This window comes from Tupaia chinensis, unplaced genomic scaffold, assembly GCF_000334495.1.
Source record: "Tupaia chinensis unplaced genomic scaffold, TupChi_1.0 Scaffold000527_1, whole genome shotgun sequence".
Classification (NCBI taxonomy): domain Eukaryota; kingdom Metazoa; phylum Chordata; class Mammalia; order Scandentia; family Tupaiidae; genus Tupaia; species Tupaia belangeri.
The window spans coordinates 8,726,557-8,794,488 of record NW_006160040.1 but is presented as its reverse complement, the minus strand read 5'-3'; the positions used below and the strand labels follow the sequence as shown (position 1 = coordinate 8,794,488).

Genomic DNA, 67,932 nt, shown 5'->3' with positions numbered 1-67,932 from the left:
CCACGTGCAAAAAACCCCCCAAAAAAAAAAAAAAAAAAAAGATTAGCATTGAAAGAAAAATAATTGTAGCATCAAGGAACACATTTAATAATAGTTCAAGAGCATTCTTATAAGTGAGGCAATATTCAAGTAGCTATAACTATATGAAGGAGAGAAGAGAAAGCATTTTTTGTTGTCATGAAGTATATATTCTAGGTAATCATATCCTTTTCCCTAACACAGAAGATGCCACTCTAACCCACATTTTAAAAGAAAAAAAATATTTTGAGAATTTGACTTATTGAGGCAGTGAAGAAGAGAAAAGACAAAACTTTTAAGCCAGGAGTGTCTTTTTTCCCCTTCATTGTTTTTCCCCAAGTGACATATAGAAAACAGGAATAGATTTTCATGTACATGTGGCTTTGCAGGCAACATATAGATTAGAACCTGAACCTCAACCTGGATTAACTATTTGGCTGTGATATTTTTTTAGAGAGGCTGAGCAATGCTCATGTGTGCAATGGCATACTGGGGGGAGATTCAAAGGGGAAAGGAAAATTGGAAAGAGGCATAAAGGTTGCAGAAAAATAGAAAATGCAATGAGGAAGACAGAATCTAAGCACTGGCAAAAGTAACACCCAAGGATTTTCTTCTTTCACCCTGAGGAGAGCAAGGACTTGACTATATTGATCTCTGTTGTGTAATTTAGGACCTAGCAGAGGGCCTGTTCCTTCCCATAGTTGATGCTCATTAAATGTATCAGAAAGAAGCCTATTTATTCATTCAAAAAACATCCATTAAATTAACTGATATTCTGACCATAGTATGTAAGGTCTCAATCTCCATTGTCAAGAGATACACGGAATATTTGGGGGGGGGCAGTCAAATTATTGAGGGAAAGGCACAATAAATACTAAGACAAAGAGACAAGTACAATGCAGTAGAAATATTAGGAGCTACTTGCTTTATCTCTGGACTTGGGGAAGATCTAATGGAAAAATGTGACATTGGAGTAGAGAAGGATATTCAAGGCACGGTCTGAAAAGTCAGGCCTGTCCAGGGATTGATGAGTGCCTTGCAGTAGCTAGCGATAGACCACATAGACAAAAGAGGCTGGGACATGTTTTTAAGCCAGGCTATAAGCTTGTACTATGGGCTGAACTGGGAAGCAACAGGAGCTCATCAAAGTTCTTTATTTTTTTTCGTTTTCTTTTCTTTTTTTTTTCTCCTCTGCCACCAAAACTATTTTCTTAAAAAATGTGAATTTTAAGATGTAAATCCCATTTTTCAAAGCCAGAAAGCACCTCTTAATCATCACACAGTGTAATAGTGAAATACACATTTTGACAGGTTTCAGGACACGCTACCTCAAAATTTGGCACCTGGGCACTTGAGAAAATAGTTGAATCAGGGAGTTTTCTTTGGTTTTCACCTACCATTCTGCCTGAACGTGAAAGAATTCTCTGACTTTCTCCCAAAGTAGGTCATAAGATCCTCATTTCAGAAGGATCCTCCTTATACACTAAGAAAAGGAATGAAGACACATAGATAAAGCAGAATTATGATTGAAGAACAAGATTATAATCTAATGGTCATAAACTAGCAAAGTCTGTTTGTTCACTATATTGTAAGGACACTCAAGGTGATTGTCCAAAAGTGTAAGAAATTGTGGTTTTTCGGCCAGCAGGTGGCATGGCAGTTACAGTGCTGGATCCCACATGGCTGACTCTGCAATTTGAGTCCTGGACACAGCAGCTTGAAAAACACGTCAGGTACTTGTGCGAGCCTTTTTTTTTTCTCCCTTGCCACCAAAACTATTTTCTTAAAAATGTGAATTTTAAGATGTAAATCCCATTTTTCAAAGCCAGAAAGCACCTCTTAATCATCACACAGTGTAATAGTGAAATACACATTTTGACAGGTTTCAGGACACGCTACCTCAAAATTTGGCACCTGGGCACTTGAGAAAATAGTTGAATCAGGGAGTTTTCTTTGGTTTTCACCTACCATTCTGCCTGAACGTGAAAGAATTCTCTGACTTTCTCCCAAAGTAGGTCATAAGATCCTCATTTCAGAAGGATCCTCCTTATACACTAAGAAAAGGAATGAAGACACATAGATAAAGCAGAATTATGATTGAAGAACAAGATTATAATCTAATGGTCATAAACTAGCAAAGTCTGTTTGTTCACTATATTGTAAGGACACTCAAGGTGATTGTCCAAAAGTGTAAGAAATTGTGGTTTTTCGGCCAGCAGGTGGCATGGCAGTTACAGTGCTGGATCCCACATGGCTGACTCTGCAATTTGAGTCCTGGACACAGCAGCTTGAAAAACACGTCAGGTACTTGTGCGAGCTTGTCCAAAATCCTGAGAGGAGAACGGAGAAGGGATTGTGGTTGGCCAAACTACCCTGGGGGATGATTTCTCACTTTACTTTTCTTTGCCTCTTTCTGTGTCTCTCTCTAGCAAGTGTATGTGTACTATGACAAAAATCAAAAAGAAAAAAAAAAAAAAGAAGAAAGAAACTGGCCTCTTATCAACAACCATGTGAGTGTGTGAGTGAGCCATGTTGGAAGTTTGTTCCTGAGCTCGGAGAGCCTTCAAATAACTGCCACCCTAGCTGGCATCTTGATTGCCACATCATGAAGGCTTCTGAGCCAACGTAACTTAGCTAAGCTACTTCCAGACCCACAGAAATTTTGTGGTGTTTTTTTTTTTAAGGTTTTTGCCACAGGACGCGTACACTTACCAGAGAAAGACAGAGAGTACCAGAGAGTAAAAGTGAGAGAAAAATGTCTGGCAGATGGCCACACAGAAATTCCTTCTCCATTCTCTTCCCAAAATTTTGGACATGTATACACACAAAGCAGCCTTGTACTGAGTTTGGCCATGTGGGAGTCCAGTGCCTTAACCACCACATCACATGCTGACCTCCAACAATATATTTAAAAATAAATGTGCGATGGTGTGCATGAGCTTACTGAAGAGAGAGAGAGAGAGAGAGAACTCCCTCCTCTCCACCCGCAGTGGGGGGATGGCCATGCCACAATCCTTTCTCCTCCATTCTCCTCTCAGAATTTTGGGTACACACACATGCACCTGGAATGTCTTTCAAGCCACTGGGTCTGAAACTCAAACTGTGTAGTCGGCTATGTGGGATCCAGTCATCACAACCACCATGCTACCTGGTTGACCCTAGATGTTTTTCTAAGTCATTAAATTTTGCCATAATTTGTAATGTAGTAAATGATAATTAATATAGCCTTCGACCATATAAAGTCAGAGTTAAAGGGCTCTAGAGATGAAGTAGAGCATGCACTGATAATTAGGTTCATCATTTCCCTTGAAACTAGAAGACACTTATGGAGTCCTTCTTACCTCTATTGCTCAGAATTGGCACATGTGTTGAGATCTCTTTACTCCTCCTAACCATTAGAGACATAGGGTCTAGTCCAAGCTTGCACATTTAGTTAATGATAAAACAAAACCCATTTCCTGACTGCAAGTCCAGAGCTCTTGGCACACTATATTACACTATTTTTTGTAAAAATGACTTAGATTAAACTCGTTCATTTAAAGGAGATACCTACCCATTTGTTGAAGATCAAGCATTTGGCTGTTGAGAATTACTCATCTAGAAAGAAGACCACATGCTGTTTAGGAAAGTGAGATATAGTTGAATGCTGACTGTGGTAGGCTGAATAACGGCCCTAAAGAAATCCAGGTCCTAATTCCAGGCACCTATGAATACTACCTTACACGGCAAAAGGAATTTTGCAGTTGTCATTAAGGATTTTGTGATGGGGAGATTATACTGACTTATCAAGATAGGTCATAACTGTAATCATGAGTGGCCTCATTAGATGGAGGCAGATGAGATTTGACAAGAAGAAGGTGGTGTGATGAAAGAGCAGGGAGAGAAAAGGATGCGACGGAAGGCCATGAGCCTGAGACTGAGGATAGTATTCATCCAGGCAAAAGATACAGGACAGATTCTTTTCTAGAATCATCCAAAGCTGTTGCCATCTTGACTGAACTGATTTTGAACTTCTGACCTCTAGAACTGTAAAAGAAAAAAAAATAATGTTGTCTTAAACCATTGAGATGAAATTTGTTGCAGCTGCTGTAGAAAATCATAGTAATCTTTGCTCTAGCAGGTCCTAGTTTTGTTAGCTTATGCAAGGTAGTCTTTCCAATACTTCATTTTCTCATCTATACAATAAGAATAAAACTGCCTACCTTATAAGGTTGTTGTGAGATGAAATAAAAATCATTCATGTGAAAAGCTCAGCATAGGATTTGGGAATTTCTTGGTTGGCAATGTCCTTGGTATGGATAGGAAGATGGCCACATTTTTTTGTCTCTTTTGAAAACTGAGTAGATAGGGCCTGCAAGTAGCATGGTGATTAAGGTACTGGACTCCCACATGGCCGACTGCAGTGTGAGTCCCAGACCTGGAGGCTTGCTTTCTCATCTTCTCTCTCTCTTTCTCTGTCTCTCTCTCCTGAACAAATGGGCCCTATAACAAACTATAAAACAAAGCAAAACAAAACAAAAACACTAAATAGAATTTAAAAAACCCCTTCAAGTAGAGTTCCAAGTAACTAATGGAGTATAGGAAAGATTGAATATTTATGAACTATTCCATTGTTCTGTCAGGAACGCTTTTCTATTTGCTTCTTCCTCTTCGATTGTCCTTTCTCAAGAGCATTGGTTGAAGGGAAGGCAAATAGGTGGAGTTACTGGAAAACATCCCAGAATGAGAGCACTAAAGAGGACTTTGAAAGGATTTCTTTACCTATTATCTGCTTTCTGAGAAAGCCACACAAAACAGGTGAAAAATTACCCTATTCATAAAAATCTCCTGAGAGGGAATGTCCACAAACTTCCCTGGTAATTTCCCTTGGTACACATGAAGTCTGTTCTTTATTTTTATAGAAGACCACACTAATGTCCACACACTTTTCTTTACAAGAAAAAAGAAATGGCTTGTTATTTGAAAGCTGCCGTTATGTGATGTTGCCCAAAGCAGTCATGTATTGGCTGGTCCGGTGTCTTGAGCAGCCTCAAAATCACTGAAGGTGTGGGACAGTGGTGCCTTTGAGTCTTCCCTTTTCTTTATCCTGGACTTTAAAATTCACTATTAAGAAAGAAAAAATGCTTAGGGACCAGCAGTTAGCACAATGGCTATGTCGCTGGACTCCCATGTAGTTGAACACGGTTCGCGTCCCGGATCCAGTGGCTTAAACTCACGCCGGGTGCGTGTGCGTGCATGCCCAAGATCCTGAGGGAACAGAGGAGAAGGGATTGCAGCATGGCCATGCCCCCTGGGGGTGATTTCTCGCTTTCTATCTCTCTGTCTCTCTCTGTCTGTCTGGAGAGCGCACGTGTCCTATAGCAAAAACCTCTCCAAAAAAGAAAAAAAAAAGCTTATAATAATTAAATTGACCTGCACTTTTATGCCTACAACTCATTTTTCTATAGATGCTTAGGTGCTTGTATTTTTTTTTTTCCTACTGATTTCTCATTTGTGTTCTGTGGTTTGTATGTACTTATCACATTCATATAGACTAAGTGCTCTGCGGTTTCTGTCATGTGCCTTAGTGGGCAGGGGCAGCGTTTTCAGAATTCTCTTGTACAGTGCTTGGTGAAGAGTCTTGTGCTTTGTGACTGCTTTAGGATGATAGTACAGATATTATAACATGTAGCCAGAGGAGCCTTTAAAAAATAATTTGACGCCATTGGATCTTCATTGGGTGCTTTTCTGTTGCAGAGTAAAGAACTGAAGAATAACTGCTATATGAAAACAACAACCGACGTAATCAATGTCAGTGATTTTCTAAGGCCCTGGTAGTTAGCAATGTCTTGTGGGAATAAATAAATCTGTTTCACTCACTTGACTTCTTGTGCCAGAACTAGAGAGATGTGGCACCTGCAACAGCAACAAAATCAGTCTGAAGCCATCTGACCAGGATATCATTACCCCCAATGCAGACTCAGTTACCTACCTTGGTATTACAGGCAGGCATCTCCTGGTTAAAGTGGCAACCCTTGGGCAACGGAGATTGGCCTCTGAGGTAGAGCTCACCTCCACCTTTGGGGACTCACTGCCTCACTGGTGCCATCTAATGGTGGCAGCTTAACAGTAACCTAAGTAGGTTTTTTTTTTTTTTTCTTTTTTCTTTTTGCCATTTTAAAGCCACTGACTCAAAGCAAAAGCCAAGTGAAAAATTGCTTTCTCTCATTTTGGTCTCCATTGCCCAAAGTAGTTGATGAATGAAATAAAAAAAATGCATCTTGGAAAGGTGGTGTCCGACCTCTCTGCAGATAAAGGCTGACACCAGCCTTTTGCTTTTATAGGGAATCAAAATTTAATATATAACCTGAAATCCACCCAGGTTATTGAATTCAGTTCACAGGTTCTAGGAGAGAAGATAAAACTTTCATTTATTCCCACTCTAAACATGGATAAATACTGCACATAATTGCTTCAGCCAAATCTGGTAGATTTTGGTGCATTTTATCTGTTTATACAAGATCAACAATGCTTCCCTAGGCCCACAGTAAACACTGAATCCTGTTTATAACAGAAGAGCAGTATCTGCGGGTAGCATACGCACACTGCCCCAGGCTCCTTTTTTCCGTTTCTCAGAGACACCAGGAATGTGCCTTTGCACTATTCTGCCAGCATCCTTAAATCATGATTAATTTAAAACCTTTTCTCTCCTTGGTTAGGCTTGACACAAGCAACTGCTTTTCTGTCACATTGATTTTTCTGTCCTTGAAGATTCAGAACCAGGGTTGAGTCCTCCTAACAGGGTGAGCTCTCTGACAAGGGAGTTTTGCAACCTAATTTACAGCTGGAGTCAAGCTTGTCAGTGAGTGCCAGAGGGGAACTGTCGCAACTGGCTGGTTAAGTATGCATTTAATTGTGTTTATCCAAGTGAGTTTGTGATTTCTTCACTCTCTCCAACAAATATGTTATTTGTAAGACCTATCTTCTCTAATCTAGGTGTTTGAAAAATGTCTCTAACGTGTGTGGGCTAGAATGCGTTTTGTTTTTGTAGGTATATTCATTCAGCAAGGGCAGTCTCAGAGGCGCTATCACAAATTGCTAGCCATCTTTCCAAGTCATCTCCTTCTGCAGTGACCGTGTCTTAATCTTAAAGGAAAACAAGGTAATCTTTTCAAATAAATATTTTCAAGGATGTTTAGAGGGACCCCAATTGCTGGCATGCAGAACTCTCCTAGTGCTTGAACATAGTTATATTGAGCGAGTACAGTTAGAGTAAGTTGGAGTGTTTGTAAGCATTTGGTATTTCTAGATAATTAACATTGATAAGCTAAATTGCAAGCAAAAATCTGTGCTTGTGTGAGTCTGAATGTTCATGTTCAAAGAAGCACTTGGGATCTTGTTTTTTGTTGTTGTTGTTTGTGGCACAGAGGGTTGAAAACTTGCAATAGGTGAGTCGAAAGGGCATTTGGCAATATTCCAACCTCAGCCTATTAAGTTCCAGGGGCTAACCTGCCTCTAGTGAAAGTAAACATGAGAGGAAGAAACATTTGATCATTAAGTAAAAAAGAGGCGCTGGAACAAATGCAATTGGTCCTATAAAACTTATTAAGGCAACATTCCTAGTCTCAAGGAACTTGACATGCAATAGAAAGGAAAAATGTAGAGTATGGCTTGAATAAACACAGAAGTGACTTTGTGATTTAATGAATTGAGTCAAAACAGACCACATATGTTGAAACTTAACATATTACTGACAATATTTCTTTCTATCTAAAAAAAAAATTATTTAACCTCTCACATTCCTTTTTGACCTATGGGCTTTTGAAGGTCAAAGCTCTTTTCTGTTTCTTAATTTTTCAGCCCATGTACTCATCAGAGAGACAAAGACAGAGAGACAGAAAAAGTGAGAAATCACTCCCCAGGGATACGGCCATGCCGTAATCCCTACTCCTCCATTCTCCTCTAGGTTCTGGGCTCATGTCTGGAGACCTCCCTGAGTATGTTGGGCATACATAGGTTTGTGAACAGTTTCTTGGGCACATACACCCAGCATGAGTTTTAAGCCACCAGGTCTGGGACTCGAACTGTGGTCAACTACACAGGAGTCCAGTGACATAACCATTATGCCATCTGCTGGTTCCCAAAGCTCTTTTCTTATTTGAGTCTGAAGTTCCAGGACTTAGAGCTGGTCCTAGCACAAATGAGGACAGAATGAATTCTTCCTGAGTTTGCCATTTTTATTTTCATTGTTAGTGGGCCTGATGTTCTCTAATTTCTGTAGCATATGTTATTTAAGTTACCGGAAGACTCAAAGCATCTTTTTAATATGCTCCACTTATACATGACATACATATATTGGTAACTTGTTAAGAAAATGTTATAGCAGTTGTGTCTAATATAGATAGATAGATGTCCAGGTCAGATGGCGGTACAACTCTCCAACAAATAATAACCCACATGAGAAAGTTCTGGGCTCATGTCTGGAGACCTCCCTGAGTATGTTGGGCATACATAGGTTTGCGATCTGGGGCTGGCTGAGATGGGGGTAAATTGCAGTGTTAAGAGCTTATTGGGGGTGCTGTCTCTCTTTTCCTCTGTCTCTAGTTCATGGAAGAAATAAATAAATAAACTTAAAAGATGAGAAAAAATATAATGCAAGCCACATGTGTAATTAAACATTTTTAATAACCACATTAAAAGTGTAAAAAGAAACCATTGAAATGAATTCTTTAAATATATATTTTAACTCAATGTATTTAAAACATTATTTCAACATGTAAATATAAAATTATTCATGAAATATCTAACATTCATTTTTAATATTAAGGTTTTTGAAACCCAGTGTACATTTTCCACTTCATGCACATCTTACTTCACACCTACATTGGAACTAAACCATACATGGCTATATTTCAAGTGCTCGGTAGGTGCCTGTGGCCACCGAATCAGTCAGCACAGTGCTACGGGTCATACGAGCTGTAGGAGATGTTTTCCCTCTGCCTTGCATTTCAGTATGTGCTACTATGCCCTCTCTCAGCTGCTGTAGTCTGGAAAGAACAATTTCCAGTGGTACCGTGGTAGACTCAGGTGTCCAACCACTCCAGTTTGTGTGGGACTGTGAGGCATCCTGGGACATGGGACTTGCAATGCTAAAACCAGAACAGTCCTGAAAAAAAACAGAATGGGTGGTCATCCCACATGCTACCCATGCCTGACTAATATATTTTTTCTTTCAGACTGCAGGGTTCTGCTATAGAACATACAAACCTGGATGCCAATCATGGAATTCTTGCAGGAACTACTGGGAAAAAAAATCTACTTTCTGCTATAGTTATTATCTAAAGTTTGATTGAACTTTCTTCATATCACGAGGGGAGAGACTGGTTGAAAATAATACCTACTTCAGTGGAAATCACATCCAGGGAGAAACTGAGTTTTGATGACCTTTTTGCTCTTTTTTTTAAGTTCCTGGATCCCACTTTGTCCAAACCTACCATATTGTATTTTTCAGTGAGTCAGTAAATTCTTTATATCTATCTTCTATGTGTTTGTTTAAAGTATTCAGGGTAGATTTTTGTCATGTGAATCTAGGACAGTCCTCACTAATAAAGTAGATCTCTCACCAAAAGGAAGCATGTGAGAGTTCTAGTTGGAGCTCGTCAAGCACATAAGGAACATAGCTAGAGGTTGTCTATTTTTTTTCTACATAGCCTCCTAGAGCTGCTGTGGTGTGTGTGTGTGTGTGTGTGTGTGTGTGTGCTCTGTTTGCTGACCTGTGGCAGTAGGAAACTCTGGGGAGTGGAAGGTGAAAACAGTGTAATGCTACATACTGGCAATAACGTGTGGATTTTGGGGGATTTTTTTTTTTTTTTAAGTAGGAACTATCGAAGACCTCGTGTCTCACTCTTCCTTGCTCCCAAACCTTTGTGCTTTGCTTGTGTTGTGATTGTTTTGCCCCATTGTAATAGCTCTCATGATGGATCATAAGCCCCATCCTAGCTTCTGGGACAATCTGTTGTTCATGAGACTCCCACTTGTGGGATAGAGACTGAGGAATTTGCAGAATTGCAAAGTCAGATATCAAAAAACTCATTCATCAGGGACCAGCAGGAGGTGTGGTGGTTAAGACATTGAACCTCCCCATGGCCGCACTTTCTCACTTTCTCTCTCTCTCTGGTGAGTGCATGTACCTCATACCAAATTAAAGATAAATAAATAAAATTAAATAATTCTTTTATAAAGCTCATCCATCCGTTTATCTTTTCTTAGTGTCTAAATACTGAAAGTGCATCAGTAGCATGTGGTAAGATTAATAACTGTTTGTGACACTTTCAGAGGGGTAGGCATTCAGTAGATAGGTATTATTAAGCTACCATTCTGTAACTTGGCATGGTTAAGTGCCCTATATGAAGCACATAACATATGTTAAAGCATAATATTTAGATTTCACAGCAATCTTAAAAGGCTGGTATTATTATCCTTGTTTTGAAATGAAAAAAATAAAATCATTGCACTTGCATTCTTTTTTTATTCAGGTAGTAAAACTTCATCTTAATTATGTTCCTTTTTTTTTTGGAGAGGTTTTTGCTATAGGGCGCATGTGCTTGCCAGACAGACAGAGAGAGACAGAGAGACAGAAAGTGATAAATCACCCCCCAGGGGGGATGGTCATGCCACAATCCCTTCTCCTCCATTCTCCTCTTGGGATCTTGGACATGCACGCACACGCGCCCGGCGTGAGTTTTAAGCCACCGGGTCTGGGATGCGAACCGTGGTCGACTACGTGGGAGTCCAGCGACGTAGCCATTATGCTAACTGCTGGTCCCATTTTAATTATGGTCTTGATGAGTTTAACACTTAGTGGAGAAAATAGGCTTACAAACATCTATTTTTTTTACAGTGTGCGACTATCTTTTTTAAAGTTTTATTATTATTATGATCATTTTTTACATTTTTTCCACATTCTATTGATTCACAAAATACCTTATACTAAAACTATGGGAAAAGCTACAATCTAGTTACAAGTACACCGTAATTTTCTTCTGAAATATTTTGAATTAATTCATTAATTTACATTCGTTTCCTGAGCATTGCCACAGCGTACAAAATGTGATTTCCCATCCAAAATTCATAGTGGCTTAATCACACATGTTATCGTCATTCATTTTCCGTTTCTAGTTTTATATATATACATGGAGAGGACAGGAAGGGCACCTGACAGCAGGGACAGGGTGGATTGTGGGCACGGGGCCATCAGAAAAACTCCCCGGGACCATGATGCCTGAGCTGAGCCTGACACTGGTAGTTTATCTGCTTGCTTTCAAACTTTATTTCAGAAGAGAGTTCCATTATTTTATAATGACAAATTTTAGGTTTTTTTTTTTCCCCTTCATTCTGCTGACATAAGTGACAGAACTCTGGTTTGTGAAGAAAAAGAGTTGGATTCTTAACTCTGGGTTTGCTGTTAAAAAGGCCATTGGACAGCCTCTCAAATAATTGAGAATAGAGTTTCCTTACCTGTGAAGTAAGGCAGATCAATCAATTTGTTCATAATAGCATCCTTTCCAAACAGAAGACACTAAAAACTTGAAATTGTGCCTTCATTTTCACTACCGTCCTTCTATTTAGAATCATTACATGGAAACCACAGTATAGAAACAAGCCTTTACAGATAGATGTAGAGGGCTTAACTTACATGTGAAAAGTTTCATCTCATTTTATTTTTCCCAATATCAAAAAAAAAAAAAATCACTCCATTATAGCTTCAGGGTGTCTTCACTTAAATACAGTTCAGGACAGACATTGAAGATTTGCAAAATCAAGCTAATGGCAACAGAATTTCACTAAATGCCTCAATCTCAGCCTTATTAGAATCACAATGAAAGAGTAGTGAATTTCAGCATATATTTACTTAATATTCATCAAATTTTCTATACAGAAGCAAACAAGAAAAAGTAGCAACCAAAAATTCCACACTTCCACATAGATGTACCTGGAAACAGATTTGAATTACTTGTTTTTTAAGAGAGATATTTGCACTGAACAGAGACAGAGAGACAGAAAGTGAAAAATCACCCCCCCAACCCCCCCCCAAAGAGGGTGTCAACAGTGCAGTCCCTTCTCCTCCAGTCTCCCCTTAGGATTCTGGAATTGCACACGCATGCCTGACATGAGTTTCAAGCCTCTGTTTACAGGACTAGAACCACAGTCAGCCATGTGGGAGTCCAATGACATAACCATTACATCATCTGCTGTTCTCCAGATTGAATTCTTCTTTTTTTTTTGAAGAAAGAAGTTTTTGCTATAGGGCGCGTGTGCTCGCCGGACAGATAGAGAGAGACAGAGAGAAAGAAAGCGAGAAATCACCCCCCAGGGGGGATGGTCACGCCGCAATCCCTTCTCCTCCATTCTCCTCTCGGGATCTTGGGCACGCACGCACACACGCCTGGCGTGAGTTTTAAGCCACCGGGTCCAAGACGTGAACTGCGGTCGACTACGTGGGAGTCCAGCGACATAGCCATTACGCTAACTGCTGGTCCCTCCAGATTGACTTCTTAACCTTAGAGTTTGGATTTTCAGGGGCTGGCATGTGATGTGATGATTATGGGCTCTGGATTTCCACATGATTGACCATGGTTTGAGTCCTGGACCTGGCAGCTTGCTTTCTCACTTTACCTCTCTCTCTTTTTTTGTCTGTCCCTCTCTGGTCAAATCAAAAAATAAGTAAAGAAAGAAAAAAAGAGAGAAAGTTAAATAAAATAATTAAAAAAAAGAAGATTTGGATTTTCAAAAAATCAGTTTACTTGTGTTCAATTTTCTTTTGATTTCTGCTAATCCATTTATGTATGCATAGAATTATGAAATCAAGTATGTTTATATGTGTATGTGTGTGTATGTATATATGTATATATGTATATACATGGGGATCTTCAAAAATTTCACAGAAAATACATATTATAAAAACTATACATAAATTTTAAATTGTTTTGCACTGAAATAAGCTCATGCTGTAATTCTATCTTTTCTGCACACTTTCGGAGGTCCCTATGTGTGTGAAAAGAGAGAAATTATTGTCTGTTGTACTGTGTTTCCTGATTTTAGTATAAATCAGTTTGAAAATAGAAATCATGTTAAGATTATATGAAAAAAATGGGAGGATGGTGCATTTAGCCTCTCACACTGGATTGTTTGGTTTCAAAAGCTTCTTGATATTAACAACTTTTTTCTTTTAGAAAGATTTTTTTTTTTCTGTAGGGTGTGTATACTTGCTGGAGAGAGAGAGACAAAAAGCGAGAAATCAGCTTCCAGGAGGAATAGCTATGCTGTAATCTCTTCTCCTTTCAGGATTTTGGGCAAGCACGAACATGCGCCTGGCATGAGTTTTAAATTGCTAGGTCCCAGGTTCAAACTGTTGTTGACTACATGGGACTCTAGCAATGTAACCATTATGCCATCTGCTTGTCCCAATAAATTATTCTTTTGACTTTAATGAAAATACTTCATCATATTTTATGAACGAACGTGGCATTTAATATGCATTGGTCTTAAAATCCATAGAAGACTTTTTTGGCCTTCATAAGTGGGTGTTTCCCTTCACCGCAAGTAGGAATTGATATTTTATTTCTCTGACTATCTTGGCCACATGGTGACTTGCTAGAAGTGTCCATTTACTGGTTTTTGAGACACGCTTCTGTACTCAGCTGTTTCTCAGAAGGACACCATTGCAGGGATAAGCTCTAATACTCAACAGGGCACACCTGGAAAGTTGTCCCAGTCATGATACCAGGGCCGTAGACTTTGTGCACACTCACCCAAAGCCAACATATTCAACATCTATTTTTACTAATTATTGGGTAATGCTAGCATAAAAACCTCTGGTGTTTTCCATCTAAGCTTTGCTACTTAAAATGTGGCACTCTACCCTCATACTGCATCATGAGTGGCATATTGCAGTTCCTGGAAGATAGCATCAATCATTTACAATTGCCACCAACAACCTCTTGTTTAGTACGACTGTAAACTCCTGCTGCTGATTCTACCGCAGAGTCTTCACTGTGTAAGAAACAGGTGTTTCTTCAAGGCACAGATTCCTCTCCACAGCTTGCCTCGCCCCCTTTCTGTCCCTTATCTCTTTCTACCCTCAAGCTTTGGCTTCACTTTGCTCAAGCTGTGACTATGTCTGCAAGGGAGCTAATTTTTATCTGGCTGAAAAGCTGAGCAAACTAATCTTGCAAAACCATTCTGCCATGTATTTTAGGCTCTTCCTGTTGGGGATTAATCTATATATTAACAACTTGCAAAGCCTTTGAAGCTGAGCTTATGCACGAAGCCACACCACAGAATGTGGTGCACAGTGCCGCTTAATTGCCACACCAGTGTCACCCGCCTTCTCCTCATCTAACCCATAGGCAGCAAATAATTTACTTCGAACTTTAGGCTGCTTTCGTCTTCAGTGCAAAATACTAGATTAGTGTGTAAGAAATGTGTGTTGGGGTGAGTGGTATGAACCTTGGGATTATTTACTATGAAGATTCCATTGCAAATCCTTTAAAACTCTTTTGTTGGTCCTCTCTATGATATTTCAGGTTACCAGTTCTACTTAACAGGAGAATGGTTCACAATTTACTCATCTAAGGGTTATGCTTCTGGGTCAGTAGCAAATTTGCCCTGAGCTTTCTTCAGTCAGTCCCTGTCGTATCTGCCCACTGTCCCAGAACTTACCTTGACCCTTCTTTAAGGAATTTTTCAAGAGAGAGCAGAAAACTTTTTGTTGTTGTTGTTTGTTCCCCCATTCATTTGTTAGATTTAAACAGCATACCTACTGGTTGTATAGCACCAATTCATGGCACGAGCAATAAAGGAACATAACATCTGGTTCCTATTCTGAGAGTCACCTCTGTTCACTCACTTCCTTCCCTAACTTAATCTTACGGGTAAGCTACAGAAGGGCCTTCCTCCTTCTGGGAACCTCTACTGAGTTATAAAAGCTGGGGAAATTGGAATTTAGCTTCTTGAAAATCTACTCTTCTTTTCCAGATTGGCTTTCTCCTCCCCCCCCCGACATGTTTTCCTTTTTAAAAAGTTTACATTTAATCACATTTACCTTTACAGTGTACAGCATTGTTTTTTCCAGTATTAGTCAAGATAAAGACATTACTATATACATTATGATCAGAAAATACCTTTTCATTCTTTTGTGAATTAAATGTACTTTTAATTTCTTCCCCTGTTCCTCTCCCCCCCATTACCCACCCCTGAATTATACTCATGCTTACTTTCTCAAGTATCTATCGTGCTTCTATACTTTCCAAACTTTCCAAACTTCCAGCTTCTGCTACAGAGTGCAGACAATGAGTATATATTGAGTGGGGATATACAAAGTCTGCCTTTCATAGTCTAGCTTTCCTTGCTTAGCATTAAGTCTTCCGTATTAGCCCACTTTGTATCAAATGTCAGAATCTCATTTTTATTTTTTAATGGCTGAGCAGTATTCTATAGAGTACATATGCCTCATGTTTTCAAGCCAATCATCTATTTTTAAACATTTGGGTTGATTCCATATCCTAACAATTGTAAATTATGCTGCAGTAACGTAGATGTGCAAGTGTTTTTCCAACTGAGGGCTTTTCTTTATTTATCCAATTATTCACTTTTTTAATTTGACCAGAGAGGGATAGGATGTGTGTGTGTGTGTATGTGAGAGAGAGAGAGAGAGAGAGAGAGTGAGAGAGAGAGAGCAAGATGGCAGGTCTGGGAACTGAACCATGGTAGGCCATGTAGGAGTCCAGCCCCCTTAATTACCAGGTGACCTGACTGAGGGTCTATCCTTTGGGTAAATTCTTAAGAGTGGAATTAATGTGTCGTATGGTAGTTTTACTTGTAAGTTTCTGAGAAATCTCCATATCATTCTCCAAAGTGGTTGTACTAATTTGCATTCCCACCAATAGTGTAGGAGAGTTCTCTTTTCATCACAGCCTCACCAGCACTTATCATTATTTAATTTTTAAATTTTAGGCATTTTGACTGGGGTTAAGTGGTATCTCATTGTGGTTTTGATTTGCATTTTCCTTACAAGAGATGTTGAGCACGTTTTCATATGCTTTGGGGCCAATTGTATGTCTTCTTCAGGAAATTGTCTTTTTAGTTCATTTTCCCATCTTTTAATAGGATGGATTTTTTTGGTGCATAAGCTGCTTGAGTTCCCTGTATCCCTAAGCAAATCTCATGTAATGACCAATCCTGCACTATTTAGCATCCCTTGTCCCACCTTCACACCTGCATGGCTCATGGGGAGCCTGCCCTCTATACCAAGCAGCTCTATTGAGTTCCCTGTATCTCTAAGCAAATCTCATGTGATGACCAATCCTGCACTATTTAGCATTCCTTGTCCCACCTTCACACCTGCATGGCTCTTGGGGAGCCTGCCCTCTATACCAAGCAGCTCTTCTCTGTCCTTATCACTGAGGGAAATGCATTCCTTCTATTTCAAAGGCCCTTTTCTAATATGTATTATTTTCATCCAGATAAAATTATTTTATGCCTGAGGATGCAGAAAAAAATGCCACTCCCCCCCATCCCCCAAATTTTGGAGTCTAAAGAGTCCCATTCTATACTTCGGCTCTGCTGCTTACTAATGATGACAACTCACTAGAAGAGTTACAGAAACTCTCTGAACCTCAGTTTCCACATTTGCAAAATGCAAATGATAGTACAAAATGATCATGGTTTTCTGAATAGGCAGTTTACATAAATGGCCTAGCACACTACTTGCCACTGAGTGGGGCCTCCAAAAATGTGAGTCAGTGGTATCTCATTGTGGTTTTGATTTGCATTTTCCTTACAAGAGATGTTGAGCACGTTTTCATATGCTTTGGGGCCAATTGTATGTCTTCTTCAGGAAATTGTCTTTTTAGTTCATTTTCCCATCTTTTAATAGGATGGATTTTTTTGGTGCATAAGCTGCTTGAGTTCCCTGTATCCCTAAGCAAATCTCATGTAATGACCAATCCTGCACTATTTAGCATCCCTTGTCCCACCTTCACACCTGCATGGCTCATGGGGAGCCTGCCCTCTATACCAAGCAGCTCTTCTCTGTCCTTATCACTGAGGGAAATGCATTCCTTCTATTTCAAAGGCCCTTTTCTAATATGTATTATTTTCATCCAGATAAAATTATTTTATGCCTGAGGATGCAGAAAAAAAATGCCACTCCCCCCCATCCCCCAAATTTTGGAGTCTAAAGAGTCCCATTCTATACTTCGGCTCTGCTGCTTACTAATGATGACAACTCACTAGAAGAGTTACAGAAACTCTCTGAACCTCAGTTTCCACATTTGCAAAATGCAAATGATAGTACAAAATGATCATGGTTTTCTGAATAGGCAGTTTACATAAATGGCCTAGCACACTACTTGCCACTGAGTGGGGCCTCCAAAAATGTGAGTCAGCCTGCCTTCTTGGAAACTCCACTATCAAGTGATGTCTTAAGTAGTTGTTCGCAGGCTTCACTCCTGTTAGATTCCAAGCTGCTTAAAAGAACAGCCACTACAGCTTATTCACATCGGATTCCCTGCAGCCTTGCAGGGTACTTTCTTAGCAGATGCTCAGGCATATTGGATACATCAATGTGTTACTGTAAAAACACAAAAGACCATAGGTCTGAAACAGTCTGGCTCAGCAGGGTGGGAAGTGGGCCTGGGAGTACAAAGCCCAGGCTCTTTCAGGCCTTCGCCTTAGCCCAGCAAGGTTCTCAAGGGTGGAATGACTACAGAGAGAAAATAGCAGGCCCCATGTGCAGGCCCATGTGATTTAGGGCCACAGGGCGACCTTTCCTTGGGGTCACCCACAAGATGAATCAGGAAAAGAGAGAACAGAGATGGGGCCAGCTGCTCCCAGAGCCTTAGACTTTCTAAACAAGGGAGAGAGGCTCAGTCTTCCCTGATTAATCTTTGATGATTTATTCTTTGGACATCATTTAAAAGAAGCATTTTAAAGAAAATTAATTGAGCTCTCATGACCCTTTGGCCTACTAATATCATCAAAAGAAACTAGATCTTGAATTTTCAGAAGTGCACAGTTTATTTCCTGTGACTTACAAACTGCTGAAGGGTGTCAGTTTTTATGTTTCTTAAAAAATATATAAATAAAAACACCAGCTTTTTCAGAAATAAATTGATTCATCCCAAGTTTGAAATATTCCAATTTTAGCAAGTGAGTGTTGAGTGAGAGTGTCATAGACATGGATGAAGGGTAAATGCATATCCAAGGCTCACAGAAATGGGGAAGCATTGAGTGTCTTAGAAATAGGCCTTTCCTGGTCCACCTCATGGAATGGTGATTAAGGCAGCTGGTTCCCACAGGGCCTATTGTGTGGTTTCAGTCCCCAGCCTTGGCGCTTGATACACATGCTGGACTTGTGTGCCTGCCCAAAATCTCAAGAGAGGATTGGAGGAGAAGGGATTGCCATACCGTCATTTCTCTTGGAGTGCTTTTTCACTTTCTCTCTTTCTGGTGAGCACACACACCCTCTTATAAAATTAAACAAACAAACAAACAAACAAACAAACAGATAAAATCGTCCTTTCCTTTTCTATGATAGTATTTTTGCGTTCACCCTTCTACATCACTTGGATAAATTCGGACTAGTATAAACCAGAGTTTTCTAAAGTTCATGCAGTGGTCTACTAGTGGATTCTAGGATCAACATAGTAGTTGGAATAAGAATTTTTTGTTTGTTTATTTTGGTTAGTAGAATACAGAGAATAAAATAGAAAATACCTAGATGCACTGCACAGTAGGGATACATTTTATCTTAGGGATTTTATATATTTGTGTTCTATGTATGCATATGAAATATACTCATGTGTGTACTGAGCTGGAGTTTATGGGGATCTTTAAAAAGTTCATGGGAAATGCATACTATAAAAAAAACTATGCATAAATTCCAAAACTTTCTTATACCAAAATAAACTCATCCTCTATTTTTCCTGTAAACGTTTAGGATCCCCCTCTTGAAATATATTTTTCACTATGGTCGCATCTCAAAAACTTTGGAACCTTTGGTTTCAAGTTGCTTTTTTTATAATTTGCCTAGTAATGGTAACTCTAGCCAATGAGATACCATGGGAAGTCTAGCAGGAAAAGCAGAGGTTGTGGTAGGGGTGTAGGAAAAAAATTCTTCACTCAAAAGCAGTGTCTATAATTGATGCCCCAGGAGAGAGACTTAATAAAAAACATGATTACAGGCATATTTCAGGCCAACTGTTCTGTCCTGATTATGGCTGATGGTGGTGATGAATTTGAGGCTGGTATATCCAAGAATAGGCAGACTCATGAGGATGTCCTTCCGGCATACAAACTGGGTGTGAAAGAATCATTAGTGTTAACAAAATGGATTCTACTGAACCACACAAGGGCCGAAAGAGACACAAGGAAAATGTTAAGGAAATCAGCACCTACATTAAGAAAATTGGCTACAACCCAACGCAGTAGCATTTGTCCCAATTTCTGGTTAGAATGGTGACTATATCCTAGATTCAAGTGCTAATATGTTTCAAGGAATGGAAAGTCACCCATAAGATGGCAGTGCCCGTGGAATTACATTGCTTGAAGCTCTGGCTTGCATCCTACCACCAGCTTGTCCAACTGACAAGTTCTTGCGTCTGTCCCCTAGGATATGTATAAAATTGGTGGTATTGGCACCGTGCTTTCGGGCTGAGTGGAGACTAGTGTTCTCAAGCCTGGTATGGTAGTTTGTCACCTTTGCACCAGTCAGTCAATTTGACAACTGAAGTAAAGTCTGTTGAAATGCAGCATGGAGTTTTCAGTGAAGCTCTTCCTGGGGGACAACATGGACTTCAATGTCAACAACATGTCTGTCAGGACCAGCAGATTGCATAATGGTCACTGGACTCCCATGTAGTTGACCATGATTCAAATCTTGGATCCAGTGGCTTAAACCTCACTCCAGGCGTATGTGTGTGTGTGCCTAAGATCCCAAGAGGAGAATGGAGAAGGGGTTGTGGCGTGGCCATCCCCACTAGGGGGTGATTTCTCACTTTCTGTGTCTCTGTCTCTGCCTTTCCAGTGAGCACACGTGCCATATAGCAAAAACCTCTCTCTAAAAAAAAAAAAAAGAACGTGTCTGTCAAAGATGTTTGGTATGGCAATGTTGCTGGTCAAAAATGACCCTCCAATGGAAGCAGCTGGTTTCACTGCTCAGGTGATTATCCTGAACCATCCAGGTCAAATCAGTGTTGGCTATGCCCCTGTATTGGATTGTCATGAAGCTCTCATTGCTTGGAAGTTTGCTAAGTTGAAAGAAAAGGCTGATAACTGTTCTGGTAAAAACCTAGAAGAGGAGCCAAAGTTCTTGAAATATGGTGATGCTACCATTGTTGATATTGTTCTTGGCAAGCCCATGTATGTTGAGAGCTTCTCTGACTATCTTCCTCTGGGTTGTTTTGCTGTTGGTGACATGAGACAGACAGTTGCTGTTGGTATCATCAAAGCTGTGGACAAGAAGGCTGCTGGAGCTGGCAAGGTCACCCAGTCTGCCCAGAAAACTCAGAAGGCAAAATGAATATCCGTAATTCCTGCCAACCCAGTCTTAATCAGTGGTAGAAGAACAGTCTCAGAAATGTTTGTCTCAATTGGTCATTTAAGTTTAATAGTAAAAGACTAGTTAATGATAACAATGCATCATAAAACCTTCAGAAGGAAAGGAAAATGTTTTGTGAATCATTTTGATTGTTTTGTATGTGGCAGTTTTGAGATATTAGTTTTTAAAATCAGTGCTTTTTAATGGAAACAATTTGACCAAAAATCTGTCACAGAATTTTGAGAACTATTAAAACAAAATATAACAACAATGACAACAAAAACAGCAGGATGCACAGTGAAGCTACTGCCTTTTTCTTTTTGTCCTCTGTTGGATGTTCTTTGTGCATTCTCTCTGGAGCTGTGGCACTATGAGAAATTTCACACAAGCACATGTTGGACACAGTGGAATGGAAAGATGGGAGGAATCTGAGTCATAGGTATGATGCTAAACTCTAGTGTTAAACACTTCTGGAGCCTTTCTAACACTAGGCAGGTTATATGGGATGTTAAATATTCTAAATATCCTAGCAACTCAAGTTGGTTTGTTTGTTACTTGCAGCTGAAAGCATCCTAAAGAATAAAGAAAACCTATTTCAGGAAGGGCAAGTAAATCAACCCCTGGCATATAGATCTAGTAGAAGGAAAGTTTGGGAAAGTACAACGGGTCAGAACACGAAGGGGGACTAGCAGTTAGCCTAATGGCTTTGTTGCTGGACTCCCATGTAGTCAACTGCAATTCGAGTCCCAAACCCAATGGCTTAAACTCACGCCAGGCACGTGTGCGTGCATGCCCAAGATCCCACGAGGAGAATAGAGGAGAAGGGATTGCAACGTGGCCATCACCCCTGGGGGCTGATTTCTCACTTTCTCTCTCTCTGTCTGGTGAGTGCACGTGCCCTATAGCAAAAACCTCTCAAAAGAGAGAGAGAGAGAGAGAGAGAGAGAGAGAGAGAGAGAGAACATGAAAGATGCTAAATTCTGGGCCCACACACTTTCAGTACAGGCTTATAGTTCTGAGAACAGACTCAAGAACAGACTGGGCTTGAATTGGTGTATGTCACTTCTTAACGTTGTTCCCTTGAGAAAGTAATCATTTGAAGAAGTGTGTTAGTCTATTAGACTGGTGTCATTGTATAGATGGAGTGAAAGATAGAAACTGGAGACTGTGGAACTAGTTAGAAGACTGTTAGGATGATCCATTCAATTGACTAATAAATAATGAGTGTTTATGTTCTGGAGATGGTAGAGGATATATCAGAAAGGAAGGATGAGGGAGATCTTAGGAAGGTAGACCTGATAAGAGACTGAGTATGGGAGAGAAGACTGAGAAATAAATCACGTCTAGATGAATGATCTCAGTGTGGATGTCGGAATCAGCGTGGGAACAGGAAGCTGGTAGGAAGATAACTCCCTCGAACCCCTTCATAGAATGAAGCTGTATTAACTTGCAGTTTCTTCACGCAATCCCCTCATGGTAAGCTGAAGTTCAGAGAGGACAAGGAACATCTAATGAGTGATGCAGTAAGTGACAAAACCAACATTTAATCCCAGGTCTTCTTTACTTCAACTATTTCCAAGATCCCAGAATGCCCCACATAAGCAGGATAAGCACCTCATATGGAGCACGGTTATGCCCCAATCTCTCTTCCTCCTTTTCTCATCTCACCGTGATTTGGGGCACGCACAAACACACAGCACACTTTTCAAGTCACCAAGGCTGGGATTCACACTACAGTGACCTTATAGGATCTGACTTCCTTAACCACTAGGCTACAGGGCTGCTTCTTACTTGGTTTTTAACATCGGTTTTCCATAGTTTTTTTTTTTTTTCCTTAGAAAGCAACACCTTCCATTTTTATGTAGTTTCCTAAGGAAGATAAACTTCTACTGTTGCTTCTCATATTTATTTCTGTGAGCAACAGCATGCTCCAGGAAGGGCGAGTCTGCTGATGGATTGTTCCTGGGAAGCAGGGATGGCAGCTGCTGCCACAAGCCTCCTGGCTGACCCTGAGCCAATTGTCTATCAGAAGAAAATGATAGAATTGAAAGGAAGATAGCTGTTCAAAGGCTGGTGAAAACTCTTTACTATGTCATAAATGTGTGGAATCACATTTCCAATGTGCTTGCTTGGTGTCGCTTTAATAACTTCTGCTTCCTGTGGTAGTTGTGCCAGATTCCAAGCAAATTGCATTGGATAAGTGAGATTTTACACAGAGAGTTGCATAGCTCCAGCATGGGATTCTACAGCTAATCAAAGGCATAGAAGACTGTTCAAACAGTCCTCTGTGCCTAGTAGGAAATCATTGCTTTCAATACAGCAAGAGCTTGTCGAAGTGTATTGGTATTATCTTTGAGCTCTGCCTCTCAGCTTGTCTCCATGTACTTCAAACTCAATCAGCTGCAGTGGGGAATTGCTATCGACACCTGGGAATTTGATCCAAAGGAAGGTTAGAAAGGAAAAAAAAAATAGAGAAACAAGACATTTATGGGATACAGAAATGGATGGTTATCTGTTGATAGTGTGTGTGGTATCTTCAAATGGACTGGTATGAAGTGTATTCATGTTGGGTAAATTCACTTTAGAAGTTATTCTTATGTATAGTGATTTAATGTTTAAAAATAAATTTAAAAAAAGTTAAATCAGGGCAACATCCTCTTTAGCATTATGAAGGTCACCAAAACAGGTCTTTACTGCCACAGTGCAGCTGCCTCCTTAAGGGGTAATATCTGGGACTCTGTTACATTGATACAAAGCAGATTTGGAACTGGTTATGATAGGGTCAACAAATGATAAACCAGTACTCAGCATTCCTGGGTTTGGTAACTCCTGAAGAGTGTTGTTAGAAGTTTTTCAGTTTTCACACAGCCTGTATCATACACAGCCACAATCCCAGTTCAACATTCTACTTAGTGAACAATAGCGTTTCGAGACTCTGAAAGGGTAGATTTCTTCTTTTTAACCTTATCTATTTGTTTGAGGAGCTTAAGTATGAAAAAAAGAAAGTGCTGATCAGGAACTAGAGGGTTAAGAGTAAGAACAGTTCAGAATCCACACAGCAGCTCACATAGCATTCCAGGGATGGGCCATCTATCATGTGCTGTGTCTTCAGTGATATGACCATTCAGGTTGAACTGAAAGAAAGTTAATTGCAACGGTTGACAAAGGGCCTCAGTGGTCTAAAAACACAGCCCAGGTTCTTAACATGGCAATGCTGTCTTCTGGAGTTTTTTTTTTTTTCATTATTTAGAGAATACTTTATTAGTTTTTGTAATCAAACCCATGTAGATAAGACCTTACATATTTAATACAGTGTGTTACCCCTGTACAAATGTAAAAAAAAATTAAGTTTAATGTTTCTAGACCAATACGGCTGTTAATTTCTATATAATGCCAACTCAACACAGTAAACTGGGATACTTTTTCCAAAGTTGACAGCACAGCTAAAGTTTCCAAAAATTCAAATTATATATATATATGTATATATATATTTATATAAAAAGACCAATAATAGCAGTATGTTATGCATCTTCTGGAGTGTTTTTAGCTCTAAAATATGCTTTTGTCAAAAACTGGAATATTAGATCTGATCTAAAAAGAAAAAAAATAGAATCTCAGGGGCTAGCAGGTGGCATGGTGGTTAAAGGCACTGGATTCCCGCATGGTCGACCGCAGATTGAGTTCCAGACCTGGTGACTTGCTTTCTCACTTTCCCTTTCTTTCTCTGTCTCTGTCTGGTCAAATTAAAAAATACTAATAACAAATGGAAATAAATAAATAATTCTTTAAAAGAAAAGGAGCTCTACTGTTGGTCCATAAACAACACAGCAAGGACTTCATCTTAGCTTTCTCAGATACTAAAATTGACGGGAATCCTGTGGGTTTGCTCTCTTTAATATGTTCGAGCATCTGATGACCTTTTGCGTGAAACTTACTTCAAACATCTAGTTCAAATATAACAAGACCTTACTTTTTTAAAGTTAGCATTTCCATTAATTTAGTAAAAGGTATTACAGTACAAACCAGGTTTAAGATACTTTTGCCAGCAAGTGGTGTGGAGGTTAAGGCACTGGAACCCACATGGCTGACTCTGTGAGTTTTGAGTCCTGGACCCAGTGGCTTGAAATTCATTCCAGGTCATCACCACCACACCCCAAATCCTGAGGAGATTGGAGGGGAGGAGATTGTGGCATGGCCATTCTCACTGGGGTGTGATTTCTCACTTTCCCTCTCTTTCTCTTTCTCGTTGTCTCTCTCTGATGAAAGTATGTGACTTATAGCAAAATACAGAACAACTCTTTTACTATGATGAATTATTTGAATATCATCTGCACAATTATTTGTCATGTCAACACACCTTCCTATCGTTAATAACCTAATTTTAAATGCTTCGTTTTATAAATAAAATAAATTGAGCTTATACTTAACCTTACCTTAAGCAGATATAGTCCTGAACCCACATATATAATGTGCATACATGTACACATGTATGCATGTATGTATATATATATATTTACATGTACACATGTATGCATGTATGTATATATGTACAGATTATATGCAAGATTAAGTATATAAACATATACAATATTTTCCCACATATATATTACAGCAATATATACTATATTATAGTGATATTATAGTTTATTATTATAATGCAATATGTAATACTATATAATATATATTATAGTTCTATCTCAATAGGAAATATATTTGTTTAGCTTTCTTGTAAAATTACCTTTTATTCTGGCTTTGCTAAATACACTACTCCCTTCTATTTATGTGTTTAGTGAGGTCTTCTAGTCTATGTTTCTAAAACATACTACTTTGAAACTTAGACCTTTTTTCTCTTCTATTCTTATCTAGATGTTTCACCACTTTTGTTAATACATATCTTTACTCATTGACTAGTAACCTTATTTTTCATTTTTTAACTCTTGGATTCTTTTTTCTTTAGGAGAGATTTTTGCCATAGGGTTCATGTTCTCATCAGAGACACAGAAAGTGAGAAATCATCTCCTAGGAGAGATGGCCATGCCATGATCTTTTCTCTTCCATTCTTCTCTCAGGATTTTGGGCACGCATACACACACACCTGGTATGAGTTCAAGCCTCCAGATCTGGGACTTGAATGGCAGTCAGTCACGTGGGAGTTCAGTGACATAATCACTATGCCATCTAGTCTCAACTCCTAGATTCTTATTATGAAAAGCTACAATAAGCTTTTGGCAAAATTGGCCACATCTCAAAGATATCTAACATTGCATTCAAGCACAGATAAGGTAAAGATGCTAAATACCTAGACAAAACCATTCTCATTACCATCATTGGCTGTTCATCTCTGGAGGCTGGGAATGGCTCTGCCAAGTTGCATCTCCTAAACCTGCCTAGTGCTGCTACTGTGGACCACTTGCTGGCTTATGGCTATTTCTTGTTGGACAGAGTTGAAGCCCTAAGACGAATCATCAAAATGGTTTCATGGGAGCAGCGAGTGGTATAGTGGTTAAAACACAGACTCCCACATGGTTGACCACAGTTGGAGTAAGTGGTATAGTGGTTAAAACACTAGACTCCCACATGGTTGACCACAGTTGGAGTCCTGGAGCCAGTGGCTTAATACTCACGCCAGGTGCCTGTGTGTGCATATCCAAAATCTCCAGAGGAGAATGGAGGAGAAGTGATCGTGGTGTGGCCGTCCTCCCAATGAGTGATTTCTCATTTTCTCTCTCTCTGTGTCTCTGGCAAGTGCATGAGTCCTATAGCAAAAATCTCTCTTAAAAAAAATAAAAAGGTTTCTTTGCCATGATTATTTCTACAGAACTGCTTCCCATCTCCCCTTAACATAATAAGTAAGAACACAGGTTTGGAGTTAGATCTGGGTTTAAACCCTGTCTCAACCCTCTCCCAGCTTTATGACCTGCAATTACTTAACCTCTCTTAGCTTCAGTTTCCTCATTTGAAGGTTAGACAATAGAGGTAAAGTGTTTAGAAAAGTTCCTTGCATTAAATAAATTGTTAAATGAATGTGATCTGTTAGACTCACCAAACTGGAGGCACTCTATAGGAATGCAAAATGAAGGAGGCAGGGGCTGAGTTGTGGTGGCTTTTCTCTTTCTTAAAAATAAGGGTGAAAGATAATCAAGAATCTGAGGTCATTTTGAAGCAAACATACATCCCTGTAGCAATTATCTAGCTTCTGTATTAAAAATAAATTGGACTAAAATTAATATTCTTAAATATTAATTGTGTTATATATGGAATTTACTGGAAATGCCATGTGCTTTTATGCTCTGAAATTCAGACTTGCTTTATAATGCTTTCTGAAATGTGCATTCTACTTCACTTGCTCTAGACTTTTGCAATAGATGAGCCAAAAGAGTTGAAGTGTCATTGAAATATCTGCCTCTAACTTTGTCTCCACTTACTGTATTCTTGACCATACAACTATAAAATGCAGGCTTGCAGTAGTTTCAGCCCAAATATGGAGCCTCTAAAATTTTCCAGACTTATTTTGTTAGCATAAAATCTGAAATTAATACCTATTTATTTAAAGGACCTGCATGATTTAGACTTAGCCTCCCCTTTGTGGATCATTTTCTCGATTTCCTGCTCTCCATCCAAACAGTCCTTTTTCAGTTTTTGCAAGCTCTTTTCCACTCAGGCTCTTGACACATGCTGGTCCCTGAATCTGGAATGCTCTTTCGTATGAATGACTTCCTCTTACTTAAATATCACATCCTCTCTGAAGGCTTTCCCAATCATCCTATTTAAAGACTTTCATTCCTGTTCTCCTCAAACCCCATTCCCATTTCCTGTAATTCAGCAAACATTTTGTTTCCTTAGTAATACTCTTATTCATTTATCTTTTTTTCTTAATTGCAAAACTTATTTTATTTTTTGGTTTAAAGTATTTATATTTACAATGTAAATCAGAATGGATTTTACAATTACAATCAGAGTGGAACATCTCCTAAGTCATCAGTATCCTGAGGAGGAAAAAAATCTAACACAAAGCAAATGAATTTCCTGTCCCACTCCATGACAGTGCACCATTGAGGAAGTTACCACTTCAAGGAGCTGTTGAAGTCCTTTCTACTGTATTTCAGAAGGGCAGGCATTTGGTAGCAAGAATAACTGTCATCTATTAATTGGAACGCATGGTCATTTGTGACAGTCCTTTCCATTTTCAAACATAGTCTCCGCACCCCAGCCTATGAAGCAGCAAACACTGTCGGGAGTCCATGGGTGCCATCTGCATCCCCAGTCTGCATGGACTCTGAGCAGCAAGAAGCTTGGTCAGTAGGAGGACCAGAGTTCAGCTGACTGGGTCACTGTGGAATTGACTGTCCAACTTTTCTAGCATTAATTGCAATCATATATGTGCCCTTTTCTTAGTATCCTAATCCCACTGGAGACTTTTCATGAACACATTTTGGGCACAACATAGTGTCCTCCAGGTATGGGGGTGAGAAATTGCAGCGGGAAGTAGGGAGAGTGCACCTCTCCCTTTTTGCTTCTCAGGAACCCAGGCTTGTTCAGCGTGAAACTGCAGGTGAACCTTACTGCCTGTGTTTACAGAGAGACTTCTCCCATGGACCACACACCACCTGACACCACGGGTCTCCTGTGGGGATTCCTGGCCTCTGATTCTGCTGCCTCCATCTTCCCAGCCACGGACCTATTGCAAAAACTTCTAAATCTTTTAGCTATATTTTATAGTTGTTACTTTGATATTTATAAATGATACTTATACTACTATTTAATAATCTTAGACATTATCTATGGGCTTCTTCTTTTAATTGTTTTATTTATTTATTTTACATACTTTCACTGAACATCACCACAGCATACAAAATGCAATTTTCCAGCCAGAATACACTGTAAAGTGGCTTAATTATGCATGTTATTATAAACAAATAATTTTCCATTTCTTTTTTCATATATATATATATATATTCCCATTTCTCACCCTCTGCCATTTCCCATCCTCCTCCCACCCTGTCTCTGGTATCGGTAGTTAGTTTCCATTCCTTTATTCTTTCCCACATTGTACTGATTCACAAAATATATTAATTGATTTAAATAGTTTCAATAATAAGTTCAGCTGATATATACATATCTGTGAATAAAAGTTGATTTAAGGCATGAAACTCTGTGGGTAGAATGAATATACTGTAAACTAGCACATAACTGAGGCTATATACCTTACTGTGGTTACGAAATGGGTATTTTTAAATACATTTTGTAATTTCAAGAAAGGCAGTTTTAGCTTTAATAAATCAAAATAAAAAAATGTTAAGAGAATTTTGCTTAATACTTAAAGCCAGGAAAACATTTTGGATAATGATTGAAAATTGATGAATAAGATTGACATACTAAAGTAGGTAGACAACAGAACCCCAGTTTTTTTTTTTTTTTTGGTGTGTATGTGGTTAATTCACTTAAAATGTGTGTTTTGAGAAGGCTGTTAGGGAAAATGGAATGAAAAATTTTACTCAGCGTAGCTACTGTGCCACAGTGGTAGTGCTAGTGCCTTGCAGTGCTGGAAGCCATTTGGTGACCACAGTATGAACCTCAAGTTGGCCTGGAAAACACACTGGCCATGTGCATGGGCACCCAGGATCTCAAGGAGCTAAAGGACTGGGGAAGGAAGATTGTACTTCCATGAGACATGAGACCCTGTTGAGAATATTTTGCCTCTACCTTTTTCTTTCTCTTTTTTTATATGCTCATGCACAAGCTTTCTATCACACACACACACACACACACAAAAGAGGAAAAAATTACTCCCTATCCCAAATCTCTTTCCTGAGAAGATTACTTTCAAAGATAGAACTGGATGTAGTACAACAGTATCATTTTAGTGCTTTTGTTCTATGTAGTCTTCCGGTCATGTCTGGGATAAGAAAGTTAAACACGGGAACCAGTTAGCATAATGGCTATGTTGTTGGACTCCCACGTAGTCGACCACAGTTCGCGTCCCGGACCCGGTGGCTTAGAACTCATGCCGGGCGCGTGTGCGTGTGTGCCCAAGATCTCAAGAGGAGAATGCAGGAGAAGGGATTGTGGCGTGACCATCCCCCCTGGGGGGTGATTTCTCGCTTTCTGTCTCTATGTCTCTGTCTGTCTGGCGAGCACACACGCCCTATAGTGAAAATCCTCCCCCACCCCCCAAAAAAGAAAGTTAAACAGTTGTTTTGTTAGCTTGCTTTTAGATCCTTTAGGATCTCCCAATAAGGAGCTACTCTAATTGACATGTATTTGATTCTGGAACTTTATTGTACAGAGCATTATGGAGGAGGAAGTCCAGATCCCATCCCTTTGGAAAAGCTGTCTTTGTGGGTGGAACATAGATTTTGAGCCAGAAGGCCTAGACTTGAGTCCTGGATCTGCCCTCACTAGCTGGGTAAAATCAGACTATTCACTTCATGACAATAAAGTCTGTTTTCTGATCTATAAAATGGAAATTGATTATTCTTTACCTCCCAACAGATACTTTAAAGCTATAAGCTGCTTGAAAATAACAGACATTCTGCCTCTGCACTCTGTCCAAAATAGCTACATATTAACATTTTCTTCCATTTATTTAAGAAATTAGTAAAAGAATTGGCAGACATAAGGATGAAAGAGAAAGAAAAGAGGAAATTAGAACACATCAGCCAGACTGTGGGCCCAAGGGATGGTGGACAGTAGTGCAGAGCTTGTAGGCTTCACCCCTTCCTTTAAGATTATCAGGGAATTGTCAGTACCACATTCTAAATGACAAAGTATTAGACTGTGAGTGGGGAAGGAGGGAATCTATGCCATCTGGTCATTGTTACTGACAATAATATGATTGCCTTAGGACAGAGGTTTCTAAATTTGAATCAAGAACTTTTTTGGAGTCTCTGATAAGAGGGATGGACTCTAGAAAATTTCCTGTGTACATTTTTATCTCTTTTTTTTTTTTGAGAAGTTTTTGCTATAAGGCCTGTGCGTTAGCCAGAAAGACAGAGAGAGACAGACAGAAAAGTGAGAAATCACCCCCCCAGGGGGTCTGGCCACACCACAATCCCTTCTCCTCCATTCTCTTCTCAGGATCTTAGGCACACATGCACATGCGCCCGGCATGAGTTTAAGCCACTGGGTCCAGGACACGAACTGTGGTCAACTACGTTGGAGTTCAACGACATAGCCATTACACCAATTGCTGGTCCCCATTTTTCTCTCCCTTTTGCCTATATGATTGCCTTAGGACAGAGGTTTCTAAATTTGAATCAAGAACTTTTTGGAGTCTCTGATAAGAGGGATGGGCTCTAGAAAATTTCCTGTGTACATTTTTATCTCTTTTTTTTTTTTTTGAGAAGTTTTTGCTATAAGGCCTGTGCGTTAGCCAGAAAGACAGAGAGAGACAGACAGAAAAGTGAGAAATCACCCCCCCAGGGGGTCTGGCCACACCACAATCCCTTCTCCTCCATTCTCTTCTCAGGATCTTAGGCACACATGCACATGCGCCCGGCATGAGTTTAAGCCACTGGGTCCAGGACACGAACTGTGGTCAACTACGTTGGAGTTCAACGACATAGCCATTACACCAATTGCTGGTCCCCATTTTTCTCTCCCTTTTGCCTATGAATCAGAGTATTCTCAGACAACCTGAAGCCTCTCTAAACAGAGAGCCATCCATGGATCCCAAGTTAAGAGAACTGGCCATAAAATAGCAGCTGAATTTTCTGTTTGCACTGTTTGTTTAGTCTTGTTTTTCATTTTTGTTGTAATTTCTTTTCCAGTGGAAGTGTTCTCATGGGCCATCAACAGTCATAAAGGCTCTGGCATTATACTAAGAACATCTTCAATCCTGAACTCTTTCTATCCTTTCAGTAGTCCTAATACCTAAGGGAATAGGTAATTATTGTTTATGTAATATTAATTCAAAGACCAAGTCAGAGTTTTGTGTTTAATGAACTTTAGGAACCTGATTAGAGGTTCTATAAGGGGATTATTAACAAGTTGCCATCTCACCACAGAGCAAAATTGACCTCTTGGAAGAGCTGCCTTTTTTCACTTGATAATGCAGCTCAGCACTACCCCAGAGTGATCCAAACAGAAGAGAGGAGGAAAGTTCCCTTTTAAGGTACCCTCTTCTCTGGGGTAACTTTTTATATCAGACTACCATTGAACTCAAGTTGTGTATATGTGTGCATTTTTAAAAAATGCAAACAGTTTTATTATTCAAATTAGAAGGATAACAAACAAGTTTGCTTGATTGAAAATATACAAATTTCCCAAAATGTGCTTTTCTAGGTCATTCAAATTTCTATTCCTGACTTAAGAAAGAATGCATATATCTGTTTTTATTGTGGTATCTCCTATAATATTAGATATTTAGATTTGATACCACCTGAAATCGATTTCCAAGAAGCAAGCTGTTTCTAGAATGTCAAAAAGTACATAGATGTTATTTACATAATCCAAATGCATATATGGTTGAAGTGCTAAAAGTGGAGGATTCTGTGTGTATGATTAATATTGATATTTAGAGCAACTTTAGAGAAGTTGTATAATCATAAAACCAGGTTTGTTTGGGTAAAATCGAAGTACTGAGAGTTATTAGTAAAGTCCTCACAGATGTTCAGATGAAAGGCATTGTAGATATACAAAACATTATTATTATCATAATTAATAATTAGCCTGGCACTTGAATGATTTTCTTGAAGTTGCCTTATTGATATTAACTATTTGGTATTGATTATAATTAGGAGAGTGACAAACAGCTGGGTTGTGCTAACTCTGGAAGCAGATAGAAAATAGACCTACTAAGCACACAGACTCAAAGGACTCCACGAGGAGAAAATTTTCCATGTATTAGATAATTTCATATTTTATTTCTAAACTACCGTTTTCTGTAAATTAACATCCCTGAAGGGAACTTTGGTCATATCATAGTAAAACAGAAATTATATCAGATCTCATAATGCAAGATAAATCTAAGTATTTGTGGGTAATGACCATGAGTTTAGACTGCATTTGATTAGAATTTCAGCAAATTATGTCAAAAAAAATGACATTATCTTGTCCAAAGTCAGAAAACTCAGCGACTTTCAAATTGTTTTTTTGGAATAGGTCCACATGGTTAGTTAGGATGATTTGATGCTCATCTGATTGGCGTTCTGGAATGAAAACTTGCTTTTTCTGCAAACAAAAACTAAATTCCAAATAGTCACACAGTTCTACTGTACATTGACATTTTGCTCTCTTTTCTGAATTTTTGTGGACATAGACATTTTGAATGATTACATGTCCAGATAAAATGATAGTTTCCCTGAAAGAATGATTACACCCCTGCATGAAATATCTAACTCAGAATAAAAGGAAATGGTCACCAATAAAAAGCAGAAAAAATACTTTTAAAGAAAAATCTCTAGTCATACAAAAAAGAAAAGAAAAAGAAATCCTATTAGCTACAAACTGATAAAGAAAAGTAGGTTAGGAGAAGTACCATGTAATTATAGATTTAGAAAATATTATAAATGATCTTGCATGAGCTTCCTTGTTAACAGGTCTTAGATGGATGATTTTACTACTCAGATGCCAAATTATAAGTCTTGACAAGTGAAACTTGATAGGAAAAAAATAAAAAAACTCCTAAAGAGAAGAGTATATCAATGAAATAAAATTGGAGATCAAACAATATTTTAGGTATAAAATACCATTTTATAAAAACTTTCAAAACCCAAACACTTTTCTACCTTAATCAATAAAGTCAGGTTCCACCATATTGGTACAGTGGTCGTGCAAGACTCTACAGTGCTGGAAACCATAAGGATAATCTGGGTTTTGTTCCCAGGTCAACTGGTACGTATGTGCTGCACGCATGTGCTTATGTCTGTGATTCCACATGACTGGGAAAGACTAGGACGGAAGATCACGACGAGAGTCCTTGTTGAGAGTGCTTGTCTTTCTCTTTCTCTCTCTTTCTCTCTATCTCTTTCAATAAATGAATAAATGAATAAACTTTAAAAAGAAAAGAAAATCAATCTAGTCAAGTGTTTCTTTTTGATTGACATATAAGAATTAACATATTTATAAGGTACAGTGTGATTTTTCAGTACAACATGTTCCCATTAAATCAGGATAGTTAAGGCCAGGTCCAAGGTGCAGTAAAAATGTACTGTTAAAGAGAGATTGGCTCTCAATTCAAATCTCTCTCCTAGTCAGCCTGAAACACCAGTGCCAGTGCATGAGTGCCCAAGATCTGATAGACTGGAAGAACAGAGGAAGAGGATCATGACATGACCAGACCTTTTGAATGAAATACATGTTTTTCTCTATTTTTCATAATCTGTGTGTGTGTGTGTTTGTGTGTGCACATGCTCTATAATGAATAAGTAATAAAGAAGCATAAAAATGTAAGGTAATTAGTATAATCAGTTTCTTAACCATTTATCATAACATTGGGTTGGGAGCATTCAAATCTTTTAACATTTTTTTAGCTACTCTGATATGTACAGTAATTGTTAACTATATTTATTGTGCTTTCTAATGCTAGAAATTATTTCACTTACATAGTTGTAAATGTTTCTATTAACTAACAACTCTCTTGCCACTCTCGCCCCCATCTTTCCCAATCTCTAGTAGATATACTCAAGCTCTTGAGTTCATGCTTTTCAATTTTCATGTATGTGAATGACTGTGTGGTATTTTAATTTCAGTGCAGGCTTACTTCAATTAATATAATGTCCTCCAAGCTCACACATGTTACCTCAAATGATGAGATTTTATTATTTTTTAATGACTGAATAATATCCCATTGTATATGAAGAAATTTCAAAAAGTTCATGGAAAAATAGAATTAAAGCACTATTTCACTTTTGTGCAAAACTCTTTTTAAATCCATGCATAGTATTTTCATAATATACATTTTCCATGAATTTTTGATGTCTCTATGTGTGTGCATGTATGAGTATATGTGTATAATTTTCTTTATTCATTTGTTGATGGACACTTAGATTGATTCCCTGTGTTGGCTATTATAAATACTGTGCCGATACCTTTATAACATGCTATTTTCCTTCCTTTGGAGATATGCCAAGTAGTGGAATTATTAGATCATATGGGATATCATATTTTTAGTTTTTGAGAAGCTTTTATATTATTTTCCATAATAGCTATACTGACTTACATTTTATCAAATGTATAAAAGAATTTCCTTTTATTATATCATCAATATCATTTGTTATTTATTTTTGTCTTATTGATAATAGCCATTCTAACTGCAGTAAGATAGTATCTCATTGTGATTGTGATTTTGATTTGCATTTCTTTAATGATTTGTGATATTGAACATATTTTAAAGTTTGTTGGCCATTTGTGTGTCTTCTTTTGAGAACTATTTATTCAGGTAATTTTCTTTTTTTAAAATTAGTTTCTTTTTCTTCTTTTTTTTCCCTCCCTACGGAGTTGTTTGAGCTCCTCATATATTTTAGTAATAAATTCCTATCAGATGGATAGTTTGCAAATATTTTCCCCCATTTTATGTATTGTCTCTTTGATTTGTTGATCTTTCTTTTGTTGTACAGAAACATTTTAGTTTTATATACTCTCATTTGTCTGTTTTCCTCTTTTGTTGACTAAAATTTCAGGGTTTTAATTAAAAACTCCTTAGACCAATGTTGTAAAGTGTTCCCTCTGTTCTTTTTTTGTCATTTAAAGTTATTTATTTATTTCTTCAGAGAGAAAGAAAAAGACAAAGAGGTAGTGAGACAAAGAAAGGGACAGGCACCCTCAACAGGATCTTTATTGCTATAGTCTGCCCTTAGTTTCAGCCAATCAGAATCACAGGAAACATGTATCTGGCATATACAGGGATAAGTTGGAATGCAAACTCAGGAACTTCCTATGGTTTCAGCATTGCAAAGAATTTTATTACTATGTCTGGCTTCCCTTATGTTTCCTTTGAGCAACTCTAATTCCAATTTGTTGTTTGTGTTTTAATTGCTGGAGGGTATGTGTACTTACCACAGAGATAGAGAGAGAAAGCACTCCAAATAGGGCATGGTCACACCTTAATTCTTTTACTTCCATTTCTCCGTCTTGCCAGAATTTGGGGTGCACACACATATGCCCAACATGTTCTATAAGCTGCTGGTTACTGAGATTTGATCCATGATTAGCCATGTGGTATGTATCCCAGTCCCTTTTCACAAGGCTTAACCCACTAATTTCAGGTTTTATGCTTAAGTCTTTAATTCATTTTGAGCTGATTTTTGTATATGGTAAGAGATGAGGATCCAGTTTCATTTTTCTGCATGTGGATGTCCAGTTTTCCCAGCATCATTTATTGAAGAGTCTTGTTTTTCCTTCGGTGAATGTTCCTGTCACCTTTGTTAAAATCAGTGTTTGTGTATACATGGATTTAATTCTGGGTTCTCTGTTCTGTTCTTTTCATCTATAGATTTAGAATGTATTTTGAATTTCAGTAGTGTGATATCTCTAGTTTCTAGATTTTTGCTCATAATTGCTTTGGATGTGTGGAATCTTTGGCAATTCTATGCAATTTTTTTTTTTCATTCTGTGAAAAACATTGGTATTTTGTTAGGTGTTGCATTGAATCTGTAGATCAATGTTAGTAAGGCCATTTTTACTGTATCCATTCTTCCAATCCATGAACATGAAATAGCTTTTCAGTTTTTGTTTTGCTTTAGTTAGTCTGTTTTTAAATTTGCTATAGGGCACATACACTTGCTGGACAGAGACAGAGAGAGAGGAAAAGTCAGAAAGTGCCTCCCAGGGAAGATGACTATACTGCAATCCTTCCCCTTCCATTCTACTCTCAGGATTTAGCACACACACACACACACACACACACACACACATACATGTGCCCAGTATGTTTTGCAAACCACCAGCCAGGGACTTGAATCATCTGTGGTTTACAGAAAGTTCTAGCCAGGGAAATAAAGCAAGAAAAAGTAACCAAAGGGGAAAGGAAGAAGTCAAGTTGTCCCTGTTGTCCCCATTTGCATACATCATGATCTTATACATACAAAATCCTAAAGCCTCCACCAGAAAACTCTTAGAATTGTAAATGAGTTCAATAAAGTTTCAGGATAAAAATTAAATATATAAACACCAGTACCATTTTTGTACACCAATAGCAAAATAGCTGAGAAAGAAACAAAAAAGTAATTCCATTTAAAATAACTACAAAAAGAAAAAATATATATATGAAGATAAATTTAGCCAAAGAGGTGAAAGAGCTCTACAATGAAAACCATAAAACACTGATGAAAGGGTTTCTTTGGTAACTGAAGATCTCTAAGGTATTTAAGAATCATTGTTTAAATAAAATGTCTGATGTTCAGGACTAGAGATGTATAATGACAGTACTTTTTATATTGGAATATTTTAATGTAATCTTCAGGTACTGTAAGTTCTATGAGAACTTATTTACTTTTGTCTTTTTGTTTTACCTAATAAAAAAAATGATGCACGTTTCACATGTCAGATTACCTGAAGATTGCTGTAGACATTCAGGGTCTCTATTTGTGTTACTATTACATCTATGCTGAGAGATCACCTAAGAGGTTAGCTTTTAATTCCTAATATCCTTGGCCCGACCTAATGTCAAAGAAATATTTATCCCAAGGCATCATAGAGATGAATTCTTTTTGCCAGTTATAATGACAGAACTTTACTGTTGTAGTGATAATTTGCAATAGAAATATCTTTTTATTGACTAAGACTTAATTTCTTAAGTTAAAGAAATTGAGACTTCAATTTGACATTACAAAAATAAAATTGGGTACTTATTGTTATGTGGAAATGAAGAAAATAGCAGGAGTAAATTATTTTTTTGAGAGGGTTTTTTTTTTTTTCTTGCTATAGGGCGCGTGCGCTAGCCAGCCAGACAGAGAGAGACATCGAGACAGAAAGTGAGAAAGCACCCCCCAGAGGGGATGGTCCCGCCACAATCCCTTCTCCTCCATTCTCCTCTCGGGATCTTGGGCACACACGCACACGCGCACGTGCCTGGCATGAGTTTTAAGCCACCGGGTCCGGGACGCGAACCGCAGTCGACTATGTGGAAGTCCAGCGACATAGCCATTACGCTAACTGCTGGTTCCCAACAGGAGTAAATTTTTATTACAGAAAAAAGACTTTATGGTTTTGCTATGTGAAAGTCAAACTATATCATGAACAGTTTTATGATGACTGGTTAGAAAGAAGTGGTGAGTTTGGAGGATTCTATAGGCACATTGAACTGAAAAAGGTTGAGATGAAGCTCCTGATACTCATGATATACGGGCTCTGAGCAAATGTAAGTTTGAGTCTTGCTCTTGTATGATGAGACCGCTTGCATGAAAAGCAAAAAATTACAAAATATATATAAGAAAACAATTTGATTCAATTTGGTGATTTCTTTTTACACTATTATATTGGCATTCACTATTAAATTATTTCGATAGTGAATTAATATTAAAGATAATTATCAAACTTTTCCTTTCTCATTGTGGTTATATAATAGTAAAGTTGGACAAAAACTGAAAGGGAAATTTAATTTAATTCAGACTCAGGAAAACTGGAAGTTGTTTGAAATGAGCAAGTAAATCTTGATCTTGCCCTTCCTTCTTTCCGTTTCTTCCCCCCTACTTTTCTTTCCGCCTTCTTTCCTCCATCACTCTCTTTTTCTTATTATCTTTCTTTATATTTTCCAACTTCTTTTCTTCTTTTTCTTCTCACCCCCTGGAAGTTGAAAACAGCAAGATAACATCCAGTTTTTAATTCTGGACATCCAGTTTTTAATTCTGGACAATCAAGATGTTGTTTAGCCAACTAAGAGAATTTTGAACCCAATTCTAAAATGTAAGTTGATTTTTCTTGGATATTCTCATTTAAAGTATCAAGGATGGCTTGAATTTCAGAATATTTTTTTCCCCAATGATATACGTGGATCCTACTTACATGAAGACACAGTAAGTTATATTGAAGGGCATAAAAGCAATGAAAATAGTTATGGATGCTGAAGACAGTGTGGAACGGGGTGGGGCAGAAGGGAAGATTATAAAGAAGGATAGCAAGAGACCAAACAGAGAAGCATGACATTAGTGGGACACAGAAATGGTTTATTATCTTTTGATGGTAATATGTATAGTATTCTCAACTGGACTGGCCTGAGAAGTATTTCATGTTGGGTAAATTCTCTTTACAAGCCAAATGATATATAGTGATTGAATGTTCAAAAAAATAAAGAGAACAAATAATAATAATAATCTGAAACAATGATGAAAAGCTATTTGATGATGATGATGATGTGGATAGTAATGTCTTTGTCTTGACTGATACGGTGATTGTGCTGGAAAAAGAAATGTAGTACACTGTAAAGATATATGTGATTCAATGTAATATAAAATTATGATAATAATAAATAAAATTAAATTAAAAAAGACACAGTAAGTTGATAAGCAATTTGCACTCTCTATTCCTCAAAAGATCCATGTGTTCTTTGAAATAACTCCCACGGGAAAACTTAGCTTTTTAAAAAGTTAAATTCAGTTTAGTAAATAATATTTGAGAATGTACTATATGCAAGACACTGTGTACTAAAGCCCTGGAAAATAACTTGGACATTATTTCAGCAGTCAAGAAACTTTGGATCTGATGTGGGACACTAACACAGAAAAAGTGGAAGGTAAAATCAGTTTTTATTTAAATTTTTTAAAAAAAGGATTTGTATTGGTATTTGTTTGTTTCCTAGAAGGTGCATGAGCTGATCAGAGAGAGACAGAGAGGAAAAGTGGAAAATTGGCCCCCAAGAGAGGGATGGCTCTACCACAATCCCTTCTCTCTTAGGATTTTGGGCACGCACCCACACCTGCCATGCATGACTTTCAAGTCATCAGCTCCCAAACTCCAACCGTGTAGCTGGCCATGTGGGATCCAGCACCTTAACTTCTTTGCCACCTGCTGGCCATATATGTGTGTTTGTTTTATGCTACTAGTACTTTATTCTTTTAAAAAAGCTTTCTGTTTTTTTTTTTTCTAGAATTCTGAGCTTAGAGAGATATTTCTATTTTGCTAGAGAAGAGACATTATAATACACTTGATATTTTTGAAGACAAAAATATCTTCAAGTTGGGACCAGCAAGTAGCATGTGGTTAAGACCCTGGACTTCCACATGTATGACCACAGTTCAGGTCCCAGGCTTGGCAGCTTGCTTTCTCTCTCTCTCTCTCTGTCTCTCTCTTATTAAATAATAATAATAATAAAATTTAAAAAGTTAAATGAGTAATTAAAAAAATCATGCTGGGTACATGTGTGTGCATGCCCAAGATCCCAGGAGGAGAATGGAGAGAGGATTATAGTGTGACCACCTACCTAGGGGTGATTTCTCACTTTCCCTTTCACTGTTTTTCACTCTCTCTTGCAAGCATATGCACCCAGTGGCAGAAACCTTAAAAAAAAAAAAAGAAAGAAAGAAAGAAAAAAAAAAGCCCTGTGGCTTAGACTAATGGGTAAAAGTGAAAGTAAAATAAGCAAGAAGTGAAACTGTGCTGAAAGAGGACTGAATCCAACATAGACATATTAACTATCATTGAATGACAAAGGAAAACAATATTGTGTCATTTTCAGTGCTAGTATTAGGGGGCAGGATCTTGCAAAACCCAGGCGAAAGCATTAAAAGCCCAGACAGCCATGGGTGGTGTGAACATTTAAGGAGATTTTCCTGAAACTTCTTTGATGTCTCCACTATAAATAAATAAACAAAAACAAATAGCACTGCTTAAAAAAAAAAAGATAAAACCTATAAACTAAACCTTATAATGACATAGCCCTTAATTGTTTTGGTTTGAGCAAAAACAATGAAGATGCTCAATATTCATGGAAAAAGGAGCATTAATTCATACTTAATATAATGAGACACGTGGTATAATAAAACAGTTATTTCTGAGGCAGAAAACAAAATGAAACAAAAATCTGCCTTCCCTCTATTTCTACTTACTTAAGCAATAAAATATGAATAAGGGCAAGAATATTTGTGGGGCCAGTGGGAGAGTGAACGTGATGAGCCTACAATGCTCTCTTCAGATCTGACTTTGTGAAGAGTGTCTTGATGGATGCTAGTGTCATGGGGAAAAAGTACATGTTCAAATAAGTTTTAAAAATTAGGGGTTCAGTAAAGCTAAACACACTTGTTTATTATAGAACTTCTCTGAGCCCTTAATATGCTGGTGTGCACTATAATTCTCCAAAAAGGGAACATGGTATACAGCATTCCCCAAATGCTTTCCATGACAGAACACTTTTTGAAGAGCCCACAGAGGAAATAGGTCCTTGGAACACGCAACTGGTTGAAACAAATGATTCTCCCAAATGGACGTGATTGCAAATGAGCAGTTACCTTTCCCGTGTAGAATCCTTCCAAGAGCTCTCCAGGTAAAACCACTCTCGGGGAGGTATTTGGCATGATTTCCTGATGTACAAACTATAGGTTGTAAACAGGGCTTGATCACTTCTCCATGCTGTGCTGGAAGACACGCCAGCTTGGCTGTTCTCCAAGTGCTATAAACATCCTAATCCCTCTGGGAGGCTTTTGTAAAGAATATCTTGTTTCTCATCATAGTCATTGGTTCCCTTTCATAATTCTAAGCAGCATGGTCCTTGGAAAAATTTCAACAGATAGGAGCAGGAGACACCCCAGATGGGCCAGTTTCTCCTTGCCTTTTGCATCATTGTCTGATCCTGACTGCTATATGAGAATCTTTCTTGTCCTCTCTCCTGCCATTGATGTACTTTTGTTGACAGTCAAGTTTTGAGCAGCCTGAATCTCTTTATGATTTCAGGGGAACTCTTTTTGGTAGGGGACTGGCTGTTTCCCCAAATAAGAGAGAGTTGGCCAACCTTTGCCTGTTCCTAAATGTACACACTCATCATCTTGTATGCTTATTGAAGCAACTCTGTGGTTTGTTAAGCTGTGGTTAAGTTGCTGTTGACTATTTCACTGGGCACTCCCACAGAAAACAGAAACTGTGGGCTGATGGCACAGAAACAAGTGACTAATGTGAGTCCAACACGAGGGTAACTAAAGCAAGTCAAAAAAAGGGTGGAGAAAGCTCTACTTCATTGTAGATCCTACCGTATGAATATCTAAATATGCTCTAGTTAATAAGATTTTTCAGCAATGATTGATTTAGTGGTTAAAATAAAAAGGGAATGACATACTTATTTCATTGAACCTGAATATGATTAAATCACAAATAATGAATTATAAGGGGATTACCAAGTGTGGGTGTTAAGATATGCTATTTTAATGAATCCTTATAGTATATCTCTGAGGTCAGTACTGACCCCATTCTTATGATGAGGAAAACTGAGGCCCAGAGAGGTCAAATAATATGCTCATGGTCACATTACCAGTTAAATGAGGGAACCAGAACCCAAATCAAAGTTGGGATGACTCCCAAGTTTATACCTTCTACCTTATATTGCAGACAACCTGAAGAAATACCCAAAACAGTACTCATTGCTTCAGAGGAATACAAGGATCATCCATTCATCAACTTTTTTTTTTTAGTGGGGTTTATCTAAGGCCCAGATTGTTTTGTTGCGAAACCATGAAAGTTGTATCTTTGTTACACATAGTAGTTAATACATAAGACAAATATATAGTTTGTATGAAAACACTAAATCAATTTTTTAAAAAGTTTTTGCCATAAGGTACATATGTTTACCAAAAAGAGACAGAGAGAGGGCAAGGGAGAAATCACCCGCCCCCCAAAGGAATGGCCACACCACAATACCTTCTTCATTCAGGATTTTGGGCATGCATGCACATGTGTCTATTGTGATTTTCTTTTTTTTAAAAAATAATTTTTTAATTTAACTTTATTTATTATTATTATTTTAATTTGGCCAGAGAGAGGCGAGAGAGAGATACAGAGACAGAGACAGAGAGAGAGTGAGAAAGCAAGCTGCCGGATCTGGGACTTAAACCACGGTTGCTGAGGGAATCCAGTACCCTTCACCACCATGCCACCTCCCAACCCTTCCAAGTGATTTTTAAGCTGCTGGGTCCAGGACTTGAACAGCGGTCCTCCTTGTGGGAGTCCAGTGCCTTCACCACCATGCTACCTTCTGGCCCCCTAAATCAATGTTTTATCTTCTAGAGTAATGACTGTAAATCAAGAGAAATCCTCCCCCCTATTCTCTCCTCAGTTGGGAACACGTGGCCCTATCTAGAGACATCTCTTTCTGGCATCTCATGTACAGAGGCCAGGCATGTTGCTAACCCCCCTATGATGTATAGGACTGTCCTATTGCAATGAAGCATTATCTCCCTAGAACAGCAATAATGCCAAGTGTAAGAAACTCTGTCCTAGAATGTTCTGAGAATTCATGGAAAAGCCTTAGAAAGATTGAGAACTTGGCCAGAAGAACTATGCATCTCATCTCCATAGAGAATTCTGACTTATCGCTAGCAGCTCTTGGATGTCAGTTCCTTTAGCATATGTCTCTGGCAGAAAGAGTTGTGATGTCAGTGAATATTATATAAAAAAAAGTAACTAAACTGATAGTGAACTACAGCTCTATCCTTTTAGAGAAGGTGGCCTTGGCAATTACAGCCCATATTATTTCCAACCCCATGTGCTGGAACTGTTGTTAGCAGCCATGTTCTTCTTTTTCTTTTTACTCTTATACTGAACATTTTTTTCCAAAAAATGGCAACTTCCAAAACTAGGCCTCTTCTTTTGAAACACAGCATATGCTTGTTTAAACGCTCCATGTGGCCAGAGCTCCAAAAACATAGGGCTTTTCACATTTGTTTCTCATCATTTTTGACAATTAGCCTCCCTTATTTCAATAAACATCTCACTCTTAAAGAGTAGTTCTTAAGTACCATTTATCTTATCCTGGGTGGAGTAGAGATTTCCCATGAACAAGCATTTAAACATTTCTCTTTGCAAAAAGTTTTTCCAAGTGTTTGACTCTGTGGACAAACATATAGGGCAGACAAATGAGGACATTGTGAGAGTTTAAGTCTAATTCTTTAGTTTCCACAGTAGGAAAAGTCCCCTGTCTCCCAAGACAGTCATGACTTAACACCGGTGATGTAACTTTGCTTCAGTATAGGAAAATGACAGTCTTCTTGGGCAATTATCCAGGAAACAGAAAAATATTTTGACTTAGGACCAGTAGATGGCCTGGTGAGGTACTGGACAACCACATGGTCAATGTGGTTTGAGACTCAGCCTTTGAAAATCATACCAGGTATGTGTGTGTGTGTACATGCCTAAAATCCCAAGAGAAGAATGGAAGGGAGAGAAGGGATTGTGGTGTGGCCATCCCTCCTGGAGGGTGATTTTCACTTTCCCTCTCTCTGTCTCTGTTTCTCTCTAGTGAGTGCGTGTGCCTGAAGGCAAACATCTAAAAAAAAAAAGAATATTTTGACCTACCATATATGAATGCTTGATTTCAACAATGTTGCACTATATTAACAATTTCAGAACTTGAGGGAAAAATAAGAGAAAGTGGAAATAATTATTGAACATACATTTTATTTGGAAACATATTGACGAGTATACTGTTTCTTTTACTGATCACGAAATTTGATCAAATAATGCTATTGGGGGCCAGACAGTAAAACACAACACTCTGCAAACACTCTCACATGGGAAGGTTTCCGTGCAGGTCTGGCGCCCTCTCTGAGTACCCAGCACATGCTTGCCCATGACCCGGCCTGGCTGCTGGCTGGAGGAGAATCAGGACCCTACTCAGGGTTCTGTCTCTTCCTCTTTCTTTCTCTCTCTCTGTCTTTCTCATTCATGGAAAAAACTGAACAAACCTTAAAAAATATTTAAAAATGTCATTTCTAAGTCTCAGAAAAATATGAAAATGTCTGATTATTTAATTGAGTTTTTAAAGTCATGTCTAGAGTCACCCATAGTTTATGGAATGACTGTTTTAGCAGCACTTCATTGTTCTGTAAGACCCACATACACAGAGCGGGTGAAGCCATAGTGTCCCTCTTCATTCAACCTTCACCAAAACAACAGAAATAATAAAACTGAGTCTTTCTCCTTTCTAATTCTTCACTGGCCTCATCTTTGAAGTTTTTTTTTTTTTTTTTTTTTTTTTTTTTTTTTTTTTTTTTTATAAGGGGTTTTTGCTTTTTTAATAGAGGTTTTTGTCTTAGGGCACATGCATTTGCTGGGGAGAGAGCCATAGAGACAGTGAGAGGGAAAGTGAGAAATCACCCCTCAGAGGGGATGGCTATGCCTCAATCCCTTTTCCTCCAGGATCTTGGGCACACACATACCCAGCATGAGTTTCAAGCCACTGGGTCTGAGACTCCAACCACCATCCTGTATATGGGAGTCTAGCAACGTAACCGCTATGCCATCTGCTGGCCCCTGAAGCATCTTCTGTGTCTATATTTCTTTCTAAAAGAAAAAGCACTCCAAAATTCAAGCAGTAATGCTAACTTGATCTCATTGTGACTGAGCATATAAAGCAATGTCTGCCCAGCACCTTGCTGCAGAGCTGGGCCTGACACTATCAAATGAAGAAAGTACCTTTCAGGTTATGAACTTGGGAGGATATTGGTTTAGATTGAACAGTAATCTTATTTGGCCCTGTTGCCATGACAGCTGAGAAACAGGGGTCCTACATTTGTGTTGTTTTTCCCACTAAGTGTATGCATCTATATGTACATAAACAATTATTATGGTATGTATAAGTGTGCCTATACCATTTATAATTAGTTATTATAAAGTATATCATCAATTATATGACTTGTTGGTAAACTCAGACAAGAGGTATGACATGTATCAGGGGCAGACTTATCATTTATTTGTTCTCCAAGGAATTTGTCAGGTAAAAACTGATTGTTAACTTTCTCAATCCACCTTATAACCTTCATTTGTGTTGTGGTTGTTCATCTTCAATCAAAATGAGGTGATTTAAGTATGGATGGAATCCTCCTACCTCCATCACACTGTGAATTTTACAAAGAGGTATTTTATAGTCTGATTTCTTGGTGGTGATTTATTGGTTTACGCAGCAGGCTGCTTCACACTGGAGTAATGAAATCTTCAGGCTTCTGGTTGGCAACCTCTTTGAGTTCCTCTTTGAGGGAAGGAACTGTCTCAGGTTGGTCTACAATGATTTTTTTCACTGGATAGTTTTCTACTATTTCAAGGGAAACTGCTAATCGGCAGCCAGACTGGAGTGGTCAGGACAATGAGCAGGCTTCTGTTCATTCCTTGGTCTCAGTGACTACTGGGAGTGCAGGGCAAGAATATTACCTGGAAGAGGTGGGAATTCAGGCACTTGAAGAGACCAATCAGGATCCAGTGGCTACACCATGGGCAGCTAAGACATTGCTTTAGTTTCCCACTCCAATATCCATAAGTTCTCCAAACATATAAAATAAAGGTTAAAATAAATGCTGAGCTTATTATACTTGCCATCTCAGGACAAAAATGTCGTCTTTCTCTTTCAAATAATTTTGACCTGTAATGTTGAATTTGTCCGTATCAACAGTTTAGGGAGGAGTATTCCCTAGATTAAAAAAGAAAAAAGAACAAAGAGGAATTACAGTTGGCAGCAAATGTATCCACTGACATTTCTGTAGTTGCATGGAGCCTCTTTGTGTTGCATAGCTCCTGAACAAAAACCTTCATAAGATTGAAAAATCTATAGTGGTGTTACCGTCTCTGAGACCATGGGAAGCTGAGAACTTGGCTGGAGATATCTTGGATAACCAGAAAGGATATTTAAGATTAATATAAATTACTAACAGGTGATTAATAGAAAGACATGATTTAGAAAGTGCACTAGTTCATTGAAGCAAACCTTATCAAAGAAATACGATTTTTATTTAAATGAACTTCGTACATTAATTAATTGAAAACAAATCAGACCAAAGAAGTAAAATTTCCTGTTTAAATGAACTTTGCACAGTGGTAGATGAAAATGCTACAGGGGACAGTATTTCATTTTAGTAGGACATTTGATTGAATCTTTTTTTTTTTTTTTGAGAGGTTTTTTTTTTTTTTTTTTTTTTTTTTTTTTTTTTTTTTTTTTTTTTTTGCAATAGGGGACGTGCACTCACCAGAAAGACCTAGAGACAGACAGAAAGTGAGAAATCACCACCCAGGGAGGATGGCCACGCAGCAGTCCCTTCTCCTCCATTCTCCTCTCGGGATCCTGGGCACACATGCACATGCGCCCGGCTTGAGTTTAAGCCATCGGGTCTGGGACTGGAATCGTGGTCGACTATATGGGAGTCCAGCGACAGTCATTATGCCAACTGTTGGTCCCCATTTGACAGAATCTTAATTAAGAGCATGCTGTTTAATGAAAGCATCACTGTACTTAGGTTGGAAATGTCACCTGACTCTCCAACTCGTTAGTTCAAGTTCTCTTACGTCTTATATCTTTATATAAAACAAGTTTCTTTGACTATATAAAAGGCATCTTTATACGTAAGTATTTTCTACTTCTTTCCAAAATTGGATACTTGACAGTAATGTTACAAACAAGGGCTTAGATGAAATTCTAGTTAGACAGATTTACAGTAAATGACAGAGCTAGGCTCAAAGGTCAATGAATCGATGTCAATGAATCAATGTCAACTTTATGTGAGGGCCCTAACATGTGTCCCATACAACTCTAATTTTTTTTAATTATCTATTTATTTCCATTTGTTATTATTATATTTTTAATTGGCCAGAGAGAGAGAAAGGGAAAAGGAGAAAACCAGTTTCCAGGTCCAGGAATCGAACTGTGGTCAGTACCTTTAACCACCACCACCACGCCACCTGATGACCCCCTACAACTCTAAATTTTTTCCTGTTAATCATTTTGTCAATATGTTTTGTAGGGATAAAGAAGTGGTAACTATTAAAGCTATACATAAATATGGGAGGATAACTTCCAATTAAAGAATCAAATAATCAAATATTTTATAACTATAAAGGTAGAGTAAAAACACAATGGCAGTTTTATGACATAAGGCCATAAAATTTTACCTTTAAATGACAAAATAGTAGTTTTATTGTTACACAATGAGATAGCAATGATAATCACAGCTCAAAGGAAGAAGCACTGAGGAATTTACATATATGTAAGACAAACAGGGGAAAAAAAGGAGCTAATTTAAGGAGTTCCTTTCTTCTTCCACTTGTGCAAATATTTCACTTACTTCAATTGAACAAAGTCATTGCATTATTTCAGTTTCTGCCCCTCAGGGGCACACTTAGTTAGGAGTAATTACAGTATTATAGGATCCGTGCTGTGATTATAGTATGTAAGAGAGACTCAGAGCTAGGAAAGAAACAATATGAATAAGACATTTTTCAGGTGTGTGTATGTATAGGTCTGAGTCTAACTGTCTGGGTCAGTGAAAGCTGTAGAAATATAGTTATGCAAAGTTGCATCCTTAAGAATTAATAGGAGTTTTCTAGTTGAAAAGATAGGGAAGGACATTCCAGATGGAGAAAGTCATAGCCCATAGTGCATGGTGCATTTTAGGAGTAATGAAAACTTTTATATGGTCTAAGCACATATTTGTGTGTATGTGTGAGTCAGGTAATGACAAGTTTTTAATATAATAAATTGTATAAACTTCATTTTGCAGACAGTGAAGAAAATATCAAGGATTCTAAATTGGTAGCACCGCCAGATTTGTGTTCTGGAAAAACAACCCTAGGTCTGGCCCTGTAGCATAGTGGTTAAGTATTGTGCATAGGAAGCTGTATCCCATATGACTGACTGTGGTTCAAATCCTGGCCCTGCTGGCTTGAAAAACATGCCAGGGGAACCAGCAGTTAGCGTAATAGCTATGTCGCTGGACTCCCATGTAGCTGACCGCGGTTTGAGTCCCGGACCCGGTGGCTTAAACTCACACTGGGCGTGTGTGCGTGTGTGTTCAAGATCCTGAGAGGAGAATGGAGGAGAAGGGATTATGGCATGGCCACCCTCCTGATGGGTGATTTATCACTGTCTGTCTCTTTGGCAATTGAATACATGAATGGTTATGAGAACTGGATACATTTTACTTGGACAAGAGAGGACTCTTGTTTCTCTCAAAGAGTTCACAGTCTGGTTATGAAGGCAAAGTATACACTCACAAGGAATAGAAACGAATACAAAGAAAAATACAAACACTACAACAATGCAAGCAATATCACATAGTAGTAGCTAAGAGTATTGTTCAGCAAATTCTGTCTGTCTGTCTCCTACCGAGAACAACATGTTTTGAAAACAAATATTTGCTAAATAAATTTCTGAAAAAATTATAAAATATAACAGTGTTTATTTTGATATCTCATTCTAGTCTTTGATAGAAGAAGAGACCACTTAAAAGAAAAAAACAAATGGGAAAAGCAGAACAGACAGAGATTAAGCCAGACCTAAAGTCTCCAAAGGTATAAAAAATTACAGATTATGTGGGTCATTAATAAATGAGTATAACATAAAGCAGGCTTTCAGCAATAGTGAAGAATTACTCTTGGAAACAGATAGGATGAAAATGTGGTATGAGTTTACTTACGTATCTGATCCTGAGCCAGGAATACATTCCAAGCAGAGCCACAGCGTGGGCTGCACATGTGAGTGTCCTGGAAAATCCAACCATGATTCTATTTCCCCAAGTTGCTCAGCCTCTGACTGGCATGTTCTTGGAAACCTAAATATACAGAACACTGTAGAAATCAGAACAATTGATATGATTGTTTGTCTAGAGAAAAATGTTTTACTTTTTGTAAAATACAGAATTTGTATTCCCCAAGTATTGGTCACCATATTGTGAATAAAACTGAACAGTGTTAAGAATCATTTGCCTTTTCTTTAAAGCACTTTAATGGTTTCCACCTTATTCAGAGCCACAGTTTATTTTACGTGCGAAGGAAAACAGAAAGAAAAGGGAAAGATCCAGACATTAAGAGAACTTAACTGTAAAGTTCAGGCACAAAATTCCAAGTATCTTAATGGATATTCTTGGTTTTTCTTGGGTTTAGAAGAAAACCTTGCAATATGAAATCCCATCAGCTCACAAAGTCTGTTATAGTTAGAATCAGAGGTTCATGAAGCCTTTAGGTGAGAGAAAACCTAGGAAATCATATCCACACAGACCTCTTTTACAGCCTGACTACCTGATGCTCATCACATCTCTAGTGGAGCCCTTCAAGTGACAAGAAGCCCACTACTGTGTCAGTCAGTCCATTCCACTGTAGAAACATCTGATGGCATAAAGCAAACAAACAAACAAACAACTTCATTATATAATTGAAATATCATTTGCCTTCTCAACCTGTGATATTTGTAACATGTGTTTCCATTAATACTCAGATTATGACTTCGAGTCCCCGTGGGCCTTTGTAGAAAAGTTTCTGCCTTTTTTTTTTTCTTTTTCTTTCTTTCTCTCTCTCTCTCTTTCTTTCTTTCTTTTTCTTTCTTTTTTTTTTCTTTTCTTTTTTTTAGATTTTTTCACCATAGGGCAAAAAAATAGTGCTTGCCTGAGAGAGAGAGAGACAGGGACAAAGAGGAAATGAGAAATCACCCCCTCAGGAGGGATGGCCATACCACAATCCCTTCCCTTTTCTTGGGATTTTGGGCATGCATGCACATGCACCTGGTGTGATTTTCAAGGTGCTCAGTTCAGGACTAGAATTGCATTCGGCCATGCGGGAATCCAGGGCCTTAACCACTATGCCATCTCTGGTCTTGAAAATGCCTTTTTCAGAACATTTCTAGGTACTTTTTTTTTTTGAGAGTTTTGTTTTTTTGTTATAGGGCACGTGCACTCACCAGACAGAGAAAGACAGAGAGATAGAAAGCGAGAAATCACCCCCCAGGGGGGGATAGCCACGCTGCAATCCCTTCTCTATTCTCCTCTTGGGATCTTGGGCACGCACACACACGTGCCCAGCGTGAGTTTAAGCCACCGGATCCGGGACTCGAACCGCAGTTCACTACATGGGAGTCCAGCAACATAGCCATTACGCTAAGTGCTGGTCCTCTAGGTACTTTTAATTTCCCTCCTTATGCCTCCGAGTGCTCTCATACAGTCCTAACTCTGTGGCCCTTTCACCGACCTACCATGTTACTGGTTCAAACTCTGGGGGGGCTCATAAGATGATAGTTGATGGCCACTACTTAGGAGCTACCGGTTTTCCTTTGGCTATCTATTGTAACTGTCGAACAAAATCTTGAAATTCTCTGTCACAAAGGCAATAACTTTCCTCTAGGTTTATCAAAAGCTTGGGATTATTTGCTATTACTTATGACTTCCCTTGAAGTGGGCAGGCCATAGGATCTCTCAAAATACTCTGTCTTATAAACCTGGCTTTCTTCCTCATGTCAGGATCAGTTCACCTCTACCAGACAGAAGGATCTGGGGTACCCAAATTGCTAAGCCAGGGAAGAGAAAATTACCTTCATATTAGTCTTATCCCCAAACCTGTTCTTTTTTATGTAATTAATCTGTAAGATCCAAGGATGATTATGTTAGTATATAATAGTCCAGCCTCAGTAATTTCATGAAGTGTGGATTTTACAGTTATAGGTAATGCTAAGTAAAGGACATTCAGTTAAGAAAGGTTTCTGTTGCAACTATAAGAAAATAACTGTGGCTAACTTAAAATAGAAAAGAAAAGAAATGTGTTATAAGGAAATTAGGTAGGTAGCTCTCTGAATTAGGTTCAGAAAACAGTGACCTATGTCTTTTGAGGAGTGTGTAGTGTAAAGAGCAGCTCAGGTCTGGCTGCATCAAGGGTCTGGGTAGGAAGTTAAAAAGCTGTCACTGATGAAGTCACCTCCAGATACTGTGTTGGCCTGTTGGGAATGCCTATTGGAGCCAACCAAGTTCAAGTTCAATGATTGGTGGGTATTGCTTATTTGTAGGGTGCTATATATACTGAACTAATGACCTGTCTGGTGTTTTTTTTTGTTTGTTTGTTTGTTTGTTTGTTTTCTCCCACAGACCCAATAGAGAGATCTAAGAGGCAAGAAATGGAAGTATAAGTGACAACATTTCATACCTGGAAAAGTAACTCCTAGTAAATAAATTGCTGTCTGACTATGTCCTTTGTATCTTCAGACCTTAAACATGTGCTGTCCAGTAGAAGTTTGAATGACGATGAGAGTTTATCTATGCTGTTGGACACAGTGGCCACTAGTCACTAATGGCCAGTAAGCATTGGAAACGTGGCTGGTGTGTCTGAAGGATTCAAATTTTAATTTTGTTTAATATTATTATAATAAATTTAAATAGTAACATATGGCTCTTAGTTACCATAGTATATGACACAGCTATAATCTGTCAGAGCCTATTGTTTTAGGATTGTCAGGCACAATATTTTCAGGAGTTGCTTTTCTAGGTATGAAATGTTGTCACCTTTACTTCCATTGCTTGCCTCCTAGCTCTCTCTATTGGACCTATGAGAGAAAAAAACAACCTATAGGTCATTGGTTCAGTACCTATAGCTTGCTCCCAATAAATAATATCCACCAATCATTGACCTCGGATGACTTCAATAGCTCTCCCATCATTTGACAAGATCAGAAGAACCTGAGTGATGAAGCATGATAAAGTCAGTGAGCTTATCTATGTCCATGAATCTTAGTTAAGTGATATAGCATAGAAGCCAGGATTTTTAGTTTAGAATTCTACCACTTTCCAGTTGATGACTACTGAAGTAAGACAGTTGTGCCTCAGTTTCCTTATTCATAACAAGAGTATATGGGAGACCCTAACTCAAAGAGTAGATGAAATTTTTTTGGAGAGATTTTTGTTGTAGGGCACATGCGTATGTATGCCAGAGAGAAAGATAGAGACATAGAGCCAGAAAGTGGGAAATCTCCCCCACCCCCACCCCGGGGTGGGGATGGCCATGTCACCTTTCCTTCTCCTCTCAAGATTTTGGTCACGCATGCACATGTGCCTGGTGTGAGTTTTAAACCACTGGGTCTGAGACTCAAACTACAGGTGATTACATGGGAGTCCAATGACATAACCATTATACCATCTGCTGGTCCCAAGAGTAGATGAATTTTAACAAACACAGAGGAGCATCTGGAACATAGTAATCTCTCAAAGAATGCTGACCTTCATTGTCATCACTGCACCCAGTGATTTCCAGTAAGAGGTCCAGTGGGCATTAATCAGTTCCTTGTGAAAGCATGAATGGGTGTGTCTACCAAACTACTACTAGTCATAACATAGACTTAAAAAGTTAGAGATACCCAAAGGCCTTGTTGCTTCAATGGTTTTACTCCAAGAAGTATAATCTTTACCTTCTTAGATGGTTAAGAACCTGTCCTGTATTTAAAAGTCTTGCTTTCTAGACACAAGTAGTAAACTGTTTGATGATGAAACTTTGACTTTTAAATTATTTTTTTTAAAAAATGAAAAATCTGCTGACTTAGGGTAGAAAGTGTGGAAACACACACAGTGAGGTAAACAAAGTCCATGAGACGTGTGCTAACTGCGAAGAACACATTAGTGGCTTCAGAAATTATTCCCATGATTATATTGAGTGTTTTTGTTTCTCATAAAAACAGAAACAAAAAATGCAGGGAAGAGCTCCAACACTCAGGTTTGCACATGAGGCACCACAGCAATGAAAGAAACTATGCGCTTGGACATTTTTTCAGTCTTGAACTTTGCTTAAACCTCACTGTGGGCTTTCAGCAGCCAGCATTGAGTACCATACAATTTCATCTCCTGTCTTCCAGGAGCTTTTTAAATTTTCTCTTTGCAAAAAGGAGAGGAAAAATACATAGAAGTTTTGATCTCTCATAAACAATACATTTTTTTCCAAAAAATAGAAGAAAGGATCTTATTGTATTTTTGAGTATATTCCTAACTGGTATAATTTTCCATCTAGTTTTTTTAAAAAAATATTATTTATTTTATTCTATTTATTACTATTATTATTTTTAATTTGATGAAAGAGAGAGAGAAAGTAAGAAAGTAAGCTGTCAGGTCCAACACTTGACCATGTGGGAGTCCAGCCCCTTGACTACCAGGCCACCTGCTGGCCCCTTTCCATAGAGTTTTAAAAACAAGCATAACAGATTGTAGTTCTCTACCATGTTATAAGCAGAGAATGAAAGACTTACAATGTGACTTATTTCATAGAAAAAAAAAACCCTGGAGATCTCACTTCATATGAGATCAATAAAAGTGACTCACGTGCAAGGTGTATATATATATTTTGCAAGTCTTCGACACATGTGTTTCTCAAATTCCACTAGCTCATAGAAAATAACAAATCAGTTAGTTTTCTAGGAACCAAATCAATAAATTATGGAGTCTTCATCAGGCAAGAGTGAAGAACTTTGAAGTATGCCATCTGGAAGAAATATACCATTATTTTTAATTTGATGAAAGAGAGAGAGAAAGTAAGAAAGTAAGCTGTCAGGTCCAACACTTGACCATGTGGGAGTCCAGCCCCTTGACTACCAGGCCACCTGCTGGCCCCTTTCCATAGAGTTTTAAAAACAAGCATAACAGATTGTAGTTCTCTACCATGTTATAAGCAGAGAATGAAAGACTTACAATGTGACTTATTTCATAGAAAAAAAAAACCCTGGAGATCTCACTTCATATGAGATCAATAAAAGTGACTCACGTGCAAGGTGTATATATATATTTTGCAAGTCTTCGACACATGTGTTTCTCAAATTCCACTAGCTCATAGAAAATAACAAATCAGTTAGTTTTCTAGGAACCAAATCAATAAATTATGGAGTCTTCATCAGGCAAGAGTGAAGAACTTTGAAGTATGCCATCTGGAAGAAATATACCATACTATACACTTAAGCCTGAACAGAATATTACCACTCATCTTGGATACGTTATGGTCCATAACTTTCTAGATGTCACAAAATAGGTTTATGCAATTCTTAGCATAATAGAAAATTGGTAAGAGAGAAGGGATATCTAAATTGGTAGCTAAAATTTTATTGTTACTGATTTCCTGAAAGAATATGACCTGTATATATTTGAAAAATAGGATATGTGTTTTGAGTTGATTTTCTGAGTTTGGAGTTGAGGTTTCTTAATACATGTGACTAGTAGATCCTTGCGTGATAGCATGTTTGTGAGACAGCTGACCAAGGTGAAAAGAATTTTTATTTATGCAAAGGTGACATGTTCATATGACTGAACACTAGTACTATACTTTACTCAATGTGTGAATAAACCTGTATATAAAATTCTTTTCACAATCTTTTATTAAGATGAACCAACCCATTCATACAGAATATTTTTGCGTTGAAATAGTAACTACTATAGCCAACAAGGAGTGCTCTAGGTTGAGGCCAATTTGTCTTTGCCAAGGAAGACAGTCAAAGGAAGTGGTGGTGAGGAAACTACGGATCCCTCATTTCTCTATCATCTTACACTGAGCTGCAATTGAGTCCCTTCCCATGACACTTTGTGTTAAAGACAGGAGGCTGTTTATCCCATTAGAGTGTCTTCAAAAGACAGTAAGCAGCGGGTGAGCTCATAGAAACTGATGCTTCTTCTTCCTCTATATTTCTCTAGACAAAAACTCAAACCAGGAAGCTTGGCAGAAAAATTTCTCTTCTGTGAAACTGTCATTTCAGTTTACATAGAAATCTCTTCTCTCCCATACCCCATTTCTCACAAAACACTACAGTACCAGAACAGACTCTTGTTGGTAAAGGAAGGGATTGATACATTATTTAAATAAATTCATGTATTTTTTAAAATTTATTTATTTATTTATTTTTTTATATACATTCAATGACATTGTTTAACTTACGAAGTGAATGTTATTTTGTGATGAATGTGAAAGAAAGTCTCAGAGATTAATAATGGCCATGGGGACACTTCCTCTTATTTTGGAGATGAGATAATGAGGATAGGTTATGAAGGAAGGGGAATTACATAAGCAGCTATTCCGTCACTATCCCAGGAATCTGGTAGAGATCCAAACGACAGAGAATTTCCTGAGGAGTGAATAATAATTTTGGAGCTTGAAAAGATCAGTCCAAATAGTTTTTAAAAAGCATACAATCAAAATAGATAAATAAATAAAAAGCATACAATCAGACTATCTACTAAAGATATGTTTATAGAATGCTTTAACAATTATTTGGGGGTTAAGAGTTTTAGCTGGTTAGATGGCTATTTTATTTTAAAAACCACAAATAAGTTGTTTACTTGAATATCTAAAGAGCTAATTCTTCTTCTTTGTCAGAGAGTGTGTGCATGCACCACAGAGGCGGGGGGGTGGTGGGGAGAGAAAGAGAGAGAGAGAAAGCACCTTCCTCCCAAAGGGAATGGTCACACTGCAATCTCTTCCTCCATTTTGGGCAGGCATGCACATGTATTCAGTGTGTTTCTGAAGTCTTTAAGTCTGGGACTAAAACCATGTAGTCAGCCATGTGGGATCAAGCTTCCATAACCAGCAGGCCACAGGCTGGCCCCTTCATAGCCATATTTTATGCAGACAAGCAAATATAATTACATGTCACACACAGAGTTTGGTACAGTATTAATATCACATTCGAGGGTGAATAGCTACTCTTGGCAATAATTTCATAATATAATCAAGAGTGATATTTTAATCTAAGGATTGATTGATTGATTGATTGTAGGTTTTTGCTATTAGGGCTTGTGTGATTGCTGGAGAGAGACAAAGAGAAGGAAAGTGAGGAATCACTCCCAAGGAGGAATGGCCATGTTGCAATCCCTTCTCCATTTTCTTCTCAGGATTTTTGGCATGCATTCACACATATCTGGCATGATTTTTCACATCTCTTTGTCTGGAACTCTAACTGAGATAGGCCATGTGGGAATTCAGTACCTTAACCACTATACCACCTGCTGGCCCCAAGATTTTTTTTTAAACATAGGCATTTAATCTCTGTTTTGACTATTATCTATTCTTAAGTAGTGATGATAAGTAGTGATGAGTCCCAGTGTAGTCCTTTAAAACATAGTTATAAGTGAATTTGGTATTCTTACCCTAGGAATACTCTCTACTCCAAAGGAAAGTATGCTGAAAATATTAAATTGATTTTTTTAGAGAGATTTTTGCTGTAAAGCATCTGTGTTCACTGGAAAGGCAAAGACCAAGAGACAGAAAGTGAGAAATCACCCCTCTTCCTCAGGGGGATGACCACACCACAATCCATTATCTTCCATTCTCCTCTTGCAATTTTGGGAACACACACATGCACCCAGTGTGAGTTTTAAGCCACCAGGTCTGGTGGACTACATGGGAGTCCACCAACATAACCATTATGCTATCTGCTGGTCCTTGAATCCATTCTTTAGAGGATCACCTGAAGTTTATTCTCCCTGTATCTTTTCTTCTACGGAAAACCTCTAATACCCACTGCCTTTTTGCCTTTAGACATGAGGACAAAAAACATGATGGTGAATCAAAAGTTGCTTTTCAAGCCCTAAAGGAGATTTTCTATTAAAATGGACAACAGATGAGAACCGAAAAGAAATAGATCAAAGATGTGAACTCCATCTATGAGGATATTTACAAAGAGAAGGCATGTAAATCTTTATTATTTTTAACTTTCATTGATACAACCTTCTGGGTGGAGGAGGAAATAACATTGAACAATAAAATAAAAGAGTGAGTAGGCAATTATGAAATAGAAAAAAAATCCTATCTGTGGAATGGAAAGAGATTTAAAAGAAAGCACTTCCATGCACATTTTTGTACACGCTATTTACGTAGGTGCTGGCAGGATGCTAAGGAGGTAGGCAACACAAAATGCCATGATTTTCACCTTAAGAAGTCATGGAGTCCATGGGAAAATCCAAATTACAGAATAAACATAATAAAAGAGAAAAGCAAGACTTCAAAGGAAACAATGTCAAATTGTTCACTATATATATTGATACAAATTACTGATACCTTTTCAAGAAATTTGAGTTGTAATTATAATTAAATGATAATCTTCTGAATAAAGGTTAAACTGCTGCATAATAGGAAGAATTAGAAACAACACAAATAATGGTTGACTTTAATGTTTTATTTTACCCTCATACTGAGGAGTCCAAAGCAGTTTTATAGAAGTAGCGGTGGCACTGAACACACCATAAGTCACAATACTATTTATTTGGTATTTGGCATTCCCAACCCCAAGTAAATATTCATAAATTAGTACTATTTATTCCAACCCTCACAATTCTTTGGGTTTGATTTAGAGCTTTCTATTTGAAAAGACCTTATGGTTATTAGATAACATCCTTCTGTACCTTTTCATTTCCTAATGAAGTGTTAAGGCTGGTGACAACTTTTAACTCTCTCCAAGCGGTCCTACAGCAATGAACGATGGAGAGGGGAAGAGCATCAGCAAATTTCAGATGAAAATCGTTACCATCAGATTCTTATGAACTGTGGTTGTAGAAGAAAACAGAAAAAAGTATTGGGTTTATCTTTACTTTAAAGGGCTGCTTTTATTTTAAGAAGCATCAACAGACTCAACAATAATAACTACTAACTTTATTTTAGGATAGGACTTTGAAAACATTCTAAGGTCTATGGAATAATTTCAGTCTCTTTTGGGAAGGACACTGTGTAAAACAAATAAGGTTGTACTTCAATTTTTCCAGGACAGTGATTGCAAGTCAAATCTAAAAGCTGCTCCAAATTCTAAATAAAAAACAAATAAGTTCATTTTAAATGTTTAAGTAGCATATACATAACAGCCTTTTGTCTGAGTCAACAAAAATGTATTTTTAATCCATCAAATTTCTTTTTAATGGTGAGTATTCATATCAATTTTATTCAATAAAGAACATTGTATTATGAAATGAAATGATATTCTAAATATTACTTTTAAAATTTTATTTGCCCAAAATCAGTTCACAAAATAGAATATAAACAATTTTGGCTTCTCTTATGAATAATTAGGGCTACTAAACACAAATATGTCAATACATATAAAGAACCAAAATCAATTTTTTTTATCTTAATTTTTTTCTGTGAAAAAGTAGATTCCTTCTGTTTTGTGACACAGCTTCTAGAATTATATTATGGTACAAAGTATGCTTGTGCCTTTAAGTAGTGTAACTTCACAGATAAATAAATTAATTAGAAAGTATGACATCTAGCTTCCTTCTTTGATGAAATCAAAAAGGACATAAAGGGAACCAGCAGTTAGCGTAATGGCTATGTCGCTGGACTCGCACGTAGTCGACAGTTCACATACCGGACCCAGTGGCTTAAAACTGACGCCGGGCGCATGTGCGTGCGTGCCCAAGATCCCAAGAAGAGAATGGAAGAGAAGGGATTGCGGCATGACCATTCCCCCTGGGGGATTTCTCGCTTTCTGTCTCTATGTCTCCCTCTGTCTGTCTGGTGAGCACACGCGCCCTATAGTGAAAATCTCTCCAAAAAAAAAAAAAAGGACATAAAGTAAAAGCAAATCAATAGCACTTCAGAGTGATCAGATTATTTTCCTAGTGAGAAGCCGGTTCATAGACAAAGTGAATTTTAAAAGGAAAGTCAGAGCTTAGGAAAACAGGCAGCTATTTGGTGAGTAGGCAAGAAAGGAAGGTAGAATAGGGATTTAATCTAACAACACAGTGATTGTCATTATTTATGATAATGAAGGATGGAATGAAGATGAACATGTATAAATGACAAATATAAAAACTAACTTCTTTTTCTAGTAGCTTTTAACTTATATCTTCCGACCATATTAAAACAAATCTATTTGCCTACTGATAAAATGGTCTAAAGTAAGTATTTCCTAAGTATTTCCTGTTCTTTTCATCTTCTTAACCTGATGACTATAGCATTAACTCAGAGAGAAGGATCTAGTTTGACAGATTGGAGAAACATTCTGGAATAGCAGCTGCCAGATAATTTGTTCTTGAGAAATCAAGGAATAAATAAAGCATGCATAGTTACAGAAGAGAATTATGAATGACAGGAAGAACAGAAAATGGTCATAAAAAAAAAGACTGACGTACAGCAGCTGAGTTTGGATATCGTTGGAATGGGTGGTTTTGTGCCTCATGCCCATATGATCATAAATAAAACAAGACACCTGAAAGGAAACAAACACTTTTAGGGAACATCATGGGTCCAATTTCTGACTTCCATAATGAAGATTCTCTTCCTCTCCAGTCCCGACTTCTGCCATGTTCTGCCTTGTACGTCAGCCTCTGGAAGCACTAAAGTGTAGTTTCCTCTCTCCCTTCAGCCCTCCCTCCAACAGACATCTATGCTATGCTGTTTCTCAAGAAATACCTCTCTTCATGGAAAAACTTTCCAAATGTCATTGCCATTCATTCATCTTTTAATATGCAGATCAGACATAATCCTTTCTAGAAAAAGTTTTGAGACCCCTATGTAGAGTTAGTGTTACCTTCGAGTACTCTCACTGAAATCCTGCGTATTTACAATGTAAGATATTAGTAACACTGCTTCTTTTGTTATTTGTCTCCTTATGCAGACTTGTGGGCATCTCTAGTATAGACATGAGCTTTAACCATCCCCATGCCTTGTCATGATGCTGCTCAATATATAACTGGTCAAATGAATTCAATGTAACTGAAAGCCAGATTAGACCCATGATAGTCAAAATGTGGTTCACCAGTTTGTAAACTGTGCATCTGATGCTCTGCAAAGGCGTAAGTACTGACTCTGAGAGTGGGCATAGACAAACTCTTACTACAATTTAACTTTGTCATGACAATGTAAGCTTGTAAGTCACTCATTGAACAAAGTATAAACTGGTTTCTTTGTTTTTTTCTATGAGCAAGAGAGACAGTGGCTCCAGTGAGATCTTCATACCATCGTCCACTCCCAGCTTCAGCCAGACCCAGATCATGGGCATACATGTGCCTAGTGTGTTCAGGGATGTCTCCTTACATGAACCCAGAACCATCCATGTGGGTCAGCTTTGCAGAGCATTACATTATTTCTAGAGCAACATCTGGCCTGAGACCAATATTAAGTACTATTGAATTTGTATGTTGAGTCAGATGGTATGAGCTGCATAATTAGCATGAGCCATAAGAACACATTACACCATATGATGGCTCCAGGTTAGATAACTGAACCCCCAGAACATAAAGAAATATGAGAACACATAAATGTTTGTTTTCTTTTCTTTCTTCCTTTATACTTTAAATAATTTATGTATTTATTATAATTATTTTTAAGTTTACTAAAGGGCATGTACACATAACAGAGAAAGACACAGAAAGGGTGGGGGAGTGAGAAAGTGCCTTCACCATCAGGCCATCTACTGGCCCCAATTTTTTTTTTCATCAAAACTTGGAATTTTTCAATTATATTTTAATCAAATTAATTATATAATTTAATATAAACTATGTAATGTACATAAATAACTTATTTGCATTTCAAACTAATATATAGTAAAATAACTTTCACTAGAATATTTTTGTCAGAAAAGGACCCTCTCTAACATACTTCTACTTGAAATTATGATGCACAGAGTTGAACTTGATGGTAAATGTTAAAATCACCATCAGTGATTAGGTAAATTATACTGGCTCATGACGTAAAGAAACCATTAAAAGTTGAGTCATTTATATGCAAATCATCAACCATAAGTTCAGAACTTAGGGGATTCTAAGTAAAAGACTATTACATTTAAAAGTTGACAGAGGTAGATGCTTAAGATTTCACACATATATATTAGTGAGTGTAAGTCTTTTTGTGAAGCACTTCAGGTTACTAAGAATAAGAAATCACATACACTTTCTGAAGCACTAGTGAAAGCCTGAGTCAAAGATGTCTTCTTAGAAATATCGGGGAAATTTGTGACAAAAAAAGAAAATTCAGTATCAATTTCCAATGACACCATAGTTTGAGGTATGCAGGAATTACTAATTCTGTACAAGATTTATGCATAAATAAGTAAAACTTATTTATAAGAATACTTTTTATTTCATGCAGCAATGAACAGATATTATTAACAGAAATTCTTTTAGTATATGTGCTATGTAAATATGATAATGATGTGAAGAAAATATTATTTTAATTAAAAAAAATTTTTGAGACAGAGAGAAGGAAAGAGAGAAAGAAAGAGAGAAGGAAGAGAAATAGAAACACGTAGCCCAACAGGGTCCCTCATGCAGTGAACCATCCCAGCCCCATCTAGCCCAGATCAGGGGTACATGTGTGCCCAGTATGTTCAGGGAGGTTTTCAGACATGAACCTGGACCCATTCATGTGGGTCAGCCTCACAGGCATTGTGTTACTGCTATGTCACCTTTTGGTCCCAGAAAAAGTATATTTTTGACCTTCATTGCTGACAATGAATGCTAGTTCTAAACTATCTAACACTGAAAAAAAAAATGACAGATTGCATTATCAACAAATTTAGCTTGGGGCTTAAGTTTAGCCTAAGAGTACATTCTGATGGTGAGAGAGGGAAATGTTCTGGAATAGTTATTTAGATTGAGGAGTTTGACTAGAATACAAGTAATGCACTGTTTTCTTTCTTTTTTTTTTTTTTTGGAGAGATTTTTCACTGTAGGGCGCGTGCGCTCGCCGGACAGACAGAGAGAGACATAGAGACAGAAAGCGAGAAATCACCCCCCCAGGGGGGATGGTCACGCCGCAATCCCTTCTCCTCCATTCTCCTCTCAGGATCTTGGGCACACACGCACACGCGCCCGGCGTGAGTTTTAAGCCACCGGGTCCGGGACACGAACCGCGGTCGACTACGTGGGAGTCCAGCGACATAGCCATTACGCTAACTGCTGGTTCCCTGCACTGTTTTCTGTATCAAGAATGTCTTGTTGTTAAGGAGCGTTAGTCTGTTATTCTGTTGTGAGAAGAAATACCTGAGACTGGGTGATTAGTAGAGAATAGAGCTTTGGTTTACCATTTTGGTGGCTGGAGGTTCAAAGGCACGTGACTGGCATCAGTTGACTGACATTACAATATTGCCAGTAGAAGCAGAGAGGACAGTGGGCATATGCAGGGGGCGGGGAGGAGAGAGAGAGAGAGACCTGGGGGCAGCCATCTTTCTTTTACAGCAATTCTTTCTTGGAAACCAGCTCCTCTCACAATAGCTAGAACTGTCTCACGAGAGGCTTAATTCATTCCTTAGAATGATGGCTCCATGATACAATTACTTACCACAAGGCAGGCCTCATCTCTTAAAAGATCTACCATCTCCCCATGTCCTTACACTGGAGACTAAATTCCAAAATATGAACTTCTGGGGGGCAAACCATTAGCCAAATTATAGTATAAAGCATAAAGACAAAGATGGCTAAATTAATCCGTACCTTTAGCAATGTAGTAAAAACTGAATTATATAAAGGCTAATGCATTAAAATAGAGATTGTTCTCTTCGTTATGAGACAATATGGAAGGTGATTTTCAACTACTGCTATTGTATGTGCAGCAAGAAGATGAGAGGAATAAAACTTTCTGTCAAGAAGAAAAACAGGCTGGGTCTTGGTGGCCTGTTAGTACTTACTGGAAGACATCTCTGCTGGGCCATGTGGGATCCAGCCTTTTTAAGTACCACCCACTGGATAGTTTCTCCCATCTTCCTTTAGAAGACATTTTTATTACAGTTATTAAGATCATGACACCCTCTTATTTCATGAGAAAATGGTCTTTAGTTTTAGATAAAGCATTTAAAGAGTACATAGAACTGCACAGAAACCTTGTTGGAGTGACACAGTATCCCTGCAATGACCACTGAGCTTCCAGGGCAAAGTTTGCCCATGCAAGCTGGTGGCAGTGGACCCTGGTCTGAATAATGAGTTACCATAAATATTCAAAAAGAGCAAGGTCAAAGGAGCACTGTAATCAGTTAATAATAGTTCCCAAGGGACTTAAGCCATATGAATTTTTCCTTCTTTTCTTCTCTTTCTTTCTTCCTTTTTCTTTTCTTTTTTTTTTTTTTTTTTTAAGAGATTTTTGCTATTGGGCATGTGCATTCGCTGGAAAGACAGAGAGACAGAAAGTAAGAAATCACCCCCCCGCCCAGGGGATAGGGCCATGCCACAATCCCTTCTCTTCCATTCTCCTCTTGGAATCTTGGGCACGCACACATACGCCTGGCATGAGTTTAAGGCACCGGGTCCAGGACTTGAACTGTGGTTGACTATGTGGGAGTCCAGTGATGTAACCATTACCCTGGGTCCTTGAATTTTTCCTTATTTTCTGATACAGCTTGAATTAATGGAACAGTTTATCTACTTCACTTTACACTGAAGGTAACCTGGCTAGGTTTTTCCAATAGAATCATTCACATTAAAATAATGAGTATTGGGGCCAGCAGGTGGCATGGTGGTTAAGGCACTAGACCCTCAAATGGTTGACCATGCTTCAAGCTCCAGACCTGGCAGCTTGAAAATCACACTGGGTGAGTGTGCATGCTTGTCCAAAATTCTGAGAGAAGACTGAAGGAGAAAGGATTACATTATGGCCATTTCCCCCAGTGTGCAGGAGTTATTTCTCAATTTCTCACTTTTCCTCTCTCTCTCTTTTTATTTATTTATTTATTTTTGAGAGGTTTTTGCTATAGGGCGCGTGCACTCGCCAGCCAGACAGAGAGAGACAGAGAGACAGAAAGCGAGAAATCACCCCCCCAGGGAGGATGGCCACGCCACAATCCCTTCTCCTCCATTCTCTTCTCGGGATCTTGGGCACACATGCACACGCGCCCGGCGTGAGTTTTAAGCCAGAGCGTTCAGGACGTGAACCACGGTCGACTACGTGGGAGTCCAGCGACATAGCCATTACACTAACTGCTGGTCCCTCTGTCTCTTTCTGTCTTTCTCTGGTGAGCACATGTACCTTATGGCAAAAACCTAAAACAAATAAATAAATAAAAATTAGAAATTATACCTACAAACACAAATGTGGAAAGTTAAGTTTCATTCTACCAATGTATTTCCTACTTTTTCTTTCTTTCTTTTTTTTTTTTTTTTGGAGAAATTTTTGCTATAGGGCACGTGCACTCGCCAGACAGAGACAGACAGAGAGAAATCATCCCCCAGGGGGATGGTCACGCCGCAATTCCTTCTCCTCCATTCTCCTCTCGGGATCTTGGGCACGCACGCACATGTGCCCGGTGTGAGTTTAAGCCACCGGGTCCAAGACTCGAACTGCGGTTGACTACATGGGAGTCCAGTGACATAGCCATTACACTAACTACTGGTCCCTGTATTACCTACTTTTTTGAGACTTATATATGAGAAAAGACAGAAAGAGGCATTTCTTTTGGAACAGTAAGTGTGGATGAGGCTATGGTGCTAAACATGTCCTTTAAGTGTTAGTTTGTAGGCTATGTAAAGTCCATACTAAATATGTTCAGTTAAATACAGACATAATCAAGAGACTGAAATAAAGTGAAAGAAGTCAACAAAGTCTGAAAATTGATAGTTTAAATAAAAGCATTTACTGATTGCAGATACAATGTAAACAGAATGAGACTAGATCATGGCTTTGAATATGAACAAAGAAATAAAATGTCAATATAAAAATTATCCTAAAAAGCATTAACCTGATTCTTCTGAAGAAGCATTTTTTCTCAGTGTTATGCCAATTTCTGTATGTTACTTTCTTCTATAAAATGTCATTATCATTCTACCTTCACACTGATTGTGCCAGCACTTATTGTAGAAAGAAAGCTAAGATGACAAACTCAAGCAAATTATAGAGACAAAAACCTCAGTTTTATTTTGAATATAATTTAGGGTATTTGAGGGAAACATTTTTTTTTTGAGAGGTTTTTGCTATAGGGTATGTGAGCATGCCAGAAAGACAGAGAGAGACAGAGAGACAGAAAGCGAGAAATCACCCCCCAGGAAGGATGGCCACGCCACAATCCCTTCTTCTCCATTCTCCTCTCAGGATCCTGGGCATGCATGCACACACGCCTGGTGTGAGTTTAAGCCACTGGGTCTGGGACACAAACTGCGGTTGACTACATGGGAGTCCAGCGACATAGCCATTATGCTAACTACTGGTCCTAAAGGAAACATATTTTGATCCTGTGAATTAGAAAGGTTTTTTAAAAACCTTATCTTTCCCAGGACCAGCTAATGGTGTGGAGGTTAAGGTGGTTGGATCTCACATGGCTGACTGCTTATTTTGAGTACTAGACCTGGCAGCTTGAATAATTATGTCAGGCCAGATCCTCAGGTTGCCTAGTGGTTAAGGCACTTGATATGCATGGCTGACTACTGTTTGAGTCCTAGACTTAGAGACTTGAAAATCCTGCTGGAAGTATGTGTGTGTATGCCCAAAGTCTCAGGAGCAGATTGCAGCATGACCATCAGTGGGGTGATTTCTCATTTCCTTTCTCTGCCTCTTTGTGTCACTCTCTGGCGAGTACACTTGATCTTTGGGAAAAGAGAGAGAGAGAGAGAGAGAGAGAGAGGTGTATGCCTGTCCAAAATCCTAAGAGGAGACTGGAGGAGAAGAAATTGCGGCATGGTCATCCTCCCTGGAGGGGTGTGGGTGATTTCTCACTTTCCCTGTCTGTGTCTCTCTCTCCAGTGAGTGCATATGCCCTATGCCAAAAATCTAAAAACAAAAAAAAACTTAAATATTCATATTAATGAGTTGTAGTAAGTTATAATAATTCCAACTTTCAAAATAAATTTAAGAATAAATTGTCACATAAAATTTCATTTATGTATACATAACTAATGAAAAACTTGAATGACTCATAGAAATTACATGCAGTAATTTTAAAGAGTACTTTTAAAATAATACTAATGAGGCATCAGTGGATGGCATAATGGTTACATTGTTGGACTACTATGTAGTTGACTGTTGTTCAAGTCCCAGACCCAACAGCTTAAAACTCATACTGGGCACATGAGCATGTGCACCAAAGATCTTGAAAGAAGAATGGAGGAGAAGGGATTGCGGCATGGCCATCGCCCCCTGCGAGGTGGTTTCTCACTTTCTGTCTCTGTCTCTCTGATAAGTGCACACATCTTATAGCAAAAATGTCTCAAAAAATAATACTACTAATAAAATAATCATAGTGATAATGTTAATTATAAAGATTTCTAATGCTTTTGTTTATTCTGTAACTATAAAGTACCAGGAGACCTTAAAAGTGAAGTGAAAATGAAAAAAATATGAGATTATTTTAATGCAAACAATTTTTAAATCCAGGCATAGGGTTTCATATATATATATTTTGTATGTTTTCACATAGTTTTTGAAAATTGCTTGTGTATCAAGACTCTCTATTTAAAAGTGTAAACACATTAAAATTTCCTAGAAGGGTACGTGACATTATTCTTCCAGCTCTCCAAGATGTCATTTGGAGTTTTATTATTTTTCCAAAATATTTACAATAATTTTTTTTAACTCCACATCATTGTCAATTATTTCAACAAGTGAATTGGTAAAATCTAATTATTGGCAAAAGTGGTAGAGTGCTTTCTGGCAAAGAGCTGTCACAGACTCATGCTGGGAACAGGATTAACCACAAGAGACTAAAACAAGCAACCTGCTATCTATGTCAGATGTATTCACAGGATGTTTTGAAAAAGAGGAGGCCAGAAGAAATTGAAGCTGTGAATGGGTGAAGAAAATCTCTTTTAAAACTTTTACTTTTATTGTGACTTGAAGTGTTATACAAAGCAAAAAGTCCAGGAGAATTAAAATTTACTTTGATACGCAATTTAAAAACATCTGAAGAAAGAAATAATTTTTTAGATTGAGTGAATAGTCATAGTTTTTTTTCCCTCCAAGACAGAGTGTGTGCATGCCAGAGAGAGAGAGAGAGAGAGAAAGAGAGAGAGATTGAGAAATCATTGACCCCCAATAGAATGTGGTCATGTTGTAATCCCTTTCCATCATTTTTCCTCCCCTTCAGGATCCTGGGCAAATGAATATGTGCACACACACACACACACACAACTGGGCAAATGAATGTGCACACACACACACACACACACACACACTCACACACATATACACACACATAAACCAAGCTTGTTTTTCAAGCCATTGGGAGCTAGGATTCAGTCAACCCTGTGGGATCTGACTCCCTTCACATAGCACTTAACCCTGTGCTACAGGGCCAGGCTATATTAAATTATTTTTACATAAAAAACTATACCTTCTGTGTGTGTGTGTGTGTGTGTGTATGCACACACGTGAGTGTATGTGTGTGTGTTCTTTCATTTAATTGAGTAACTATGTCTCTTATTTTTAAAGTAGCCACAGGTATTTTCATGATTTAATATTAAAATAGTTCTCAGAAATCAATTTTATCAAGGTTTATCTTTGATTTCTGCAGAAAATCGCTTTCATTTGCAGGAATCCGTTTCATGTGGCTGTGCCTATACAACTGGAATCTGTTGAGATCCACCCTTGGA

General features: G+C 38.1%; 1 pseudogene; it reads left to right on the top strand.

Moving 5' to 3' along the window:
* Positions 1-11,271: 11,271 nt before the first annotated feature.
* On the top strand, positions 11,272-20,730 carry LOC102502861 (elongation factor 1-alpha 1-like; annotated as a pseudogene).
* The last annotated feature ends 47,202 nt before the right edge of the window (positions 20,731-67,932 follow it).